The sequence below is a fragment of the Notolabrus celidotus genome, chromosome 10 (assembly GCF_009762535.1).
Source record: "Notolabrus celidotus isolate fNotCel1 chromosome 10, fNotCel1.pri, whole genome shotgun sequence".
In the NCBI taxonomy this organism is placed as follows: domain Eukaryota; kingdom Metazoa; phylum Chordata; class Actinopteri; order Labriformes; family Labridae; genus Notolabrus; species Notolabrus celidotus.
The window spans coordinates 129704-201792 of record NC_048281.1 but is presented as its reverse complement, the minus strand read 5'-3'; the positions used below and the strand labels follow the sequence as shown (position 1 = coordinate 201792).

The 72089-nt window shown below is 41.0% G+C and overlaps 1 protein-coding gene across 1 annotated transcript; it reads left to right on the top strand.

Annotated features, from left to right (window-relative positions):
• The first annotated feature begins 12677 nt into the window (after positions 1 to 12677).
• Positions 12678 to 57729, top strand: LOC117819789 (poly(rC)-binding protein 3-like). Its single transcript, XM_034693253.1, has 13 exons — positions 12678 to 12694; positions 27895 to 28059; positions 31302 to 31325; positions 31422 to 31454; positions 31701 to 31817; positions 32872 to 33003; positions 38089 to 38217; positions 46742 to 46816; positions 48680 to 48721; positions 53142 to 53220; positions 55926 to 55978; positions 56557 to 56726; positions 57675 to 57729. Exons 2-13 carry the CDS (start codon positions 27985 to 27987, stop codon positions 57727 to 57729), a joined length of 984 nt encoding a protein of 327 aa, XP_034549144.1. The 5' UTR covers positions 12678 to 12694; positions 27895 to 27984.
• The last annotated feature ends 14360 nt before the right edge of the window (positions 57730 to 72089 follow it).

The window sequence follows — 72089 nt, the reverse complement described above, 5'->3', positions numbered from 1 at the left end:
GACCACAGAGTCCACCAAGTTTCTATTAGATACATAACTGAAGACAACTTAGCCTGTTTAATTACACAAGCAGTCAGAGTGTAGCTAGATCCCCTTCACTTGTATCCCCTGTCTCTTCAGAGTTTCACTGCGCATGAAACGGCATTATCTAATAGTTTGATACTCCCTATATTTCAATGGCGGGATACCCTTTTTGCCCAAAGAGATGAACTGAATTAAATATTTAAATGCCGGCTTCTTATCAGCTGCCAGGAAAGACTGCATCCAGAGGAAACTTTTATGCTTACCTCCCTCCGCTAGTTCCCTTTCATATGGACATCAGAGACAAGTCAGTATGGCCGACATGATGTGACACACGGCTACGGGTTTTGAAGTTAAACTCCTTCCAATATTTACCTTCTGCTGTCAAATAGCTTCAAAGTAGATATTAAAAGGGCAGAGGCTGTCACTTACATGGTTATTTAAGTATTATCGCTCAAAACACATTTTCTAGTGTATCACAGAAAAAGTAATTAGAGCAGCATCTTCCAAAAGAAAGCATCACTGCTGTATTTCTCCTGCTATTAAACCTGTCCACAGGTATACATGTTTACTCTATCAGGACCAAGGCAATACAAATATACAAACAATAAAGCTTGAAAACTAAGATGTTATAATTCAGCTTGTACTCAGTATCTTTTCTCTACAGTAAGATGGTGTAATGTGTACACTGTGTCTTATATCAAGACTATAGCAACATATTCTAGTGTTCATCCACACTAGGGCTGCAACTAAGGATTATTTTTGGTGTCGACTAATCTATCAATTATTTTTTCAATTAGTTGATTAGTCACGATTATTTGGCTCAAGTATTTGAGGGGTGCGTGAGCCTCTCCTCATCACAAACTCCTCCACACGCCTTTGTTTAGCACAACTTAAATAGAAGGAACAAAACAGAGCATGGTTGTTATTGTATTATTTTAAAAGTTTAAGGCTATATATATATCATGTTTTATAACAGTGCAGTAAGTTAAACAAATTATCACTGATTTCTTACTGCCTAAATATTAGGGGTGTACCAAAATGAAAATCTTGGCAGAAACATATTTAGACATCTACAGGAGCTTTATTTTACTATTGGAGATTTGTGAAGTTACCGCACCTGACAAAATGCTGCTTCCTGTTATGGCCCTTTCAAAATGAAGTTTGTTAAACTACTTAACATAAGGGGACTTTTATTGAGAAGGGTTCTTCAGAAACGTAATATTTATCTTCAAAGTAGCTTAACTCCGATAGCTGCGTCTGTCGGGAGTTAAAATTTACAATTCATTTAGCTTCAAGTCACAGCTACTGACATCGATCCTACACGTTTTGGACTTAAGAAAACAGAGTTTTAATACACGTGGTAACATAGTGTTAACACACTTTGAAGCAGGTAGAGCCGTGGTAACAGAGTTTAACACATTTTGAAGCAGGTAGAGCCGTGGTAACAGAGTGTTAACACACTTTGAAGCAGGTAGAGTCGTGGTAACAGAGTTTAACACACTTTGAAGCAGGTAGAGCTGTGGTAACAGAGTATTAACACTTTGAAGCAGGTAGAGCCGTGGTAACAGAGTGTTAACACACTTTGAAGCAGGTAGAGCCGTGGTAACAGAGTGTTAACACTTTGATGCAGGTAGAGCCGTGGTAACAGTGTTAACACACTTTGAAGCAGGTAGAGCCGTGGTAACAGAGTGTTAACACACTTTGAAGCAGGTAGAGCTGTGGTAACAGACTGTTAACACACTTTGAAGCAGGTAGAGTCGTGGTAACAGAGTGTTAACACTTTGAAGCAGGTAGAGTCCTGGTAACAGAGTGTTAACACTTTGAAGCAGGTAGAGTCGTGGTAACAGTGTTAACACACTTTGAAGCAGGTAGAGCCGTGGTAACAGTGTGTTAACACTTTGAAGCAGGTAGAGCCATGGTAACAGAGTGTTAACACACTTTGAAGCAGGTAGAGCCGTGGTAACAGAGTGTTAACACACTTTGAAGCAGGTAGAGCCATGGTAACAGAGTGTTAACACACTTTGAAGCAGGTAGAGCCGTGGTAACAGAGTGTTAACACACTTTGAAGCAGGTAGAGCCGTGGTAACAGAGTGTTAACACACTTTGAAGCAGGTAGAGCTGTGGTAACAGAGTGTTAACACTTTGAAGCAGGTAGAGCCGTGGTAACAGAGTGTTAACACACTTTGAAGCAGGTAGAGTCGTGGTAACAGTGTTAACACACTTTGAAGCAGGTAGAGCCGTGGTAACAGAGTGTTAACACACTTTGAAGCAGGTAGAGCTGTGGAAACAGAGTGTTAACACACTTTGAAGCAGGTAGAGCCGTGGTAACAGAGTGTTAACACACTTTGAAGCAGGTAGAGCCGTGGAAACAGAGTGTTAACACACTTTGAAGCAGGTAGAGCCGTGGAAACAGAGTGTTAACACACTTTGAAGCAGGTAGAGCCGTGGTAACAGAGTGTTAACACACTTTGAAGCAGGTAGAGCTGTGGTAACAGAGTGTTAACACACTTTGAAGCAGGTAGAGTCGTGGTAACAGAGTGTTAACACACTTTGAAGCAGGTAGAGTCGTGGTAACAGAGTGTTAACACACTTTGAAGCAGGTAGAGCCGTGGTAACAGAGTTTAACACACTTTGAAGCAGGTAGAGCCGTGGTAACAGAGTGTTAACACACTTTGAAGCAGGTAGAGCCGTGGTAACAGAGTGTTAACACTTTGAAGCAGGTAGAGCCGTGGTAACAGAGTTTAACACACTTTGAAGCAGGTAGAGCCGTGGTAACAGAGTGTTAACACTTTGAAGCAGGTAGAGCCGTGGTAACAGAGTGTTAACACTTTGAAGCAGGTAGAGTCGTGGTAACAGAGTGTTAACACTTTGAAGCAGGTAGAGCCGTGGTAACAGAGTGTTAACACACTTTGAAGCAGGTAGAGTCGTGGTAACAGAGTGTTAACACACTTTGAAGCAGGTAGAGTCGTGGTAACAGAGTGTTAACACTTTGAAGCAGGTAGAGCCGTGGTAACAGAGTGTTAACACACTTTGAAGCAGGTAGAGTCGTGGTAACAGAGTGTTAACACACTTTGAAGCAGGTAGAGCTGTGGTAACAGAGTGTTAACGCTTTGAAGCAGGTAGAGCCGTGGTAACAGAGTGTTAACACACTTTGAAGCAGGTAGAGTCGTGGTAACAGAGTGTTAACACACTTTGAAGCAGGTAGAGCCGTGGTAACAGAGTGTTAACACACTTTGAAGCAGGTAGAGCCGTGGTAACAGAGTGTTAACACTTTGAAGCAGGTAGAGCCGTGGTAACAGAGTGTTAACACACTTTGAAGCAGGTAGAGCCGTGGTAACAGAGTTTAACACACTTTGAAGCAGGTAGAGCCGTGGTAACAGAGTGTTAACACACTTTGAAGCAGGTAGAGCCGTGGTAACAGAGTGTTAACACACTTTGAAGCAGGTAGAGCCGTGGTAACAGAGTGTTAACACACTTTGAAGCAGGTAGAGCTGTGGTAACAGAGTGTTAACACTTTGAAGCAGGTAGAGCCGTGGTAACAGAGTTTAACACACTTTGAAGCAGGTAGAGCCGTGGTAACAGAGTGTTAACACTTTGAAGCAGGTAGAGCCGTGGTAACAGAGTGTTAACACACTTTGAAGCAGGTAGAGCCGTGGTAACAGAGTGTTAACACACTTTGAAGCAGGTAGAGCCGTGGTAACAGAGTGTTAACACACTTTGAAGCAGGTAGAGCCGTGGTAACAGAGTGTTAACACACTTTGAAGCAGGTAGAGCTGTGGTAACAGAGTGTTAACACTTTGAAGCAGGTAGAGCCGTGGTAACAGAGTGTTAACACACTTTGAAGCAGGTAGAGCTGTGGTAACAGAGTGTTAACACTTTGAAGCAGGTAGAGCCGTGGTAACAGAGTTTAACACACTTTGAAGCAGGTAGAGCCGTGGTAACAGAGTGTTAACACACTTTGAAGCAGGTAGAGCTGTGGTAACAGAGTGTTAACACTTTGAAGCAGGTAGAGCCGTGGTAACAGAGTTTAACACACTTTGAAGCAGGTAGAGCCGTGGTAACAGAGTTTAACACACTTTGAAGCAGGTAGAGCCATGGTAACAGAGTGTTAACACACTTTGAAGCAGGTAGAGCCGTGGTAACAGAGTTTAACACACTTTGAAGCAGGTAGAGCCGTGTTAACAGAGCTGGATGAATGGCAGCTGTGCATAAGTGTCTCCTCTCTGTGTCACAGAGGGTAACACAGAGAGGAATAGAAGTTGATAGAAGCCACTCCCCTTAAAGTGTCAGCCACAGTTGATGAAAACACAGAGCGGCAACCTCCAGTCTCAAAATATGAAGCCCAAGCCGAAGTGTTTTAAACTGCAGTTCATCAAGCGTCAGCTTGAGACTGGCTGCAGATACACCGGAAACCACATACACACCAATTCAAAGAAGACGATCTATACAGCAGAAATAAACATGTTTACAGCCTGGTTCAAAAAATGGCTTGGGTCTACATATCTAATTTCTAATTTCAGTTTGGGGATACATCGGACACATTTAGCAAGTTTTGATCAACTCATTGGCATCAAAGAGTGTAGTGAGCTGACAGTCTGTTCAGAGTGCAGGTGCATTCAGGGACCGTCGTAAAAGTGAAATGCAGACCTGTATTTTGCGTTCATGGCATTTTTATTTGAATCAAAAGAATCAGATATAGTGGTCACATGAAGAATGCTTTTTTTACTTCTTTGCAGGCTAGGTTATTTAACTTAAGATATTACAAAAGCAAAAGTGTTAAAACAGTGAAATGTTGATAACCTAAACGATATCTGACCGCCCCCCCCCCCCCCGTCTGTGATCTTGTGATTCCTTCACCCGAGTTATTCTTCCTGCAGTAGACTCTAACTGAGACACGACTTGAAAACTCCTCCTGCACTGTGTTCCCACGGCTCCACGTAAACCGTCTAAAGGTGTATTTTAACCGAGTTCTGTGGGTTAGATGGTCACCGTTATAAAGTATTTACCTGTGACAGAGTGAGGTGTAGTAGTGTGCTGCAGTTCAGAGGTTAATGAGGCCGTAGTTTGGAGGAAACTTTCGCTAAACATGGTCCAGTATTTCCTGATATGAACTCAAGGAAACCAGTTGTTTCAGGTGAACACAGACTAACATGTTCCCTGGCTGTGACCTGGATGATGACGTAGTTGATTGATACCTGTCAGAATCACTGAATCAAAGTGAGCTTCGTGGCTCACGAGCTTAGGTAGCGGTCTCTTGACTCATATTTTGCTCTCGTGGGAACGAATCCAACTCTGTTTAAGTTTGAAAATACTTTATTTTTACATATTTAATGACTTTCGTGGGTAGCTGTGATGCACTGCTCACTGATCCGACCATTGTTGCTGCAGTAGATGTGAGATGAGACCCGAGAACTTCTGTTAATATGTTTGTAAATGTGTGGCGAATCTTGTGTCTGAAGCAGAACACAGCGCCTGTCTGTAAGTAAATACAACACAGCTGGATCACGGAAACCAGTTAGCGTAGAAACCAGTAGGTCGATAACAGCGGCAACAACTTGTTGGGGCGGAAGTTGTCACACCGTCTCTCTGAGTGAGACTGACCAATCAGGAGGCTTCTTGCATCCCCCAGGGGAGGTCCCGCCCATGACAGTTATGTAGAAACGCAAATGCAAAAACTGGAAACGCAAACGCAAAAACTGGAAACGCAAACGAATCTGTGGTTCGTGAGAATAATAATTTTGTTTGTAACAAAAAAAGAGTGGATTTATAAAGATACATTTTTAATCACAAATATATTTCCTTTATTCATAGCATTATTTCATATTTTTCAAATCATAATTTTGTTTGCAAAATTGTTTTTTGTTCTCAAATCCATTATTTTTGATTACATATTAAAGACACAATATTCTCTCCATAGATTTTTGGGCTCAGTACCTTCACACTGTTTGTCTTTGTTCTACCTGCTGATACAATCAATTCTGAGTAAACACCGTATCATTTTTGCGATTCATTGTTTGAAGGCAGTCATGGAAATGATGTTTCAAACTGAATTAAATTAGCTTCACTGCCTGAAGGTTATTTGTTACTGACTGAACAATAACTTGCCTTTTGTCCCGCTTAATTGTAAATCTGTATCAGGTTTGATGAAAGCCCCTCAGTACAGATTATATCTGATCCTGCTGCCTCTTCTTTGTCAACTCAGATATGGTGGTGAACACTTCGGTAAACTTATGTTTTTCATTCATGATTGAGCAATGTCGACTAAGCCACAAACCTGAAACTAAACCAGAAGCATCCAGAAGCAGTAGAAAAACCTGCAGCTAAAACCACAAGGACCCCTCTGCCCTTCCTACTTTCACTGCTTCACATGCTTTCACAAAAACACCTTGATAAGATGGATTTGTTGTACTAGAGACCACACTATGGTTATCATCTCACTTAACCTTATTTGAAAAGGTCAAAGTTCAACAGGGTACTGTACTGACCCTGTATAGGAAGTTAATAGCTTGATCATGAGATCATCAGGGTTGAGTGGGTTGAGTAAAAGCAGGAGATGTAGGAACATTTGGCACAGAAACATGAAGGTTCTTTCTTTTTACAGCTGTGATATTTAACATGGAAACATGTACTGTGGAAAGAGATGGACTACACGTCACATGTTAGTCTGATGCTTAGGGAAGATGAAAGGAAGTTAACTTGTTCAAGTGAGCTGTGTAATAAACTGAGGGAATTAGGAACTATCCAGTTTTCAACATTATGGTCTACATAAAAACATGCCTTGTAAGTTCATCCATCACTGACATAATCCTTTTTCAATGCAATCCACAAGTTTGGAATACAGCTATTGATATGTCAAGCTGTTTACAGGACCTGACTGTAGCCTTTTGGGCTATTCAATTAATCATTTAATGTATTGCAGTTCACTCCAACGTAGGGCTGGGCGATAATACGTTAACAATAGTTATCAAGATATAATTTCTCTCAATATAAATATGACAAATGTTTGATGAAAATTCGATAGAAATAAACCTGTAATTACACCCCCCAACCACTTGAAAGGGGGTGCTAATAAGCCTTAAACGCTAGTTGCCACCCAACATTAGACAGAGGAAGAAGACTGCATTGAACAGCCAATCATTTTGCAGGGTGAGAGGTAGGCGGGGCTTAAAGACGTTCAATGCTGAATGTAAACACAGCTGAGACGAGCGACGGCAGCACGAAAGAAAACTCAAAACCTAGCAGCTCAAAACAGAGTCGTTATTCTGACACTGTGTCGTCTCTGTGTTAACTATTAACTTCATACACTTCATTAAATCTACTTTCAGGATGTGGGTAAAGGGAGAGCACAGAGACAACTTCTGCTGTGCATTTCCATAAACTGTATATGTAATGGCCTCCGCCTTTTCCCATTGTACGGTTTTGAAGCCAAAATATCCCATTCCAGAACGCTGAGATCTTGTAAATTTTCTGCCGCCAGAGTCTGCGAAGTAGGGAATTTATGTGTTTCCACAGTGACAAGCTTCACCCTACAGCATAGCCTCCCGAGGTCCTATGGAGTTTCTCTGTACGACAGCTGTCAATCAAAGTAAACGCGGAAGTAAAACCCAGTTTTTTAACCTCTAATAACTAACGAAAAACAAAGTTTTCGGAAAAAAGAGGCCTTGAACACAAAACAGTCAAATAATAATTTCACCACAGCAAACCGATGTGAGAAACATTCGTACCATGTGTATTTATTTTTTAAAGTTTGACTGCAGACCCATTCAAATGAATTGGGGAGACAGGGTTTTTGATCTATACTGCAGCCAGCCACCAGGGGGAGAAGCTTTGATGGCAGCCTCACTTCGAGCCGAGCGAGATGACATCCATTTTATATTTAGTCTATGTGCATTTCTAACACGTTTAATGTCCACCGCGACCGTAGGACAACTGAACACTGAAAAACCGTGATGCATTCACTGCACTGTGGGAAACAACATCGCTCTGCCTGTAACCCTTAGTAATTTTAGAGGGGAGAGCACAACTCAAAACAATACTCTATAAACTGATACACAGAATACAGTTTGATATATCTTTAATGTAAATTTAAATCAAATTATCCAAATAATCTTAATCTGAGAAAAATAAGAATCTACAAACTAAAACTTCACAAAAATCTCATCTTCCATTTAGCACCGTCAGAAATGATGGATTCAAGAAGTTCATCAGAAACTAAATCCAGATACAAACTAACAAACTGTCTGCTTTCTTTAACTTTCACTCAGGAAGCAAAAATCTGACTTAACAATCAAATGAAATAATGATTTGATATTAATAATGATAATTATCGATATCCACTGATATGACATATTTTATTGTGATAACATCTTTTTCAATATCGCCCAGCAGTACTGCAATGGTGCTGGAGAGACAGAGTGAATGTGAATACGAACATAAACATCTGTGAAGATGTGAAACAATACAGGACATTTGATCATGGAGTGTGTTGTTGCTCTGTATATCTATGAAGTTCAGTGCATGAAGTCGTCTGCAGTCTGATAGCAGAGACAAACAGTGACAGCCGTCTGGTATAAAAAAAAAACTATAGATTGAAAGTGCATTCAGGGATCAGCGTATTACTTTTTTAATTTTCAGACACACCTCAAGCCATAGACACATTAACACAATTGCACAAGTGTTGTCAGTCAGTTAAAAAGACATGCTGAAGAATGTCTGAGTCCTGAGGCACTGAAATCTAATCATTCAAATCCAGACCTGTCCACTGAGGGACCTTCCCCTTCACTAAACCTCTGAAACCTCAGAGATAGAAGAGTCACATGTACAGTGTCTGCTTGTTTGTGTATCGCAAGAAAAATTCAGCAATGAAGCAGCTATGCTTGTTTAGGTGCGGTTACTAATAAGATATATCAGTCTGTTGATGCATCCAGCCATAGTAAAGCCTCGGGTCCACAGCTCCTGACTGGGAGCCGTTTTTGTTTTTTTTTGTCTCGTCTTTTTCTGTTAAAGCCTCACGTGATTGGTCAAGACACATGGTGGCGTCTTGACCAATCACGTGTCTACATTGAGCAGAATGGGGAGGGGAGGGGTTACAGACACACACAGCACAGTGAGCAGCAACAGAAGGGAGACGAGTTGGGAGAACATGCGTGACAGACAGAGAACGCACTGGCAAGGTGAGAAAACGAGTGACTGCAGGAAACACAGTAAACTGTGGACACATTAAAACGGCAGAGACTCTTAAAAGGCAGAGTGTAGACTGTGCAAGGTGAACGGTTCATCAATCAGGGTCCACAAATAAACCTGCAAAGACACATTAGAACTGTCTGTGAAGGATCTCAGTCATCCAGGTCATGGACATTAGAACTGTTTATCCATCAGTGCAATAAGTGAAGAATAAAGACAGTGAAGGAAACCTACTGTTAATGAAGGGGTTTAAAAGTTTATAAATAATATACATACATCAGAGATAGGACCTTTTTGTCTAATTGTGATGGGTCTTGTTTTTGTACTTTGATACATTTTTTTACCACACTGCTCCGTGTTGAGTATATAAATAAAGGCTCATAAATAATACACATTTGATATAATTTATGTGTTTTACATTAGTTACTCATTTTACATATCATTTTACATTAATTTTAGGTCATACATTCATTTAAACAAGAAAAAATCTGAGGAGCCACTTGGGAGCCGAAAGAGCTGACTCTTTGTAGTGAGCCGATCCAAAAGAACCGGCTCTCTAAAAAGAGCCGGAATTCCCATCACTACAGCGCAGCCGATACGTTTCCATTCTAGTTAATGCTCTAGGGTCCACAAGGCATGCTGCGGCGCGTCTCAGCTCCGTCTCGGGAGCGTGTCCCCGCACCGCTCCGCCACAGATACGCTTCAAGTCTATTTTCGACTGAGCCCGCGCCCAGCACGCGTCAATATGCACAGAAAAGAACAACCTGGAAATGAAGTCAGGCACGAGGATGGCATGCAACATCCACCAATCTCAAAATAAAACATCATATACGGACTCCTGACCGTTTAAAGGTGACATATCATGCAAAATTGACTTTTTAATGGTTCTTTACCTGAAATATGTTTCCCTGGCATGTCTACAAACCCCCCGAGAATGAAAAGAATCCATTCTGCCCCTGTTCTGATTTCTACACCTTTCTGTAAATGTGTGTGAAACCAGCCGTTTCAGACTTCAGTGTTTTTGTTACGTCACAACAATATCCGGTCTGTCACGGAGTCAGAGCTCGGAGCTTGTTCAGCCCATAGACTGTATAAAATACAACTCAACTTCTCTGTTTTTCATTACCTGCACAAATGTGTGCTAACAAGGAGCTTAGGAGGGAGGCATGCTAGTTGTAGGCTGTCTTAATAAACACAAAGGTCGGTTTTACTCCCCACGTCTGCAGATTTGAAGATATAGTGGATGATTTTTATTTATCATGGATAAGTGCTAGCACTAATTAGCATAGCCACATAGCTATATGTTCATAGCTGTAGCTGTAGCTGTAGCTGTAGCTGTGTACCAAGACACGTCGACATACTGACAAATAAAACAACAAGAAACACTAAATCTGTGACCAATCCTTCATAAAAGGTCCTGCTGCCTTTCTGGCAGAGGTCGGTTTTACTCCCCACGTCTGCAGATTTGAAGATCTAGTGGATGATTTTTATTTATCATGGATAAGTGCTAGTGCTAGTTAGCATAGCCACATAGCTACATGTTCGTAGCTGTGTACCAAGACACACGTCTACATACTGATAAATAAAACAACAAGAAACATTAAATCTGTGACCAATCGTTCAGAAAGGTCCTGCTACAGGCGCCTCTCCGTCAGGATCAGATTCTGGATCAGATTCAGAGGGTTGAAGTAACGCGATCTCTGAGCAGCCGTGTATATTCAGCCAACATGTAAACATTAGATCAACGTGCTGGAGATCCGAGGCGCATCCACTTCCGGAGGGGGCGTGGTCAGAGAGAAAACAGAGTGTTCTGATGAGGACTGAAGAAGAGGACTTTTCAGGCAGACCAAAATCTGATTTCAAAGTGTTTTTTTGAGCATAAACTTTAAAGACATGTTTTGGGGACCTCTTAGACCACTATATATTGATGAAAAAAGCGTGATATGTCCCCTTTAAAGATCGTATAGATCAGAAATACTCATCGATTATGGATGTAAGCTACAAACAGCCACATATCAGTGATCCATGTCGACTACAACAGGACTTTAAGATGATCACTGTGTCAGAAGTAGGGATGACCACAATTTATCAATTATCGATTAATTGATTGTTAAGAAATTACTTGAAACACACATTTCTGTTTTCAATTTTCCATCACGTGGAACAAACATCATGTGGTCTCATATTACACTCATCTATCAGGGAGGTGTTTTAAGTTTAAAGCATGTTTCAATGGGAATCAGCTGTTAAAGGTGTTGCTCACAGTGGAGATGCTCAGCTGGGGGCTGTGGCTGGCGTCGAGTCTCCATGTGTGCGAGGATCAAGAGGATCAATACAAAACTGCTGCCAACAATGACACTGACACGTAGGTTTGCAACTTTAAACAGGACACTTCCACCTTTAGATACAAAGCCAACAGACTATTGGGAATTGCTAATACGCTATGTTTGCGAGAGCAGCAACATCAGAGCCGTCTGAGCTCTTCTGCAGCTGGACTGATAGTGACCCGGTTGCTCTCCTGGCTGACACCTGACCGAATACACATGTTTATTTCTCTCAATAAGAACGAGTAGACAGAAAACTGGACACTGTGAGTCTGAAGTACTTTTCTGTTAGTAGTCTCAGCCTTCACATTATAAGACTATGTCCGCCTAGAATATTTTTATGAGCCTGATTGTTGATATTCTGCGTGTCAAACATGAACCTGTGTTCAATACCGTCAGTTAAATGCATTTTGTTGCTGTAGAAAATACAATTTAGGGGGAAAACAATGCATTTGGCATTGTTTTTGACGAGCTCTGAGCTGGCGCGACACTCCCAACATGCGTCCTGTGGACCAGGGCGCAAGCCCTCAGACAGAGCAAAGCCGTGTTGCAGCCGTAACGCGGCACACACGCATCCTGTGGACTCCCCGGGTAATGTGTGTAATGCTAGGTTTCATGTGTGCAAATGAAGAAAGAGAAGATGACTTGGATTAAAAGCTACATTTTGATCAGGGTTCAAGTTCACCTTCATATCAGCATTGTGAGGCAGATCAGAAGCCTCTGTGGCAGCGAGCCGAGAGTAGCATTGAGCTAGTAGCATGTCTGATAGCTTCACTGACGTGTCACTCAGGATAGCTGGGCACCCATTTCAAATAGTAGTCAGCTCAAACCCCCCCAAAGCCCAAAGGCATTGTAATCTGGGGCACCCATCAAGTCTCCTGCCCATGAAGCGATAAACTACTGCCCATGGATGCAATGGTCAAGGCGTGATGAAACGGCTAGACGGCTTAAGCTCGAGCGTTTCACAAAACTGGGTATTTTCGGGTTAGACGCCAAAGGGCTGTGTCACGAGGTGTGACGCTTAGTCCACATGACTCCATGTCTCGGCCAATGACATGCCAGGATTTCATCTAGTCATAAGGAGATTTTTTATTTCAATATCATCTTATTTTATCTTTAGTTATCAGCTGAAGTGGTGGTCATCTGCCAGGAGCGACATAAAGGTAAATCATTTTTCATAGATACTAATGATGTCACTGATGAGCTTTACATTCATGTGGTCAGATGTTGTCAGCATTCAAGTCTTATTCCAGATATCTTCTGCATGGTAACCAGTCCTTTGTCCATGCAAAGTGAAAGAGCAGGAAGATGATAATCCAAGCAGACAATCACTTTAAACTCTTCCAGTGAATTGCACTGATTGGCTCAGCTGCTATATTGTCCATTTCTAAAACGCCTTACCAGAACTATGAGTTCTTTGGCAGATTCAGAAACAACATTTATTATAATTTCAATTATCTAAGGGTTAAAGCTGAAATAAAAGGGGTGCTACTGCAGAATCTTCTCAGTTAACATTATAATGAATTATTTGCTCAAAATATACAGGCAGCAACGAGTTTTGCAAAATGGGTGTGGGCTGCAAGGAGGCAGACCACTTCAACGACAGCCTAAAAAATGTCTGCAACATGCAACTGTTCATGATTTCTATTTGTATTGAAAGAAGGCAGTTTACTGAGATTCTTCATGTTATGAATCTGGTAGTCTGAGGTTCTTTATCACCCAACAGCACGAGGAACAAAATAAGCACCGTCAAGTGGAAGAAAGAGGGGGGGGGGGGACTGTCACTGAAAACTGGCACCGTTATATTTGTAGACACGCATCAATACACAATTTTTGCCCTCCAAGATAATGCTAGGTGGCAGAAGAACAATGCAAGAGGCCGTCAGCTCCCGACTGTAATTTAGGTTGGGATCTCAACTAGGCCAGCTGATTGGAGATGACAGGTTTAGTGCCTGCTTATGGTGGGAATGGGTCTGGCAGAATGGCTGCATGCAAACTGTAACAAAAGGCTTCCCAGTACGTATTCACACGTTTTTTCAACCTTTCCTTTTTCCTCTTCTATGACTACTTTTTTCCAAATACATCAAGACTAGTTGTGGCTGACAGACCATTCTGAGTTTTACAAATTGCCCAGCTAAAGACGGAGAGCACTAATAAGTCACAGCAGCTGGAAGGTGATGTTTAACCCAAACAAAAGGGCGACATGTATTATTCTAGGTTATCATCCCAAGATGTTCAGATCACAGAAAAGTGCACCTAATTGGTCCTCAGCTATATGTAGAAACACATGCTCGGGTGATTTGAACCACAGAAGGCAGAAGAGCAAAGGCTTGCCGAAATATGCGTCAGTTCAGCGTTCATTTTGCATAAGATCTACAAACCTTTGCAAAGCACAGTATGTTTTATATTTTAGATGAATGATACAGATTTTTGCTCTTAAATCTGTTAAAATCAGTCAATGAAAGAATAACAATACACAAGCCGTATGGTAATCCTGGTGGAAAGAAATAAAAGGATCCAAATTGCATGGAGAGGATGTTCATTGAAATGCCTGGTTTGTGAGATGGTCTCTGTGACAGTGCATCAGTGACTGATGATGGCAGTGTGCAGTCAGGTCCAGCATTTTAACAGACTGCAGAAGGGGGCTCTGACAGCTGGCTTTTCAAAGGCAACAAAATTAAGGACCAGAAATAGCTTGAGCTTTATACAGTGGTTGCGATATATTGTGTTTGTGCTAGTGCATATTTTATGACGCGCTTTTGCAGAGTCAGACATTTCTTACGGATGGATACAGATTTTCCTCCTGAGCACCAAAAAGTGCACAAAGAATAATACAATGACTTCTACATTCTCACAAAGCAGGCATGTCATCACCAGTGATGTGACTTCTCAATCTAAATGCACGACGCTGGCTCAATTGGAAAACACTGCACGATAATAATATTCTTTTTCTCCTACACCTTGCTGATTTCACTGAGTAAGTTCCACCTTACTGCTCTGGGGCCTTCAATGCATGTCAAAGAATAATTGCATCCCTTAAGCACAGCTTGTCCTGAGAAACACATGGACAATGGGAATGTTCAATTTGACAATGCTTATTCTCAACAGAGAGCCCATGCATTCTTAAAAGCTTTACAGAGAGGCACAATCCACAGCTGAAGGTTAAAATAGACATGCCAAGGTAACACACAAATGAAAGGGGCAGAGAAATAATGTGACACACAGATGAAACTAAGTGTGTGACCACATTTTCTTCCAAGTCACTTCCCCCTTCTGGTGGATTGGAAACAATGGTATTAAAGGATTTAGCCCCATTTCTTATGAAGAAAGAATAGATAATTAAAGCCGCAAGCGGCAATGAACGGGCCCTTGCACACCCGCGGCCGCCGCCTACGCGAGCCTCCACATGTAAACCGTCGCCTGATATTTGCCATCAAATGATGGGAAAGCAAGATCTGGGAGTATATACTGCCTCAGGTGGTGCAAATGTTCCAAGTTTTTGGCAGATTATCAAGAAAACCTCAAAACTTGACAGTGTGCCACGCCCACAATTTTAGTCTGAACAGAATTCCTTTAACAATAATTTAATCGTCAATATGTCTGCTATAGAATGTGCCTTGTTTGGACTGAATCAGAGAAAAACTAGGAGGAGCTCTCAACAGTATGCACCCTTATTTGGGCATCATTCTTCACATTCAAAGCTGTATGTGTGTTTGATGCCCCGCATCAACGCCTGCCACGCCCACATTTTTTGTCTGATCAAAATTTGTATTCTGATAATTTTTTTCTTTTTGGCCCCGTTTTTCATGTTCAAAGCTAAGTGGTGCTCTTCCTGTTGAGTTTGGGATATGGGTGCAAGAGGCTTTTTTGTGCGTCCTGATGCCATGAATATGGGTAAAATTTTTCAAACATGTAGCTCAAAATAACCCCTATGGGAGGGGTTTTGAAAACTGTAGGGGGCGCTAGTGAGCACATTTTTTTGACTTTTTTGCGAAACCCATAAAATGTCGCAATTTTCCCCAGGACTGATGAGTGTGTTGGATGAGGTGAGATTACGTGCATTTTAAAGTCACAAAAATCAATTTCCGACATTTTTTTCATATGCCCCGCCCCAAAGTCTGCCACGCCCACATCTTTCGTCTGAACGGAATGCCTTTAATTTGTTTTAATCGTCAATGGGTTTACTATAGAATGTGCCTAGTTTGGACTGAATCGGAGAAAAGCTCTAGGAGAAATTAGCAAAAGTATGCACCCTTGCATGGACCCATTTTGGCCCCATTTTTCATGTTCAAAGCTAGGTGGCGCTCTTCCTGTTGAGTTTGAAATATGGGTGCAAGAGGCTTTTTTGTGCGTCCTGATGCCATGAATATGTGTAGGACTTTTCATGCATGTCGCTCAAAAAAACCTTCGCCACCAGCGGTGCTCGGGCCCTAATTATAGTCAATTACTGTTCATAGAAAGTCATTACCAATTGACATTCATCATATTGTGTTAATCAAACTGTTAAACCATCATTTGTCAAGAAAGAGGAACCTGCTTCACATGACTGATTATTATATTTGACATGAAACTGCTACTTGAAAGTACACTTCCTTTTCTGTCCTAACAGTTTGTTGAGAATAAAGAAATGACAATGTACTGATCCAAAGACCTCACCCTTTGTTTCAGCTGACAAAAAGAAGTTGCATAGCGACACCTGTTTCATTAAGCTGGCTGCAGCAACAAGCTACAAGAAACCAGCAGAAAGATTTCAAGTGACAGGGGACAAGGACTGTGTGCCTTTGTAGGAATGAATACATTTTCACCTCTCAGCATGTGTTTGGCTTAATAATGTTCAGATTATTTGTATAAATCAATAGTTGAAGTTTTGGAAGGGATTACATGTCAGACTATTTCTTGGTTGAATGCAGGGACTTTTTTGTCATTGCCTCATCGTTTCCAGGCAAACAGCAGAAAAATGCTCATGTCATCACTCAGTGCTCTCAAAAAATGTTGAACTATTCCTTAAAGCCTCTGGAGGGGCGTTCTGAGGCTTACAAGCCCAGTAACATTTGAGGGGTACACCCAAGGGCGTACTATTGGCACCCGCCAAGCGTCAATGGCAGGTAAAAAATTAGTTTGGCATTTGAAACAAAAACACACACCCGCCAGTGGCCGATGGAAAATATTGTATTGAATGTGAGGTTTTGTTTTCATACTTTTGCCCATTTCTGCCGACTGTCAGGCTATTTTGACCCTCCCGGTGTACCGTACTTGTGTTGTGATTCGGTACGGTGGGAAGAGCGTTTGGAGGACGATGTGGCGACACATTCCCGGCGTGAAGCCTCTATAAACAAAAAGGATAAACAAAGAGGCAGGAGACGATCAAGAAGAGGAACAGACAGCTAAACGGAGTAATGTCACTATCAACAACGTTTCAAAGAAAACTGGAAAATTGACGAGGCTGGCCGACCTCGTTCCTGGCTGACTTACAACCCGACAAACCACAGCAGGAGCTGCAGCCTTTGCCGCAAACACACAAAGAATAAACAGAAGCAAAACCCATTTGTTGTTGGCACAACAAACATGAAATTGGACAGTATTAGGGACCATGAAAAGTCAAAATGCCACAGTGATAGCTTCAAAACCTTGCATACATGATGATGCAGCAGTCACCTTGAAGTATAACCTAATAAAATAGCAATAATCTAATTTTATCTGTACCTAATGTGTATTCTTTAATGATGCTTAAGTTGGAATTGAATGATAAAAAAGTATGGTAATTATTTTAAATCAAATAAGGCATGACTTTTTATTAGGACGGCGAAAAATATTTTGGCCGGTAAATTTTTGGAGGTCACCAGCCAACGGCAGATGAGGTAAATAGTTAATTATACGCCCTGGGTACACCTGTCTTCATCGTCTCATATTTCCCACTAAGTCTTTGTCCTGCAAAACTAACACTTAGAGTCAAGTTAGACTGTGCTCATAAACAAAATATCTACTAAAACACTGAGACACAATACTGTGGAACACAAAGAGGGCCACAAGAAGAAGATTCAGACATCAATTCAATATAAGAAGAAAATAATTAAAACTGAAAACATGTTTAGCTGAATACTCTTAGTCCTCTTTAGTCTTCAGTTAATCTGTAGTCTTCTAGTCTAAAACATGGCGCCTTTTCACTTCATTAAGGACTCTGCTTTGCATTACTTTATTAAATCAAGTCAGAAATCTGAGGCGGATACTAAATAAATAACCAGCCTAAAGTCTGAAGACACAACTTACTGACCAGTGCCGATTTGTGAAACCATTGCAATTGGAAAGACTCACTGACCAAGTCTTGATGCTCTGTACTCTGTCCCTTGTTCATTGCCTGAGCCAACACAGTGTTTCTAACAGAGGACTAGAGTCAGCAGCAGACACAGCGCAGTTAGAAGTTCAGTGACGGGAGCAGGGACTCATAGTGGACAGAGTCTGGTTGGTTACCTGTATGAGAGCTTGTTAGCACCCTCAGGTGCTACACACTGCAGTCTGCCATCTCTCCACAAACCCACTGTGGTCGTTAGACTCAGTTCAAAAAGGAGGCTTATACAAAGGGTGTTTGCCACTTTTGATATACATCTTTTTCACAGCTCTGCAGGTGCTTCTAAAAGGTGCAAAAAGCACTTAGCCAACTGCAGGCACCAAACTCACACATATGTGCTTATGAGCAATTTGTTGTGACACCACATCTTCAACTTCCAGGAAATAAAAAAGCTACTCAAATCCTTCAAGCACACACCGGGATTGAAGGAGATCATAATACCTTGTTTCAGTACAGGTGAGATAAACAGTATCCATGTAGAGGCCATTAATCTACTCAACTAAATCACAACAAAAACAAAGAACAGTGGTAAAGCTGTAGCTCATAGCACAATAAGCACAAAGCTTTCTTTACAAATACTGTATATTGGGACTGTAGCAATGGTAATAAGTCAGTGTAATTACTAAGCAGGGAAATGTGCATTAACATCACAGAGACAGAACTAGGATGCTCCATGAAAGGGGCAGACTAACCCTCTGACTTAAATTGAACTAAGGCCTTGGGGCACTACTTGTTACCCTGACCCCGAACCCACCCCACAATCCATGTCTAAGGTTAAGAACATGATATATGCAAAAAAAATCATAATATTAAAATAAATGAAAAAATAAAAAAAGAGTTGCTGAACGAAGTGAGGAAACACTTTGTTTTAATAAGTAAACACTGGAGGAAAATGCGATGTAAAAGCTGAAGATGGGAAATTAATCTCAACTTAAAGCTGCTGTGAGGAACTTTTAGCTTGTATCGATTCTGCCCCCCCCCCCTTGTGGTGAAAGTGATACCTCTTATCTCTTGTCCTGTACATGCAAAATAAGTGTCTTCAGACAATAGCCTCATCCTGTTGTCTTTTAACATTTAGATGTATCGCACAATGTGATTATTTGCACTGAAAACTGCCAAAAAAGGGTGTTTCTAAAGCGAGATGTCAATCATCTGTTCTGACACCTACCCCCCTCAGATCAGTGTCAGGCATTAAAAATGACAACAGAGAAGGTATCAGTGTTGTTGTAGGTGGTCTTGTTTGCTTTTGATTGTCATAAAGAGGCATCAGTATCAGGTTCAGTCTGTTTCTCAGCCAGTTAAAAACTCCTCATAGTGCCTTTAATAAAATAAAATAATAAAATAATAAAAAAAAAAACTAAAGAAACTAAGATGCTATACTAAAAGTAAAACAGAAAAAAATGTTAAATTGCTGAAAGGTCATCTGTAAAAATCTTACAATGATAAGATCTAATTAATAACTAAATAATAAATGAAATAATCTACAATAAATTAAATTCAGAGAATAAATATTCAAAACAAGACAGTATATACTTAAAAATCGATTAAAATTTGAACTAGATAAATTAAATTAAATAAATAAAGTAAGCAAGATGGAATATGACTATTTTAAGAATAATACTCAGTTGAAAGCGAGACTTATAAAAGCAATTTACAGCCCTGCTACAACCACACCCTTCATACATTTGAAACAATCTTAATAACATGGAAACAGAGCTCCATCACTACTCAGCGTTTTAACATTTCAAAAAAAACCCGTGTCAGAAGGTGCAGGAAGTCTCAGCACGCAGCGCCATTAAACCATACAGATACTACTGAAGGATTTCTTGACCTACTCTATCAGCATGATAGGTCAGTTTATTTGCACATCGTTCATATCTGCAACAGTTGCCATCGCTGCTGAAGAGTTGCTGCGCAGTCGTTGTGAACTCTCCATGTCGGCTGGCTGCTAGCACTGAAACAAAAGTTCACTTTGTAGTTTCCTGTCAGGTCTGTTTCGGTGAAAACTTGGTGTGCCTTATGCCAGACTCTGTTTAACATTTGAAGCTCTGATGTTTGTGGAGCGTTAACGGTTTAAAGTGAAGAACATAGTGCTTCATCATCCTCTTCTTCATTAAGGAGGCTAAGGCGCTCCAGTGACAGGGTGACATCATGCATACATACATTTGATTTACTTAGTTTTCCAGAAAATGTGCGCTTGTGTCCTTGCAATTATTTTCCCAGATTGCGAAGCTGGTTTCTACGACGGCGTATTAGGGCCACTTAAAGCTCCTGTGAGGAGTTTTTGAGTGGTCATGAAATGGACTGAAATAAACAGTGATGCCTCTTTATGACCTAGAAAAGCAAACAAGATTGTTAGAAAAGATTTTGATCATTTCTGTTTTGTTATTTTAAAGCCTGAAATCGCTGTGAGAGGGTAGGTGTCAGATGAGGTGATGGACAGCACGTCATGAAAAACCCTTTTTCTGCAAGAAATATTCTTAATGAGTGAAATAGTTGACTGTTAGTTGAAAGCAGAAGGAGATAACATAGTTTACACATGTACAGGACAAAATAAGCAAAATCACTTAGTGCACAGGGGGGCACCAAAGTCAACACAAACAGAAAGTTCCTCACAGAAGCTTTAACATGAAATGAACAGAAACAGGATTATATAGGTGATTAGATGTATTAGCTGACATGTGCTTGTGGCGTCTAATTGCTCTTTTGGGAGTTTATCAATGAACACACGTGAATGCCTGCGGACGGGAAAAAGTCAGTTCTCCGTCTCTTTATAATAACAGGACACACAACTTACTTGTTGGGCCTTCACACACACACAGGAACAGTTATAAACAGGGCAGGTAGTCGGAGCGAGAGGGTCTGTCTCAACTTAATCCTCCTGCAGCTCTGCCTCGCGGTGAGTGCGTGCGCCCGTCAGCTGCAGGCTCCGTTTGGCGCACTCCTGCACAGATGCAGAGAGCAGAGACGTCCTACTGATCAGTCTCTGACATTTTATTACAGGGTGAAAGTATGGAAAATCGCCTTCTCTTCCTCTCCCTCACAGACACAAGGATGCGTTCAGGTACCGTAACATGGTACCGTTTAATTGTACATGAACTACTCAGTAGTACCGACGGAATTTGGTCGGTACCTATAAAAGTACCGAATTCGGTACCCATCCCTATCCATGGTGCAGTGAAATGGGCAAAGGGTAACTTGAGTTGGATTTCTCACAGATTTAATCTTTAAAAATTTGACATTTTTAAGTATTTTCTAGAAAAACCAAGACTTTCTAATCTCAGACATTTTGAGTTTTTTCTCGAAAATGTACGACTTTAAAAACTCGAAAACTTCGAGTTTGATTTCTCATACATTTGCGACTTTATGAACTCGATATTTTTAAGTTTTTTTCTCTCGAAAATTTACTAATTCAAATTTTTTTTCTTTCATAGTGGCCCTAATATGCTGTCGTAGGTTTCCCCTCATGAGCTTAATTTACCTCATTATCTTAAAGGTGACATATCATGCAAAATGGACTTTTTAATGGTTCTCTACCTGAAATATGTTTCCCTGGCATGTCTACAAACCCCCCGAGAATGAAAAAAATCCATTCTGCCCCTGTTCTGATTTCTCCACCTTTCTGTAAATGTGTGTGAAACCAGCCGTTTCAGACTTCCGTGTTTTTGTTACGTAACAACAATATCCGGTCTGTCACGGAGTCAGAGCTCGGAGCTTGTTCAGCCCATAGACTGTATAAAATAATACTGAATCCCTCCTCCGTTTTTCATTACCTGCACACACGTGTGCTAACAAGGAGCTTAGGAGGGAGGCATGCTAGTTGTAGGCTGTCTTAATAAACACAAAGGTCGGTTTTACTCCCCACGTCTGCAGATTTGAAGATATAGTGGATGATTTTTATTTGTCATGGATAAGTGCTAGCGCTAATTAGCATAGCCACATAGCTATATGTTCATAGCTGTAGCTGTAGCTGTAGCTGTAGCTGTAGCTGTAGCTGTGTACCAAGACACACGTCGACATACTGACAAATAAAACAACAAGAAACACTAAATCTGTGACCAATCCTTCAGAAAAGGTCCTGCTGCCTTTCTGGTAGAGGTCGGTTTTACTCCCCACGTCTGCAGATTTGAAGATCTAGTGGATGATTTTTATTTATCATGGATAAGTGCTAGCGCTAGTTAGCATAGCCACATAGCTACATGTTCGTAGCTGTGTACCAAGACACACGTCGACATACTGACAAATAAAACAACAAGAAACACTAAATCTATGACCAATCGTTCAGAAAGGTCCTGCTACAGGCGCCTCTCCGTCAGGATCAGACTCAGAGGGTTAAAGTAACAGCAGCCGTGTATATTCAGCCAACATGTAAACATTAGATCAACGTGCTGGAGAGCCGAGGCACATCCACTTCCGGAGGGGGCGTGGTCAGAGAGAAAACAGAGTGTTCTGATGAGGAATGAAGAAGAGGACTTTTCAGGCAGACCAAAATCTGATTTCAAAGTGTTTTTTGAGCATAAACTTTAAAGACATGTTTTGGGGACCTCTTAGACCAATATATATTGATGAAAAAAGCGTGATATGTCCCCTTTAAAAAAACATGAGTTTTTCTGTAACAGGTTGATTTCAGTTTTTTTTAAGAACTTGATTTATTTTATTCTTATATTACAATAAATAAAAGCAGTGAGCATGTTTCTATTAACATGCCTTTAGGAAATGCCATCAGAATAATACATTATTTCCTACTGTCAATATTAAAATATACAAGTAATTGAAATTTGAAGACAAAATTACATCATGAGAGACATTGATGTTTTCCTTGGTTGAAAATAGTTGAAATTAGGCCCAAAACATCCAGACCTGATTTCATCCTGTTCTAACCAAATTTAAATTTAGCAATCCAGTCAGTGCGTGGATTCCATTATATGGTGCATTATTTGAGCTCATCATATCCAGAGGAGAGAGCCAGTCCTCCGTAATAACAACTTCAATTTATTTGTTTTCCTGACTTATTTTTCTCATTATTTGGGGATTGAAAGAAGTAGTTTTTCTCCTTAATAACAGGTTTATTTATCATGTTATTTCAAGATAACTAAACTGAGCTACACCATGACATTTCATGCTGACATTGCTCACATTAATCCAGCTAGTTTAGTCTATTTGAACGTTAGTTTGACTTTTTTGCAACTCTGGGACGAAAAACTATGATCAAACTATGTTACGCGGGTGACAGCATTTTTACCTCTAGAGATCATGAGATATCTTAGACAACCAGAAAGTTCTTGTTATGACAGGAACATTGAGTGGATAAAATGTTTGTATGCCTTCTAAGGGCTTTCTTACAGTGGAACAGACGTTAACTCTACCCTGTAGGAGAACATATATGGGTCTGTTATACCAAAATGTGTTTCTGTCCTTTGTCGTTGTTTGCTTTGTGTTGTAGCATAGAATTATTCATAAGTGCAAACATTGCCTGAAGTGTGGACTATATTTTGAGATACAAAGGGGGTGTGTTTTGTTGGGCCAGCCCAAAACAACAATAGCCTAAGGTTGTGTCTGGCAGAAAATTAGCATTTGCTTGTGGACGTGAGTATGTAGCCAAACAAGCCACTGAAAATATCCAACCAGCTGCTGCAAACATTAGCTGACAGGGGAGGAGATTGGTGAGAAAAGCCTGTGGCCATTTAATGTCTTTAGAATATGAAATGGATGGGGACAGACACAGATCTATGGCTTCAAATGATACTTTGGTGATGCAGTCTGAGTGAAATCACAATAGACAAGTGGTAAGGGAGTAACCTTGTGACTGAAGTGAAAGCAAATCAAGCCAGTAGGGAGTTAAAAGACTGAATTCAGCATAGAACTTGTTTTTTATTAATTGTACATAAATGATGTACATCTTGGGTCAAATTTTGTATTTGAGTTTGAAAAACTTGATGTATCAGGTATAGATAGTCTGTCTTTCTGTGTCACAACTCTTAATTTGTGTTATTAGTAATATAATTTAAACATATTGAGTCTTACAAAGAAGATTACAGAAGATTGTTTTGTTTTTTTATGAAGCTGTCACTGCATGCTGTCTGTCCGTTCTCTTTGCCTTTGTAGCAAAGTCATGAGGGAAGCAAATTTATCTGACTCACTGTCATGAGGGCGCAGCGGGGAAAGTCCAATGTCTGACTCAGAATAAAGAGGCGTTCTTGAAGGTTCTACAATGAATTCTGCAAGTCATTGTTGAGTCAATATCACATCCCAATATTATTTTTCAGAAGCAATGTTCATCCATTCAGCTTCACCATTTAAACATACACCTAGTGCAGTCTGCTGTGACCAATAAATGGAATACTTACATAAGATAAGATAAGATATTACTTTATTGATCCCCTGGGGGGGGGGGAATCAGCAACCCAGACATAAGTACAATCAAGAAGAAGTTTCAATAAGTACAAAATAAGTAAGAATAAAATAAAATAAAATAAAATAAAAACAAGTAAAATAAAATAAAAACAAGTAAAATAAAATAGATAAATAAAGCTAGAATACAATTTAGATATATACAATGTTACAAATGGAATTTAAATGAAATAGAAGTAATTCAGTCCCTCCAGGATTTCGCAGGATTTTTTTGTGATTGTTGCGGCCCAAAAAGCCTGAATTTGCTCAGCTTTTTGAAAAAATTGCGGTGAAAGTTGCGATTTTTATTTTTTGCTTTTTTCCCCCCAATAACATCTCAGGGGCAAGTAAATATGCTAAATTACAGTTGCTTTTAGAAAACATTCTTGATGTGGCCACTGTGACTGTGTTTTGATTCTCTTGATTCACAGAAAAATGCCATGAAAGGTCTGTATTGCACATTTACGACGGTCCCTGAATGCACCTCGCAGTGACAGAGGCACATGACAGGCAGTTCACGCACTCTGAAGTGAATCTTCATCTTTGATGACTAGGAGTTGATCAAAACTTACTAAATGTGTCTGATGTTTCACCAAACTGGATTAAATCAAGCAGTAGACGCGGAGCTTTTTACGGTAACCACGGCAACAACGTCAAACCTCAAATATTAAACAGACGTCCCCCGGTTGTGTCTCTGTCACTAACGCACACCGGGGGTAAAAATCATCAATGAAGTTGAGACAGATGCATGGAGGTGAGGAGAGCTGGTTCATAAAGCACACCTGCTGCAGGTAGAGACCAAGCGAACACTGAGCCCCTCAATCTATAAATAACAACGTTGTCATGGTCACTTGTCCTGCCTGCTGTCCCCTCTTTTCACCCGTTCTCTGTGTGTGTTTCGTTGTTGAAAAGTGCCGATCAAGTGAGGACTTACGTTTATGTTCCTAGGAAGTGAAATTGATGACAAAACCGATGACGTACAGGGGCTGAGATTAATGTAATTGGTCAAAGTTGCGGGAAAGTTGCGGTGATTGTATAAAATTGCAAGGCCGCGAAAAAATCGCGCTGATTGGTTGAATTTGCGTTGATAGTTGCGATCGCGAAATCGCAACTTCCTGGAGGGACTGGTAATTACAGGCAGTATTAAAAATGATTCAGTAGTGACAGGTTGACATGGTGTGATTATGGTTGGTAATGACAAATTAAGCAATAAATAGAAATAATATTTGTATGTAATATGACCATGGGTTGTAGTTAGAATAGTAATGTAATATAACAAAATATAATATAGCAAGATAATTATATAATATAGTATATTATGCATTATAATGCCAGCAGCAGTCAAGAGAGAGTTCGGGATGGGATGATGGAGTGTGACAGACAGCAGGGATGGTATGGCTCTGTTCATGGGGGGGGGTCAGTGGTCAGCATGGTGCAGTCTGTGGCCTCCGTTACTGTTTAACACCCTGATGGCGGTTGGCACAAAGGAACGCCTGAAGCGTTCAGTCTTGCACCATGGTGGAATGATGCGTTGACTTAAGGAGCTCCCCATCAGCCACAGCTCATCGTGGAGAGGATGATAGGGGTTATCAAGGATGGCTCGCAGTTTGTCCATCAACCTCCTCTCAGCCACTGACTCCAGACTGTCCAGTTCTAGGCCAACCACAGAGCGGGCCTTCTTTACCAGCTTGTTGAGCTTGCTGGCCTCACCCGTCTCGATACCTCCACCCCAGCACGCCACAGCAAAGAAGAGAGCACTAGCCACCACAGACTGGTAGAAGGTCTTCAGAAGCCTGCTGCAGACACTGAAGGACCTGAGTCTCCTCAGGAAGAACAGTCTGCTCTGTCCCTTCCTGTAGATGGCATCAGTGTTGGTGGACCAGTCTAGTTTATTGGACCAGGTAAAGGTTACCTGTCTTCTTGTGATGCATACAGCGATGTCTGAGTAAAACCAAAACAAGCTGCTCACTAGCTTTTCATAAATAGATTACAGACAGCAAGAAGACGAGCATTCTTATCACAGAATATCCACGACTGCTCTGCATGGTTATGTTTTATTCATATGCAAATACTGCGCCGAGACCAAGCGACAACCTCCGGCTGCAGGAATAGAAGCCAATGCGGAAGTGTTAAAAACTGCATTTCCTCGAGGATCTGCTTGAGGATGGCTCCAGAAGTACCAGAAATCACATATTCACAGTTACAATTCAAAGAAGCTGATCTTTACAGCAGAAATAAACATGTTTACAGTCTGGTACAAAAAACAAGTGTAGCCTGGATAGCTCATTTCTCAATCAGCACACACTGTACGGGGGGTGAATTTTTTTATAACGCGGCAGTTTCGAAGATATTTAGATTAGGAGTCTTCCAATGAGAGGCACAGCTGACTTGATTGACAGGTGGGAACACTGTAGCTGTTGGCGAGGAGGCTCAATGCCCGCCTCTTTAACCTCTCTACTCGACAGCAGTTAGGATGACTTCAGCATTACCAATATGGCTGCCGATGACGATTGGCTTCAAAACACAGTTCAGAAAGAGATGAGTGACGTCACGGATACTACGTCCATTATTTACACAGTCTATGGTTGAGACCTCATAGAAGTTATGCCAGCTGTGCTTTATTTCTATTCTCTTCTTTAGTGTGGAATTTGTATCCACCAACTTTGTCTCAATTATCAGGTAGAGAGAGAGGGCCATACAATCTGGGTGACTGCAACTTTTTATGGAGACGAAGAACTTGTGGCTAATGCATTTATATGAACACGTACACTACCAATCAAAAGTTTGGAAACACCTTCTCATTCAAGGGTTTGTATTTATTGTAATTATTGTAAACACTGTAGATTAATACTGAAGACATCAAAACTATGAAAGAACATATATGGAATTATTGAATGAACAAAAAGTGTTAAACAAAGCAGAATATGTTTTACTTTTTGTCATACTGGTTAAAATGATCTTTATGTCCTGATGGTAATCAATACATAATGTGTTTTTAAAAAAGAGGTAAAAAAAGCTGCTATCTAAAGCCGGAGTAAACCTGGGAAAACACCAACCAATCCCTGCCATCAGGAGCCAAATGATGAAACCAATCAAATCCCATCCTGCGCTTCTGCCCGCCTCCTGCAGAGCGTACATTTCATGTTTGTTTGTGTTTTTAACTTTCACTATGAGAATGTTTTGGTGTATTCTTACCGCTGACTGAGACATGAGTTGACGTAGTGCAAAACACAAACCATGTGCTGAGGACCGGTTTTGAATCAGTCACCATCATATGGTCGCGAATCAGCGCTTGTGCATGTGAGCGGGGGCGTCTTTTTGGAGGAGCTCCAAAGGAAATGGGGGGGAGGGGTTAGACGGAGTCCTGAGGAAATGCTACATTCAAATTCATGCCAGTTTTCTGTGACTACCAACCCTAGCTTAAAGACCTGTATTTCTATTAATGCATAAAGTATGCACACTGATGTTGTTTGTGTTAGTGTAACATACACTCTTAAAACACAAAAGGAACCTGAAGTTCAGTCTAGCATTGCTGTGATGTTCTGCCTGATACCATGTGTGAATATGTTGTTATTGATTGTATACTCTCTAACAGATGTGATTTTTTGTGTTTTTTGTCTTCGGTAGGTGCCTGGCTGGCTGCAATACCACCCCACTCCTTCTCCTTCTGAGGACATCCTATTCCAGGACAGTGCTTTGCTGTCACTTCACCCCAGCATGGAGCCAACCAAAGTCCAATCAGAGGGTGGTCTCAATGTCACCCTTACCATCCGCCTCCTAATGCATGGGAAAGTGAGCACATCTCTGGCTTGTAATCTCTAAAGTTGCAGTACTTTGCTTTATCAAGTTGGTGTAGAATTATCTCAGCTGCACTCTTAATTAACTTCCAATGATTATACACTGCGTCTCTGCAATAACAGTCTGCTAAATCTGGTTTGCTGACAGATCCATATTCACCTAAGAGATTTTCAGACACTCCACCAGCTGTTTGCCTGTTGCAGCTCACCCCACGGCCACTATCATTCTGAGAGAGCAACATGAAAAATGAGACTTAGATGGCCTTATGTTATCTCCTCTGTGTGATGCTGCCCCAGTCTCACCGTGACCAAAGGGTCTGTGGAACATGTGACACCTACCTGGGAATGAAAGATGATCCTGTCTTTCAAGAGTGAGAGGACTGAGCTTTCACTTTTAGCTCTGCTGGGTCTACTGAAGCTTGCAGTATTAAGTCCAGTATGACAGTATGTCAGAATGTATATGGAGGTTGAATTTGTGTTGCTCTTTGCTTATATGGGTATGAACATCATGGCAGCTGGCTAGCAGCTGTTTTGTTTGTTTTCCAAACAGCTCTCCTGCTCTCAGCATCTGCGAATCTGGATGGTTATTGGATTTTTGCAATTTGCAATAAAGCCACTTCTAGACTTGGAGGGTGATTTGCTTCTGCTAACTCCATTCAGTGTGATCCTTTTGGCCCTTTTTCGGTTTCTTTGTTTGTCTGTTTGATGGTTTGGAGGTTTTAAGGTTTACAGGAATATTGCCTTCAGTGTGGACTAAAGGCTGATTTATACTTCAAATTTCATTTATGTGTCAAATCGACAGCGTAGCCTACGCCGGAGGTCCACGTAGCTCCCATACCTACGCAGAGGCCTACGCACGTAACTGATGTGCACCTCCTCCAAAATGTAACTACGTAGAATCAACGCTGACTGCAAGCCCTGTGATTGGTCCGATTGGGTTGTATTTCCTGCTTTTACAGCACTTCCGGGATTCCGTCTCATCGCCCCTACATCGGCCGTGTATTTCTTCTCCTCCTCTCTATTCTTCATGTAATCATGTCTGTTTCAGCTGTAGATTAACATAACACGGTCTGAATCTCTGTGGGAAAGTAAACAGAGATCGTAGCGGGGCCAGAAGCAGGCGACCGGCTATCAGAGAGACCACACTGCCCTCTAGCGTTTCGGCGGAGAATTGCTGCGTGACACGGACACATCGACGCACAAGTATGTGGTGCTCATGTCCGCATCCATCAGCCCCTGCTGCGTAGGGACGACACAGAAGTATAAATCAGGCTTAAGTCGTCTGCATGAAAGAGGCGGATTACAAGCAACAAAGGAGGGTCAGATCAGCTTCTAGTTTTTGAAAGTGTTAGAGAGTTTGATGAAGTAACAAGAGGGGGAAAGAAAGGGGAGGAGAGATGAGTTTGAGGACTGTGTCATGAAAACTGAGACAAGAGGAGAGAGAAAGTGATGCAGGCTTCTTTAGGTATGCACAGGTGATAGAATTAGGGAAGCACAGCACATTTGTTATAATAACTTCATTTATGTGCAGCTTCCCCTCCTCCTCCTCCTCCGCTATTTTAGGAAAGGGTCAGAGAAAATGAGTCCCGCTGAAGCTGTGGCTCAGATTTGTGATAAATCAAAGTTGGTGTCACTGTTTTATTCTTCTGTTGTTTGTTAAAGGGCATTAACACAATTAGGGTTTTGTAAAAGTAGCTGTATCAGTAGGATGTGCTCAGACTGGGGCCAAATCTGCCTCTTGGTTTATGTGCCAGGTAAAGCATGGCCCCAATACCCAAGTACTGCCTGGCTGCTTATGCAGACACTCTTACAGAACGACCCTGCAGCAACACAGGTTCATTCTGGCTAGCTACCAATGGGGAGCTTAGTAACAGCATCACCCAGGTCTGTGTTAGTTTCCCACAGCAGCATAAAAGTCTTAACACGTTACATTTATGTTCTGTTGTAGAGTGTAGCTGTGATGCTTCCACTCCTCAACAAGTTTGATGTTGTCTGGGACTCCAGAAAGACTTTGTTATGGGCACATTTGGGTCCGTAGGGGTCTGAGTGACCCATTCCAGGAAACTGTTTGTGCAGAATTGGCAGCGTGTTGCCATGATGAAGCCAGAATATTTACACTTCTTTACTCCTAACTTTGATTGTCAATGTCTAAAGCTTTACTAAAGCACGTCCCTTCAGGTGATGGAGGTTTATCTTATCTTTGTTGTCATGTCCTATTTAAAAGTAAACTGATAAAAGACAACAACAAAGTGTCCCTAGTATAAAGTGTTTGATTGATTTGCTATGAATACTAAGGGGAGAGATGGCACTGCGCAGGAAGTGGCCCACAGCATTAATGTCACAATGGATGTAACCCCCTCAGTCACTGCGAGAGGAGAGTTGACACTCTCAGCCGGCTCTGCCCTTCTGCCTTTTCCCCACAGTGTCACTACAAGCTCATGAAGAGTGATTACATGCATATGGAGAGTGCGGCCCTCAACACCAACACACAGCTGTGGAACCTCTGCATGCCCCTTTAGTGTCTGCTCCATGTCCGAGAAGCCGTTGTAGCCTTTTTATTTAATTCAGTACCAGCAACAATTACCCACAACAGTGTTAAGCCTGGTTTATACTTCTGTGTCGTCCCTACGCTGCAGGGGCTGACGCGGACATGAGCCCCACATACTTGTGCGGCGATGTGTCCGTGTCGCGCAGCAATTCTCAGCCGAAACGCTAGAGGGCAGTGTGGTCTCTCTGATAGCCGGTCGCCTGCTTCCGGCCCCGCTACGATCTCTGTTTACGTTTCCACAGAGATTCAGAGCGTGTTCTGTTAATCTACAGCTGATACATGTTGCTGTTTATCATACAGACATGATTACATGAAGAATAGAGAGGAGGAGATCAAATACACGGACGATGTGCGGCTGATGAGCGGGGATCCCTGAAGGGCTTTAAATGCGGGAAATACAAGCCGCCGAGCGGACCAATCACAGAGCTTGCGGTCTGTGTCGATTCTACGTAGTTACATTTTGGAGGAGGTGTACGTCAGCTACGTGCGTAGGCCTCTGCATAGGCACGGGAGCTACGTGGACCTACGGCGTAGGCTAAGCGGTCTATTCAATGCAGAAGTATAAATCAGCCTCTAGCAGGAAGATGACGTTACAGTGAGTAACCACAGTAGACTGTGTGTGCTTTAGAAAGGGAAAAGAACATACTGTAGACAAGGCTTAATTCACTCCCATTCTGTTTTGTTTGCAGGAAGTTGGAAGTATAATCGGAAAGGTATGTTAATCTGCATGCTTATATTCATGCAGAATTATGCACTGAGCCATATTTTAATTTTCTATTCTATTTATTTAAATTGTTTTTCTCTTGCAGAAAGGGGAAACAGTGAAAAAGATGCGAGAAGAGGTGGGTTTAAGACTCAAAAAGCACATATCCCACCATGCACTAATACAAATCTGTGATTCACTTAGACATAATTAAACTGTATATTTAGCTTGAAATGAATCACAGACTCATGTAATTCAGCATGTTTTCCAGTGCTTCCTGATTATAAGCCGTGAATAGAAAATAAATTAAAGACATCTATTCCTGGAGTAAGGTCTCAGAGCTGTATTGACTCCATTGACAGCATGTATGTGTTGTTTTTTACAGAGTGGAGCACGAATCAATATTTCCGAGGGCAACTGTCCTGAGAGGATTGTCACCATTACTGGACCAACGGACACCATCTTCAAGGCGTTTGCCATGATTGCCTACAAATTTGAGGAGGTATGATAAAAAGAAGTTGGTTGAATGAAACCAGAAAAGAAAAAGATCCTACTTCTCAGTTGATATATTACCTGATTTGAAGTATTGCGTAACATATTGATTAGATTGGCACCATAGACTGTATAAAATATGGATGTAGTATCCGTGACGTCACCCATCTGTCTCTGAAGAGCTGTTAGAGGCAAATCGGCGGCAGCAGCCATATTGCTTCTGTCGAGCCAGTGTGACGTAAAGAGGCAGAGTTTGAGCCTCCTAGCCAACAGCTGCAGTGTTCCCACAGGCAGCTATGCCTCTCATTGGAAGACTAGTAATCTCAATATCTTTGAAATTGCAGCGTTAGAAAAAAATTCACCCCCCTCACAGTGAGAGGACATCAAGAAATGAGCTATCCAGACTACACTCACCTTTTGAACCAGGCTGTGAACATGTTTATTTCTGCTGTAAAGACCAGCCTTTTCCCATTCTTGTGTATGTGACTTCTGGTACTTCCGGAGCCAGCCTCAAGTAGATCCTCGATGAACTGCAGTTTTTAACACTTCCGCATTGGACTCGTATTTTTAGACCGGAGGTTGCCGCTTGACTGGCACACAAATCTGCATTCATTTTAAGGATCACAGCTCTGTGTTTATAATGCGTTATTGGCACATCTGCACAATGACTGCCTACAGAGAACTGTCCTTCATTGCCTTATATAGGTTAATTAAAATTGTGTCCTTTCAGCTATCTCTTCTTTTGATCCTGTCTTTGATATGATTAATGTAAATGGATGGACTAAAGCACTGTGACTGGAACCAAAGAGGAGACCCACTGCTGTGTCCTCAGTGACCGGTGTCAAATCTGATCTCTTAAATCCCGTCCTTTGTTTCTCACCGAGCAGAAAAGACACAAACGTAGGGCTGGAAGCTGTGATTTTGAGTCTCAATGGACTGACCTTTTTACTGAGCTGAACTGATGAATAAGGATGGTCATCAACAAAAAAAGGCCGTGTTTTCTTTTGGGTCACACTGAATAAATATTAACTCTGCAAGAAGTAACATACGCTCTGCTTTTACAGGACATAATCAATTCCATGAGCAACAGCCAAGCAACCAGCAAGCCCCCAGTCACCTTGAGGCTTGTAGTTCCTGCCAGCCAGTGTGGCTCCCTCATCGGTAAAGGAGGCTCCAAAATAAAAGAGATGAGAGAGGTATGATTCAAAGGTTTTATAGATGAACTTCAATTTGTTACAAACATAGACTCAAAAATCCAGCCTTGTTCTTATTTCTTGTTACAAAACCAATAAAAGATAAACTAAAAAAAATGGAAACTTAAAGTTTAATTTATTATTTTTACGAGCAAACTTATTAAAGACTACTTAATGAACAAGACACACACATGAAAATCGTTTTTTTCATTCATTAGTTAAATCTTCATAAATGTCTGCGTTGGATTTGATTTGTGGAGCTCGTTGTACACTGTACGGCGGCACAGTTAAACTTTCAGATGCTTCCTCACCCAATCAGAACAACACATGTATTTCCAACCCTGCAAAGCAGCAATAACCTCTTACAACAGCTGAAAGAGAGAAGGTAAAGGAAAGGGATGTAAGGATACACTCAACCCACGATTCGATTCGAATCCCGATTGTTAGATCACGATACGATTCACTCACGATTCTGTAACCATTAATATATATTTTCTCTTAAATTTCTTCGTAAACAAAGTAATCCTTTTTTCTTTTAGAGGTGTGTTGTAACTCAAATGAAGCTTTGTTACCGCAACTTGCAAAAAAACTAAAATCACCGTACAAAAATACCTTGTTGGAAAATTTCAGAACAATTATAGAGAAATGGAAAGTGAACTATTCCCAAATGAAAGTATTAAATATTAAAACAAATAAGGTTAATCTCTTTGAATTAGGGATGTAAATTTCAAGTATTTTCCCTGATCGATCTTTGGAAATGTTAACGATCAATTATCATTTAATCATTAAAATAACATGAATGTTTTCCATGTCAAAAATAATGACAAATGTGTTTTTTTCCCCTAAATCAAATGTTCCTTCACGACACAGTGTATATTACTGACTGTATTAAACAGCTACAGATCATATTGAGGTGTTCAACATGTTAACATGCTGAATATCAACGTGAGGAGCAGCTTATAAATAATCTCTGTGGATGCATGGTCATAGAGTGAAGACTCAGACTACAACATGTGGATTTACTGCAACAGGACAACTGAACAGGATCAGATTTCAGACTCACAGTATCCAGTTTTCTGTCTACTCGTTCTTACTGAGAAAAATAAGCATTTAAACGCGGTCATGTGTCAGCCGGGGGTGCTACCAGGTCAGAATCAGTCCGGTGGTGGAGAAAGAAAGCGCTCATGGAGACCTGTCACTCAGCTGCAGCCCCCAGCTGAGCGTCTCTGCTGTGAGCAATACCTTCAGTCAGCTGATTCTGAAACATGCTTTAAAGTTAAAACACCTCCACTCAGAGAGTGACGAGAGAGCAGCGCAAGAGACTTACTGATTTTGAACAAGCGGAGTATAATGCAGATAGCACCTTCTACTGTTTAAAAATAATATCCAGATACAATGTTTATATTTATATTGATTTTTAACTGTCTTGCGATATATCCTTACATCCCTAGAAAGGAAAGGGATTAAGAGTCATGAATATTCATTACAAACACTAATGGGCAGATGATAACAGCTACAATACTAAAAACAGTAATAATTATAACTTCTGGGGTGATAAAAAGAAGACATAGAGAAGTGCTTAAAACAATGATAATAAAATATGAGCGGGCCCTCGCACAAGCACCGCCTGATGTGCGCCACACCCTGATGTGTGCCATGGCCTGATGTGCAGCAGGTGTTGCTGTACTACACTTTATGAGGCTTAGCCTGAAACTATGAGCAGACTCGTGCAGTTATCGGCATAGTGTACATTGCAGTACTGCCTGTCACCAGTAGGTGCTGTTGTGACTTTAATTACGTTCTGAAGGATTGTTCATCACAGATCATTATTGAAAGAGTTGTGATCACAAGCATGTTAAAAACATGTTCTGAGAGTAAAGACTCATTGTGTCCATTAGGTGGCGCTATTCCTATGACCAACATGTGTATATCAGTCCCTCCAGGAAGTTGCGATTTCGCGATCGCAACTATCAAAGCAAATTCAACCAATCAGCGTGATTTTTTCGCGGCCCTGCAATTTTATACAATCATAGCAACTTTCCCGCAAATTTGACCAATTACCTTAACCTCAGCTCCTGTACGTCATCGGTTTTGTCATCAATTTGACTTCCTTAAACGTAAGTCCTCACTTGATCGGCACTTTTGAACAGCAAAACATGCACAGAGAACGGGTGAAGAGAGAGGACAGCAGGTGGGACAAGTGACCATGACAACGTTATTATTTATAGATTGAGGGGCTCAGTGTTCGCTTGGTCACCTACCTGCAGCAGGTGTGCTTTATGAACCAGCTCTCATCACCTCCATGCATCTGTCTCATCTTCATTGATGATTTTACCCCCGGTGTGTGTTAGTGACACAAACACATCCACGGGGCGTCTGTTTACTATTTAAGGTACTAATATTTGAGGTTTGACATTGTTGCCGCCATTACCGTAAAAAGCTCTGCGTCTACAGCTTGATTTATTCTAGTTTGGTGAAACATCAGACACATTTAGTAAGTTTTGATCAACTCCTTGTAGTCAAAGATGCAGATTAATTTCAGAGTGCCGTGAACTGCCCGTTACTACGAGGTGCATTCAGGGACCGTTGTAAATGTGAAATACAGCCCTTTCATGGCATTTTTCTGTGAATCAAGAGAATCAAAATACAGTCACAGTGGTCACATCAAGAATGTTTTCTAAAAACAACTGTGATTTAGTGTATTTACTTGCCCCTGAGATGTTATTGGGGGAAAAAAGCAAAAAAAAAATCGCAACTTTCACCGCAATTTTTTCAAAAAGCCGCCGCAAAATCAGGCTTTTTGGGCCGCAAAAATCACAAAAAAAATCCTGCGAAATCCTGGAGGGACTGGTATATAGTTGAGTTCAGGCTGGGTCCATGATGAAACATGTCAAATTTGCAAGAGATCGCATGTTGTATGTAAAGGTCAGTACCATGTATTTCCTGTGGCTGGCGCTATGGCTGTTGGAGAGAAATGAACCCGTAGGTGTGTTGAGGGATGGACCCTGATCATGTGTATGCAATTTGAAACAGATTGATAACTGTATGAAGGAGCTATAAGTATTTCCTGTTTCATGGCGAGACATCAAAGTTTGAGGCGTCGCCAGACACACCCTTGATGCGTGATGCTTCATGAAGATGTGAAGTCCGTTTCTGAGCACATTTGAAATAAATACACTCAAAAGAGGAGGAGCTTTACACCACAAAGTAAGATGTGACTTCCTGTGGCCAGTAGGGGGCGCTATAACATACAGGTGAATATTTGCATATAGAGACATTCAGGCTGGGGCACTTGTCATGCATGAGCGCCCTGGTCCTGATCCAACATTGCATAAGAGTGTTATAAAAGTTTTAAGTTTTTGTCAAAACCTCCAACTCTGACCCTCTGCCAAAAAATCCATTTCCTGCTTATGGCGAGACATGAGAGTTTGATGTACCTGCCACGCCCCCATCTTCTTATATCTCGCAAACGTTTTCGGACAACTTTTACTCGTAAAAAATATCTACTTTGGATTGTGCCTTTTTTGGATTACATTTGAAAAAAAACCCTAGGGCTAGATCTCTTTAGTACGTACCCTGCGAATCGCCAAAATCAGACATTCAACTCAGATTTCTGCGCTTCCTGTTGGGATTTCACAATGACTCTCATGGACTTTTTTGTAGGTCTTGGGATGGTAGGTATGCAAAAAAAAATCAGGCATGTAAGTGAAAGAAGTTTTGTGGGCTGGACTTTAGGGGGCGCTATTGAGCAAAATTGGCACAAAAGAGATGTATTACTAAATTTTACACCATGACTGACTTTGGGAGAAATTTTGGTGAGTTCTGGGCCACGTTGAGGCATGCAAATTGGTCTTTGAAGCGGCGGAAGAATCCTAGCGATCCTTCGGGATACAATAGGGCCTCGCCGCCACTGCGTGTCAGTGCTCGGGCCCTAAATACATGTCAAATATTCACTTTTCTGACTTTCATATGAAGAAATGTTGACATGTTTTTGAATTTTGCACATAATATTACACTTTTTTTTAATGTGCTTATTTTACTGTAATAGCTAGATAATATAGCATTTTGCTATTTTTAAATGTAATGTGTTTCAACAGCCCAATGTTTACAGATAGATCAGAGAGGTCAAAAGTACTACAGACAACATACTGCATACACAGCTGTGATAGCTTACTGTTGATCTCAAACATTGACCGTCAGAACAACGGGAAATGTGTGTGACGGTTGACATTTAGAGAGAAACTGTTCTGACATTTGATGTAAATATCATGTCCATCAACAGCAATCTATTTTCAGAGTTTGTAGATTATCCCAACATTGATCTAGCAAGCCTTCAAATCAAACTATGATCTTCCTAACTGAACCGAGTACTGCTGGTGTCTAAACATAATGGCTGTCGAGCAAAAGGCAAAGGAGAAGGCGGACCTTACCTGTAGCGACCTCTCTTTCCAGGCCACCATGTACGGTTCCGGGACCAGCTCATGCTGCTTCCTTCCTATGACCCCTCAGGGTTTCAGATGACAGTTAATTTGTGATAACATATATAACACACAACAAATAACTCAACACAATGGGAAAAGGGGGAGAACCTCTCAACATTTCCTCTATGGCTTCTCGCCTCCTGCCCAGGTGTCTGCCCGAGCTAATCAAGACTACTGCGTTCCTGTCTTATTGGCCAACTGGTCACGTGACCAGGAAGGCCCTCCAACCTGGAGCTCGACAGCAATAACACCCATGCTCAGGACAGTGTTGCCGTAACATGAATATACAACCATTTTGGGCCTCAGTAATAATCAACTACATGTCAAAACTGAGGGCAAGAATTACTTCAAAGAATTGGCCGATTTAAACATCTGACGTGTCGTGATATTTTTTCAGGTGGTTACAAGAGTACAAAAACATGTTAAGCTTGAGCCTGTAACAGGTGTCATTGGTTGAGCAAGGATGATGTATAAAACAAGTGCATTTACATTTTAGCATGGCGCTCTACAGAACTGTGTGCATGTCAGACCCGTAGAGTGCTGTATTTCTTCAAACTTTATCTTGTCAATACTGCCCAGCTCCTCAAAGTCTCTCACTCTCCTCCAGTCCACAGGGGCCCAGGTCCAGGTGGCAGGAGACATGCTGCCCAACTCCACAGAGCGTGCAGTGACAATCTCTGGGACCCCAGAAGCCATCATTCAGTGTGTCAAACAAATCTGTGTGGTCATGCTGGAGGTAGAGTATGTTGTGATTTAAGTGTCTGTTTTCATTTTTTTACAGAGCTTTTAAAATCAGCTCTGCAGGGTGGTAAGAAAAGTCCAAATTAACTTGGTTTTGACTGACCTCATGCACTCTTAATTTGTATACAATTAAACTTTTATTTTCAAAGCAGGAAATAGGAAATGTGAAATCAAAAGAGTGTTGTGTCTGGACAGGTGTTAGTGTTTTAGAACTAGCTGTGAGCACCAGGCTGGGATCAAAAGTTAGCTCTGACATTTTCTTTGTTTTAATTTGTTTTTATTTGGAAAGGGTAACATCACAAAATGTACAATACTTAGATATTTGTATTTATCCTTTTCCAGTCTTTTATATGCGTATGCATAGAAAGAAGTAGTATGTCCAGATAACCACTCAGTCCTGAGAAATGTTTCTGACCTCCATCATCTTTCCAGGTGAACGCATCCATTTAAACTCTTGACATTTAAACACAAACTGCACATATACATTAATCTTCACCTCTTCAGTCAGTAATCAACACTCATGTACCTGCATACATCCATTACACAAACCATCAGATATATAACTATTTACATAATAACTAGGGGAGCTTACATTTAGGTTTTATTCTCTAAAGAGGGGAAAGGGTTAATACCTTGTTGGTGGAGTCATACAAAATCTGCTTGCACTGGGGTTATAAATTGAATCCACTTATTCCAAATTTGATAAAATGTGTCCTTTTGGATCCTCAGAGAGTAAGTCAACCTCTCCATTTTTAATATTTCCAAACCAGTCATCCACTGTGGGTGCTGCTGGTTTAAGCCACCTTCTCGTGATTGAATTCTTAATTGCTTCTAAAAATCCTTGCACCAGCTTTGTATCACTCCTCTTTTTCAGACAGAACATAACCCAAGTACAGAGCCTTAAAGGGCATAAGTACTTGAGTCTCAAACACCTTGCCTAGTGTTTTGTGGATGTCATTCCAATATAAACTCAGTTTCGGACAGTCCCAGAATAAATGAAAATGATTTGCCTCCGTTGAGCCACATTGTCTCCAACACATCTGTCTTGTGTCCCTATATTGTTCTTGGTATGGAGTCTTAAAGTACCTGATAATATTTTTCCAGAAATGTTCTCTCCAGTCTCTGGCCTGGCATTTTTCATCAATAGCTGAACTCAATCTCTGGCTGAATTTTGCATGTTTCTGACATCATCCACAGTAACAGTGATCATTTTAAATAGTAAACATATTATTGTATGATTGTTGGCCTTGAAATTCTTCCCTTCTTCCTCTCTGACCTTTCATTCTGCTTTCCACCTCTCCTCACCTTTATTGTCTATTTAATTTGCATATTCATTCACCTTTGCTCTTTGTGTCTTGATTTCTGGCGTTACATTGACAGATTGATTCAGAGGGTCAGAGGAAAGTAATAACAGTCTGCACCACTGCACCAGTCTAACAACCTGAAAGTCTATTGATGATTCCTGGATTGTGTAACCTCTAATCAGATAGACTGTTCCAGCATCAAGTGGGCAGCAGCCAGAAGGCTTTTTCTTCACTACTTGTATCCCCCACATAGCCTGTGGTGCCCCTGCAGCCAACTAGGTGGGCTAGCCCATCTGGCATTTGCCTGAATTGTGCCAGTCTAAGCTTGGCTATACTTCTGTTGAAGATCATATTTGTAAAAGGCAGCTTGTTATGGCATGTTCACTTTGCTGTAGTCAGGTGTAAGAAAAAGACGAGATAAAGCATGAAGGTCTGTCAAGAAAGATAAAGAAGGTTTTTTATTCTTCAGGAATCCCCTCAGACCTCCCTGGAGGGTTCGGTCGCTGAGGGAGTTCACTAAAAATGCTCATACCCAGTTTTGAATAGTGCTGTGTTGAAGTTCTGTCTAGACACTCTTGCACCTTGTCTCCTTGAATTATTATATTCGCTGACTGTGTTGGGGAAAACATTTTCTCAGAAACAGATTTTTGAATAGTTCTTATTTTTCAGGAAATGTCACAAGGAGAGATACAAGAAACACTTTCCACCTGATTATTGTTGTCTGTAAATGTCATCTTGACAAGCAATCTGCCTGCTAATGGAAAGAGATTTGTGTCTTGCTGTGGACGTTCTATTTTAATACAGACTTGGACTCAGGGATTATTGATATACTTAAACAATAATAAATAGAGTTATCTCATTGCTGTTCAGAGCTAGCATTTTATAAATATCCCTGGGAAACCCTGTGCTGCTTCTTCACATTGTGTTAAAGCTAGAGATGTAAGGATACACTCAACCCACGATTCGTTTTGACTCCCAATTTTTGGTTCGCGATACGATTCAATCACGATTCCCTAACGATTTTCAAGATTGAACTCAAAATTTAAATAACTATTATTTTATTTCAATTCTCAGATATGGACAGTTGCAATATATGTTATGTTCTCTTATATTTATTTGTAAACAAAGTAATCCTTTTTCATTTTTAAGGTGTGTTGTAACTCAAATAAAACCTACCGGCATCCCCCCTCCCACCTGCAATGCCTAGACCTGGCAGTATCAGACCACCATGCGATCCTCTTCACTGTCCCCATCCCCCTGCCCGGGCAGCACCCTAGGCGCACCATCACCTTCAGCTCACCTAAATGCTCCCACTCAGTCAGATCATTCGGCAATTCGGTCTCAATTTCCACTGTTAGGCTGATGATACTCAGCTGTGTCTCAGAACCTCACCATCCACCCACCTTCCCCCTCAGTCTCTGGTCAACTGCCTCCATGCCATAAAAACCTGGACGACAACTAACCTTTAAAAATTAACAGCAAAAAGACGGAGCTCATGGTTGTGGCCTCCAAGCCACTGCTCTGGAAGGTTGGAGATCTCCTCCTCCATGTGGATGGTTGTTCCATCTCCCCATCCCCTCAAGTCCGCAACCTGGGTGTCATTCTTAACTCCACCCTCTCCTTTCGGTCTCACATCAAAGCTGTCACCAAGTCTGCTTTCTACCACCTGAAGAACATCTCCCGCCTGCGTCTATGTCTCTCAGATTCAGTTGCCCAGACCCTCATCCATGCTTTCATTACCTCCCGACTGGATTACTGCAATGTAGTCCTGTTCGGGGTACCCAGCAATGCCCTGGACAGGCTCCAATATGTGCAGAATTCATCTGGCATGGTTCTCATGCATACTAAGCCCTGGCAGCACATAACCCTCACTATCATTCACCTCCACTGGCTCCCTGTAAAGTACTGCATCACCTATAAACTCCTCCTCCTCACCTACAAATCCCTGCATGCCCTCGCCCCCCAATACCTGGCTGCGGACTTTGGTGACAGAGCATTCAGTGTGGCAGCCCCTACTCTGTGGAACTCTCTCCCTCCCGACATCCACAGCGCCCCAACCCTGGATACTTTTAAGAAAGCAGTCAAAACGGACCTTTTCCACAAGGCCTTTCCCTGTTTGATAGTGTTATCCCCACCTACCTCCCAGACCCCGTACCTGACCCTGTGAAGCGACTTTGGGTTTCTTGAGAGGCACTTTATAAATACCCCTTATTATTATTATTATTATTATTATTATTATTATTATTATTATTATTATTAAATGGAAAGTGAACGATTCCCAAATGAAAGTATTAAACATTAAAACAAATAAGGTACATCTCTTTAAATTAGGGATGTAAATTTCAAGTATTTTCTGTGATCGATCTTTGGAAATGTTAACGATCAATTATCATTTAATCATTAAAAAAAACATGAACGGTTTTCATGTCAGAAATAATGCCAAATGTGTTTTTTTCCCCTAAATCAAATGTTCCTTCATGACACAGTGTATATTACTGACTGTATTAAACAGCTAAGGATCATATTGAGGTGTTCAACATGTTAACATGCTGAATATCAACGTGAGGAGCAGGCTTATAAATAATCTCTGTGGACGCATGGTCATAGAGTGAAGACTCAGACTACAACATGTGGATTTACTGCAGCAGGACAACTGAACAGAATCAGATTTCAGACTCTCAGTGTCCAGTTTTCTCCTTCTTATTGAGAAAAATAAGCATGTGAACGTGGTCAGGTGTCAGCCGGGAGTGGAACCAGGTCAGAATCAGTCCGACGGTGGAGAAAATAAGCGCTCGTGGAGCAGTGGTGGAGCCACACAGTTTTGACTTGGGTGGCCAAACTGGGGCACTGACTGTTGAAGGGGCCTACCCCAAACCTAGGAGGGCTACTTCCAATAATCACATCTACTTGAACTTCTTTAACAAATGTTACATTTTTGTAAATTTCTGACACTACTATTAAAAATGTAACTCGACAGTGTCAATATTTCAATCTGCTGAACTGAACTCTTTGAGGACTCAAAATGAAGATGATTGTACAAAGTCAAAGCATCAACAAAAACAATATTCAAATCCACAGAAACTACTGTCTCTGCGGCTTGCTGAAACGCAATAGCTGATTTGAATAGAAGTAATGCCTCTGACATGGCAAATAGCAAATCATGTTTAAGTATTCCAGGGTGGCCAATCAGTTTTCCGAGGTGGCCAGGGCCACCCCTGGCCACCCCCTGGCTCCGCCACTGCCATGGAGACCTGTCACTCAGCCGCAGCCTCCAGCTGAGCGTCTCCGCTGTGAGCATAGACTTTAAATAAAAATGGACAGCGCCTCTTCCCGTTGTACGGTTCTGAAGCCAAAAAAAAAGGCTCCAGGGCACAGCCATTGTGCAGCCAGAGCCTGCGAAGCCACAGAATTTCTGTGGTTGCCACGGTAATTTCTGTGTCGGCATGGTAACAAGCTCCGCCCTACAGCGTAGCGTCACAAGACGCTGTGTGTCCTTTGAAGTTTCGTTCTACGGCGGCTGTGAATCAAAGGAAACCCGGAAGTAAAAACCCGTTTTTTAACCTCTAATAACTAACGAAAAAGAAACTTTTCAGAAAAAAGAGGCCTTGAACACAAAACAGTCACATACTAACTACATATCACCACAGCATACGGATGTGAGAAACATTCGTACAACGTGTATTTATTTTTTACAGTGTGACTGCAGCCCCATTAAAATGAATGGGGGAGACAGAGTTTTTGACCTATATTGCAGCCAGCCACCAGGGGCAGACGCTTTGCTGGAAGCTTCACTTCTAGCAGAGCGAGATGCACCCCTGGCTGAGAGCAACACCTTCAGTCAGCTGATTCTGAAACATGCTTTGAACTTAAAACACCTCCACTCAGCGAGTGACGAGAGAGCAGCGCAAGAGACTTCATGATGTTGAAGAAGCGAAGTATAATGCAGATAGCACCTTCTACTGTTTAAAAATAATATCAGATACAAATTTTGTTGAATCGATTTTAATCCACCCTTATTTGTATGGATTTTTTACCGTCTTGTGATATATCCTTACATCCCTAGTTAAAGCAAAAACCTGAGTGCATACTCCTCCATTTTCAGTGCAACAGCTACAGAGGAAATCTAAATAAGCCCTCTCAACAGCCCTTTTGCTGTGCCGCAGCATGAATCAATAATTCTATGTCGTTATAGTAGGTTTGCAAACTGTAACTCCCCTGCCTTCTCATTGAACAACCTTCCGCTGTCTGAGGAATTTGCATGGAAAACTAGAGACATGGTGGTGAATTTAATCTGTGATCCTCAGCGTTAACAAGTGCCATGGGTCTTTGGGTTTTTGTTATCTCTATGAATAGAGACAACTAATACCTCTGAGCTTCAGGGCTCCTTCCTGTTTTCATGAACATGTCCAGTTTTGCTCTAAAGATGCCAGCAATTAAAAACATCTATCAGAGTGAAAACACCAAGATACAATGGCTACGTTTACATGAGACTTTTAATTCCTCTTTCATTCAGAATTAGAATTAAATCCTCTTTAAAAAGATGAAAAATAACCGTGTAAACACCTAATTCCGAATGAAAATGATCATTCCGACTTAAACTTAAATCCGAAGTAAGTGGCTGGTTTGTTCTGATTTTAAATTCGAATTGAATAATACCTCTATCATGTATACGTTCATTCCGCTTTAAATTAATTCCGGTCGTTCTGGGCATGCTCATTCCCTTGTCCTGTCACGATGACGCACATATTCCGTGCTGGCGGGCACATATTTCAGGCTGAGGTAGAGCAGCCGTTGCACTAACCAGCTTTGATTCACCAAAGTACGGTCACGAAAGTGAAGCAGTATGTTTGTGTCCAGCTGCTTATTCAAAACTAAAATCAAAATCAAAGCGAAAATTGCACTTATGGTGTGGTCTTCCATGTTGTAACCGAAAATGAAAGAAGCAGGAACTGGAGTCTGTTTTCTTCTGGTAAATGTAAATACGTCACGCCCGCCCCTGTCCAATCAGAACCCTTCTCAACCCCCAGACCTTAAGCGGAATTGAATAAAGACGATTAAACGTGTTTTCCATGTAAACCTCAATTCGGAATTACTATTTCCATGTAAACACGAAGGAGAATACTTTAATTCAGAATTATTTAATTCTGAATAATTAATTCCAAATTAAAAAACATCATGTAACCGTGGCCAATATTACCTCAGAGGGATTCTCCTACTGTTACTCTGCTGTGGTCTGATGTAAGCATCTTAAGAAATTCAATCATGAAAACATGTGGAATGCTTTTCCTACTCTAGATCAGAAGACACAAGTTTACCTCAGTATATACAGTTGTCCAAAGGTTGGGAAAGACTGTGTATCTGCTTTATTTTTAGGAGTGAGATGAAAAGATCAACCCCATTCTCCTCTCTGCTCCTCATATGTGAAAATTAAACACGCAGCAGGTTAGCTTAGCTTTGCATAAACACTGAATTGAGAAAAACTGCAAGTCCAGCTCCATCCATTGTCACAAAATCTCTCTACTAGCACCTCAAAGCTCACTGATACACATTAAAGGCGTTTTTCAACTGCAGTTACTTTACTCCTGAGCTACGTGCCTTATGACCGGTGGACCCAGGGTCTAAATTTAGTTCAGCGGTAGATAATCTCCCCCCTAAAAAGCCCCTGCAAGGGGGGTAGTACTTTTCAAAGGTCCCAGGACTTTCAGGGGGCAGGGCCTGTAATGCTGAACGCGTTGCATTGGTAGATTAACTCAATCAATCAATCAATCAATCAATCAATCTTTATTTGTATAGCGCCAAATCACAACAAACGTTATCTCAAGACGCTTTTACAAACATAGGAGGTCTAGACCACACTATGCAGTGCTTTTATTCCGCCTGCCGTCCACAATAACATCACACACTTATTAACATTTATTAAGATTTCAAAATATCCTCATCAGATATTTAATGATCGTCTAATGATCAAAAACCTGCTGGTCCGTCTTCTGCACTATACTACCAGACCAGTAGAGGGCAGTAAAACAAAGAAGAATGCCATTCATCATAGATGACACCACGGAAGAAGACGGACTGGCAGGTATCACAACAGTTAGCCTGTTAGCATGAAGAGACTCAGCTGGTGCTGTTTTAGATGGTGCTATATTTCATCACAGATGGATTCACTGAATCAACACGTGAGAGGAGATAAGCGCAAGTAGCAAAGACGTTTCAACACGGCTTTAAAATCCTTTTGAACTCAAAAAGCTGTGGCAGATATCGCCGGTGTTTTGGTTTAAACCGCAACCCTGTTAACTGGAGACTTTCAGCCGGATGCATCCCTCATAAACGTCTTTAGACCATCATTAAATATCTGATGAGGATATTGAATCTTAAAACTCCCTCTGTGTTTTAACAGCTGTGTAAACTCCACAAACACTGACACGTTCAGCCGAAGGTCTCCAGTTTACAGGGTCACTTTTAAGACCGTAACACCGGGTGAGACACATTCTCGGTGGGCTGAGAGAAGACTACTGTTACAAGCTGCTAAATCAAGAGAATCACAGCTTCTTCTTTTGAAAAGTACACACACATACAAAAAAGATAGAACAAATAAAAACTAATGAAAGAAAGAGAAATCAAGTGAATCACAGATGTGTGTGATGTTATTGTGGACGGGGGGATGGAATAAAAACACTGAGGTTAATCTACCAATATGACACGTTCAGCATTGCAGGCCCTGCCCCCCAAAAGCCCAGGGACCTTTGAAAAGTACTACCCCCCTAGCAGGAGTTTTTTAGGGGGTAGATTATCTACCCCTGAACTATATTTAGACCCATGGGTCCACCAGTCGAAACGCACGTAGTTCAGAGGTAAAGTTCCTCTGGTCAAAATGCCCCTCAGGTTGAAATACACCTTTTATTACTAAAAAGTATTCCACCACAGAACCCTTGTTTAAGAAACCTCAACCTGATCCTTTCTTATATTTCTTTTCTTGTATGGTTTAAAGAAACTAGATATGACACATTTTCTTGACAGCTACATTTGGTGTAATTCGGTGCTAAGCTAACATATTTGTACAGATGTGAGCATAAAACTGATTGTCTTATCTAACCCTTAACAAGAAGAAAGGCCAACACATTGAACAACTTCTGTAACATTTTTCCTTTTTGAAATATAGTAAAGTAAGAACATGCTGACTGCCTCTTCTCTTTCCTCTCTTTCCCTTTTACTTAGTCTCCACCAAAAGGTGCCACCATCCCGTATCGCCCAAAGCCCGCCTCCACCCCTGTCATTTTTTCCGGTGGCCAGGTAAGAGCTGAGCTAGTTCCTTCATCCTTGTTCATGCCTGTAGCCAAAATGAGGCTTTTTAATGCAGTATCAGCTACTGACTGTTACTTTCTGAGGGGGGTTTCATTTTCATTTGCTGTCCTCATTAGAAAAATGAAGCTTTTTGTTTTGATTTTTACAACTGAGGAGAACTTTTTGGGGTTATTTGTGGCATAATCAGGGTCTGTGTACATTTACAGCTTTTTTTGGGCACTGGCAACACCTACCATCTAAATTTTCTGAGGGCTTCTCATCAGCATTGTAAAGTTACATTTATAAGTGTGGCGGTGTTCCAAAAGTTAAACCATTTTTAACCAAGCGTCAACCTCCGGCCGCGAGAATAGAAGGCAAAGCGAAAGTGTTAAAAACTGCAGTTCTTCAAGGATCCGCTTGAGGCTGGCACCGGAAGTACCGGAAACCACATACACACCAATTCAAAAACAAACAGTCTTTACAGCAGCAATCAACATGTTTACAGCCTGGTACAAAAAACGGCTTGGGTCTACGTAGCTAATTTCTCTATCGACACACACTGTAATGAACTGAATTTTACTTAACGCAGCAGTTTCAAAGGTATTAAGATTACAAGTTTTCCATTATGAGAGGCACAGCTGACTTGATTGACAGGCGGGAACACTGTAGCTGTTGGCGAGGAGGCTCAAAGCCCGCCTTTTTACCTCACACTAGCTTGACTTTAAAACGGTGCTTCAGAAACAGATGGGTCATGGATACTACGTCTATTATTTATACAGTCTATGTTCTTAACTGAGAGCGCTGAGCAATGCAGTATAGATTAGCTGATGTTGAGGCGTTTTGTTGCTTAGGGATGCTAAAAACAACCAACTGCATTGGTTAGTAGAGAAAAAAAGCTATTTTCAGTGTCAAAGACACAGTTAGTGGATATAGGCCCTTATACTGCCACAGAAAGTCTTTGGGAGGTTGGGCTTATAGTGATACAGTCATGTCAAAATAATTCATTTTTATTTTTCTAGGGGACAATCAAAACCACATGACCAGACCAAAGTGCTTTACAGACAAAGACAAGGGAAAACATGGTTAAAAGAAAGCAAACAGCATAGTTCATTATTAAAGCACTGGGTGATCTAAAAACAATAAACACAATCATTATGCAAATCCAAATTGCATCTTATTATTTGTTTTGACCATAGTAACATTAGTGTATGCAATGAAGGCAAAGTAGTGTAACAAATACTATCATGTTGCAGATCTGGCCTGGAAGCTGTTAAAAGCATTTAAACATTCAGATAATGAGACAGATATATTATAGCACAGCTGACTGTCACTTACAATGAATCCAATTAAGAGGATTTGCTTCTGTCTGGAGATTTGAACCAGTGGACATTTAATTCAATGTAAGACTCAATCAAAGTCTTCAGGGAAAAAAAGTGTGTGCATCATTTTGGAGACTGAGCAAACGTACACATGGGTACATAGAACTGCACAAACACCTGAGGATTACTGTGGCTTCATCCTGCATTAAAAACACCATTGAGATTAAAATGTGCAGAAGAAGACTGAGAAGGGTTCCAATATGTTAGTACTACTTCATTGTAACTTTTAGATCTGTAGTTTCTGAACGTTTCCTCAGAAACCATTACATTGTACAAATATTCTGGCTATTATTTGTTTGTACCATGAAGTATAACTGAAACAGTTGAAGCAAAGCTGAGAAAGCACTCATTTAGTTTTGCATTTGACAGCTGATGGTGAGGCAACTTAATGTTCAAAATGCTCAGAACTTTTGCATCAGCACTTGATTTTTCTCTCTTTTGATTGTAATGATGTGCTATAATATCATCTCTCCTGTGCTTTGTTTCTCCCCAGGCGTACACAATTCAGGGACAATATGCCATACCCCATCCAGATGTGAGTTCTGACTCTGTTTCTTCATTTAGTGAAGACCTGCATCATAATTATATCTAATTTAAAACAGTAGCACACCTTTGATTACATGGACATGCTAGCTCTCTGAACTTATTTAGAGGCGAGTCATCAATCAAAACGTACAAAGTCTCTGTCCTTGTGGGATAAAGGTGAAGGAGAGCCTCAAAACTGGTACTGGATCTGTCTGATCAGAAAACACTGCTGGTGATAATGATAAAGGAAAAGACAGTAATGTCAGTTTTTGTTGTAGACACCTCTTTAATTTCAATGGACCATATAGTCTCCATTAATAATCTTCCTTCATCTGTCCTTGTCGTGTGAGCTACCTCGCGGGATCCACTAATTCAAAGTTAGGCCGTGATTGATGCCACTGGAGGTGCTGGTTGACGGTACAATCACTCAAGTACAGGCTTGACACTTTCTTCCACCCTCATTAAAACTCCTCTTAAAAAGGGAAGAAGGCTTGTGAGCGTCCGTCTTTCTCCGTTCCTGATGGAAATGATACACAGCAGGGGACGGACATAATGTGACCATGTCAGGTGGAGAACGAGTCCTCTGACAGGCATGTAAACTAAAGGTTCTTCTCTTCTGAGTCATAGGTGATAACTAGGGGACATATGATAATTGATGGGGCAAAGTAGATTTGCATCTGGTAAATGTGGAGTTATTTGTCTCTCAGGTTTGTAAAGTCAAATTTGGAGAATATTAGGATTACAAGGACATGGGGTACATCCCAAGGCTCTTACATTTTTTCCATGTTTCCACTGTTCCTCACTTGCATCTTTTTCTTCAGTCATCGTCCCTTTCGAGGGGTGATTCATACATTTTTTTATTTTAAATTTATTTAACCTTTATTTAACCAGGTAAAACCCATTGAGATCAGGATCTCTTTCACGAGGGTGACCTGGCCAAGAGGTCAGCAGCACATGTCACAAAAACAGTCACACGAAAATGAGCACAAATTAAAACATACAGTTTATAAATACATAGCGTTTTTTACAATATGAATAAGAGGTATAAAGAGAGGTATCAAGAATATACTGTATGTTTGAAAGGACAGGCTTTCAGTCAGATGGTTTTACTTAACAAATTAACCCTCCTGTTATGTTGCGGGTCAAACTGACCCCTTTTAAAGTCTATTTTAGGCAATATATGCCTTCCAAACCAGCTAAATGCAGCATAAAAATCTGGGCAGCATGTGACAGAAGAGGAGTCATGTTAATTTTAATCAACATCAATTCATAAAAAATAAAAAATTTAAAAGAAAATAAAGAAAATCTTTGTCATGTAAAACTATTGTTTATATATTTAGGGCTTTCCAAAGTACAATAAAAAAAGTTTTAACATTGATTTAAATGAAAAGGAGTGAGTTATCCTCATTGAACCATGATCTGTGAGAGTTATAGAACACCAATGGACCAAATCTTGATTTAAATGGTTAGTAATGGAGTTAAAAATTAAATTGGAAAAATATGTATTGGGATTTTTTTGGGGTCCTGACACTGTTGGATAATTGAATATGCCCCGGGTCAAAGTGACCCATGAACATTATTGCTGTTCCAGATAAATGAACATAACAGGAGGGTTAAATAGAAAGAATCTGAATTGAAACCCTCTTTTAGTTCATTTCATACCTAATATCATGAATATCCAGCTTGTTTTTATTACAAGTAGATAAACAGCAACATTTTGGTAACCATTGGCCCTTATACATTCAGAGATCGCCTCAACAAAGATTTCACTTAACCTTGTGTTTTTACAGTCAACTCCACAATGGTGAGAAATTTGTGTCCCAATGTGTGATTTTTTTTTATACCATTAATTATGCTGCAGAATCATGAGAGTCACAGTGTGTGAACAGACAGTGTGAGCCTCTCATACAAACACACACACACACACACACACAAACAGATACACACACACACACACACACACACACACACACAGAGGCTGTTTACATTTGTCATTTTAATACCTGTCTTGGATGATTGGATCACAAGTGGACAGCTCAGAGATGTTAACACTTCATAATGCAACCTAAGGACAGACTGACTGAGATGTCATCACTCAGGTCACATATGGAGGCGGTTTGAGATGCAGCTCTCCTCACTGGTCGGAGAGTGTGCACACTACTGTGTCCTGGTTCATAATTAGACCACTTAATCTAACTTTAAATGAACTTCTCACGTCATTTTAAACACAAGAAGGAAGATGTAGTTGATGTATCCTGTCCTGACAAAGAGGGGGATGAGACAGCGGGAGTCAGTGATGTCAGGGCTAGGTAATCAGTGTTTATAATAAAATATTGAGTATCAGATTATTTAAAGAGGAGGCAAGTCACAACTGTCCAGTATTTCTGTATCCAGCCTGGTTTAATACACAATCTAAGCTTCCACGTACATTAAGATAAGAGATAAGATATACTTTTATTGATCCCCAATATGAGAAAATTCCTGTTTTTACAGCAGATTTGATTGACACAATAAAAAAACACCTTGGCCAAGTGAACATTGTAATAATTAATCGCAGCGTGGATACAGACAGTGTTTGATGTGGAACTGTGTTAATCACTTCATGCGTACGTCATTTTTGTCTTTTTGTACTACAAACACAAACTCCAGTCTATCCAGTCAACAGAGCTACAGAGGAACATCGGCCTCATATGATACAACAAAGTTTTATATCATGTCATCACTCCGTTATGATCTTCTGTCCCTCCTGCTCCACATACACGTACCGCTCTCTCTGCATCACAATTTTGTTTCTAATTTGAGATTTTCTGATGAAGGTGAATGGGCTCTGTTTTTATTTGCATACAGAGTAGGGATGGGCAATTATTTTCGAATATTTGAATATCTGAATATTTGTTCACTTTGTAAAAATCAAAGAGTTACTTTGAATATTTTCTCTATTTAAAAGTACAAGTTTTCATGTTTCTACCGGTGCCTGGTTGTAACCATAGACTGTATGTATAATGGTCAGTGTTGCTCAGCCTTTTCCCATTGTACGGTTTTGAAGCCAAAATATCCCGTTCCAGAATGTTGCAATCTTGTAAATTTTTGTGCAGCCAGAGTCTGTGCAGTAGGGAATTTGTGTGTTTCCATGGTAACAAGCTCCGCCCTACAGCGTACTGTCCCGAGGTCCTACAGAGTTTCTCTCTACAGCAGCTGTCAATCAAAGTAAACCTGGATTTAAAACCCAGTTTTTTAACCTCTAATAACTAATGAAGAAGAAACTTTTCAGAAAAAAGAGTCCCTGAACACAAAACAGTCAAATAATAACTACATATCACCACAGCATACGGATGTAAGAAACATTCGTACAACGTGTATTTATTTTTAAAGTTTGACTGTAGCCCCATTAAAATGAATGGGGGAGACAGAGTTTTTGACCTATACTGCAGCCAGCCACCAGGGGGAGCAGTTTTTGTGGCAGCCTCACTTCAAGCCGAGCGAGATGACGTCCATTTTATATTCAGTCTATGGATGTAATACAGTATTCCCACCAGACGGTGGCTATAGAGCGTCTTAAAGCTGTTTGCTAAACGCATTAGCAAACAGAAGAAGAAGAATCCTAACTGCATTGAATAGCAAAAGAAGAAGAAAACATTAGAGAGTCGTGGCGATGCCCATCCCTTATACAGAGTGGGAAGGTGAGTTCTGATCAAGTGATCACTGGAGACACATTTGGAGACACATGATTATGCAAAGTGTGGACACTTGTGCTCACAGCTGTCCGCCTGTGATCCAATCTCTCAGGATGCATGTTAACACCAGGTCTGAATGACCACACAGACACACAAACAGCTCCGTTGTTGGATGCTGTTTCATCTGTTACTTCCTCTAATATCAGTTCAGCGGTAGAACGACTAACAGAGGCGTTAACAGAGGAGTAACAGCCCTGAACAGGTGATGTAAAGGGGTCTACTTTCTGTTTATAGTTCCTTTCAAGGTCCCTATTTAGTGTTTGTTGCTCTGACCAATATGACACTTGGATGAGCTACAGCATCCAATCAATAAGAGGCCAGTAAAAGACTTCCTTCAGACCTTCTCTCGTGTATCCTCACTCCTCAGGGCAGAGATAGGAGTGATGGGTTGGCCTGAAGGAGGGCAGGACTGCAACTACAACTGTTTCATGCAAGGAGCAAGAAGCAAGGAAATCTTGGGAGACTTGGGATGTACCTATATGTTAGACAATAATCAAACTACCTATCCATTCGCAACTTCATGACAGGCAGTCGCCCTCTCTCTGTATCTCTTTCTTACTTTTCGTCCTCCACCTCCCTGTGTCATGACCTTCCTCTCCTCACTGTCTCTTCACTCTAGTTTTGTTTGGCTTCATTTCTCGGTGTGTCCTGTGTAACAGTAACCTCTTAGTTCTACTTTCCCTCCTAACCCTTCAGCAGTTGACCAAGCTCCACCAGTTGGCTATGCAGCAAACCCCTTTTACCCCTCTCGGACAGACCACCCCTGCTTTCCCTGGTACGTACCCACGAGTCCCTTTAGATAAACTCCTTCTTACTGCACCCAGAGAAACTTTCTTTCTCTATCCCTACCTTCCACCTTATCTCTCTTTGGCACAGCATGACTCGGTCCCTGTGGTTTCTCTCCTTTTGATTTCTCATGTATCTTTTTTCCTCTTGGCTCCGTCTGACTTTATACCAGTGAAAGGCAACAGAAAGTGACACCGGGCTTCACGTTGAAATTATAAATTCAAAATTGCATTATCACTTGGCAGCAGGATACATCCTCCCTCTTACATATTTCCAGGTTGTTAAGCCTTCCATTAAGATAAAAGCTGCCAGTGAAATAGACTGGCCACATCGTAGTATTACGACCAACTAAATGCCCACACATCAGAACTGAGCTGATTCAAATGGCCCCTGCGATATCCGTGTGTCATACCCCAGACAAATTGCAAAGCATCAGCTGGAGATCTAATGAGAAAAGCAGTGTTTGAATGTTTTCTTTCACCAGTTTAATGTGAAGCAATATGGCTTTATCCATTATACATGTAAGGTTTTCAAACTAGGGTAGGTGACTTTGGAGAAACCAGTGATAGTAAGCTAGATTGTGAAGGTTTCCAAGCTCTTCTTTTCAGGCAGCCCCCCAAAGTGACTCTTATCAAAACACAGGAATGTGAACACTGGGACTGTGGCTGGAAGATGAGTCCAAGAAGCATTACTTGAAATGATAAAGGAGTGCATTGATGTGCTTAGTTGTTGCTTACTCTATCCAGCTTCCTCACTTTGCCATCCCTAGGGAGGTAGATTGGCAGGTGGTCATTCAATCATTTCATTCAGACTGAATGAAACATTTGGATACGCTTAAGGCTGATTTATACTTCTGCGTTGAATCAACGGCGTACCCTACGCCGGGGGTCCGCATAGCTCCCGTACCTACGCCGAGGCCTACGCACGTAGCTGACGTGCACCTCCCCGTAGAGCCGACGCGGACCGCAAGCCCTGTGATTGGTCCGCTCGGCGGCTTTGTCTTTCCCACATTTACAACACTTCCGGGATCCCGGACATCAGCCGCACATCGGCCGTGTATTTCATCTCCTCTTCTCTATTCTTCATGTAATCATGTCTGTATGATAAACAGCAACATGTATCAGCTGTAGATTAACAGAACACGCTCTGAATCTCTGTGGAAAAGTAAACAGAGATCGTAGCGGGGCAGGAAGCAGTCGACCGGCTATCAGAGAGACCGCACTGCCCTCTAGTGTTTCGGCGGAGAATTGCTGCGCAACACAGACACACCGACGCACAAGTATGTAGGGCTCATGTCCGCGTCAGCCCCTGCTGCGTAGGGGAGACGCAGAAGTATAAATCAGCCTTTAGAGAGTCAGGGCACAATGTGTCATACTCTGAAAACCATCACCACCTAAGGGAGAAAAAATATGAGGGAGTAAGCTGAAACATTAAAAGAAATACCTACGACAAGCTAAAGCATTGGATATCAAGGTGAGGCAAACAATATGGGATCCTAATGGTCAAACTCAAAGACTCAGATTGACAAACTTTGATTTACAAAACAATCTAAGTCACCAGGTAAGATTATCTTTGAACAAATCAAAGATCAGGATCGGGCCTTGCTCAGCTGAGACTCAACCTTTGGACCATGGTTTGAAATGAATAGGTGTCTGGATCCAGCAGTTTAATCATTACCCTGCTGAAGCCTCACATCTTAGTACCCGTTTCCGCTTTCCACTCTCAATGGCTCAGATTTTTGTGTTGAAATGGTAATATATGCCACCATATGGCAGCTTTTCGGCTTTTCTAATCTGTTGTCAGTAATAGAAAATGATGAAGAGACACCTTCACACCGTATCAATTTAATGGAGAGCCATGATTTGTTTTCCTTCTGTGGTTGATGGGATTTAATTGTCTTAATCTGTTCCTATTACAGGCTGTCAGCAGCCAGAGACACATTTTTTGGGGTCTTTTGTTAGGTCTGTTGATTTTTTGGATGTAAAAGCAGTCTGAAATAGCACAAAGTGATAACCTTCTAAACTAGTCACCTGAGCTTAACATATCAACTATGCTGCTTCAATAACCTGGCCTCATTCTCTCATCTAATTGTTTTCAGTCATCTCTGCTCACATTCAATGAAAATCATGATCATGTGATTTGATAATGAGAGACGGTGACTACAGACAACAGGGAAAGTGAGCTAATAAGCATATACATAAGTTTGAGTAATAAAAGGAAGAGTATGAATATAGATGAATAATACCCCCACCCTCAAGACGACAGTTAGCTTAGCCTGCAGAATCAGAAGACTATGAACAGTGGGAACACCACTCGCCATGCTAGCCTAGTCTTAATCTTTGAAACAAACTCATATGTTTTAAGGTGTTGGTAGTTAAAGTTTACAACAAGGCGTCAAATGTTTATTGCCTTCATCTCTCAGTTTAGAAATTCATGACAAAAATATTTATGGTTGAAATTTTAAACAGCATCTTTGGCTAACCAGGCTAGCTGTTTCCCGCTGCAACCAGTCTAAATGTATAGCTAAGCCAAATCCTTGCTGGCTAAAGCTCTATATTTAAAGTAGCTCTTAAATATTAGAGCAGCATTAAGCCTGAGTCTCTCCCTAAATATGCTCTGTAAAGGTTTCAACTCTGACATAGTAACCTCTTAAAGTCAAATCTGTCTTTTTTTCATTGCTGAATCCTAATTCAGGTTTGGATGCCAGTCCACCAGCCAGCACCCATGAGCTCACCATTCCTAATGATGTAAGTAAAGCCTTCTTAAGGCAGCTGACTGAGGGATGTACAGCATGTTTTCATGATGTGTCTTTATATTGTATCATGTACATTTTTACTCATTTTGAGAGGATTTCAAGCGTCCTGAAAGATTGTAATTTCCATCATGGTGTAATATTTTGATTTTCCACACTTAAGTCAAAGAGAACAGCGATCCAATTATTGAAGTTTTGTGCATGGATGTTGTTTAATTAACTGATAACAGAAACGTTTGCAAAAAGGAGCCTACACTGAAATAATCCTGTTCCTTTAAACATATTTAATGCTCTGAGAACAGATGATTGACACCATTAACGCAAATGATCCTGCAAATTTCATTTCTTACTCTTTGCACAGCAGAAAACCCACATCTCAGCTGATCTATTGACCAAGGCTATCATCAATCAAACTTAATTTCCTGCAGGATGGGATTTAAATTAAAACAAGGCCATTTCATAAGCCATTAAACTGCCTTTGTATCATCAAATGTCTTATTGTAGGTATTAGATATATTAAGTCTACACAGAAAGTACCTGCCTTCAGGTTCAAAGACTTCTCTTTTTTTGCAGCTAATAGGCTGCATTATTGGACGCCAGGGAACCAAAATAAATGAGATTCGACAGATGTCTGGGGCGCAGATCAAAATTGCGAACGCTATGGAGGGCTCATCAGAGCGCCAGATCACCATCACGGGGACCCCTGCTAACATCAGCTTGGCACAATATCTCATCAATGCCAGGTAACCTTTTAACTCTTACAGCAGGGATCTTGCACAATCTGAAGAATAAAAGCAGACTCTTGAACGACCATACATAGTGAAGATCGAAGACAACTTCAACAGCGATTGTTCTGTTTGAAATGAATAAAAATATCTCTCTACTTTGGTTTTGACAGTCCTGACACTAATACTTTGATGAGTTGCCAAAAATTTCACAATGTCTGTCAGGCTTTGACAAGAGGCAGATCTGTCCATGAATAATGTGGCAATTCATGTTATTCTTGTTCCTTTCTACTTTTGCTACTTATTTCCATCCAAGTGTAGACATTAAAATGCATTATGTTTGAGCCAGTGCACTCTTTGCAAGTAAGTGCCTCATGGGAGCAATGCCAACTCCTGAGCCATGCTGTGGCTTTGTGAGTAGAACCTGCAGATAAGTTAATTAAATTATCCATTTAAAACTTTTTTAATGACAAGACCTGATTCAGTTTGGAAAGTTCATGGCCAATTTATTCATGATAATTGTATACAACTGCACAAAGGTCATGTCTAGTATTGCAGGAGATCTGAGGTATTAATGTTATTAATTAAGTGGCAATAATTGCAGAAGTAACTGAGTTCAGGACTAAATAATGAAGGGCTGGATAGTAAAATACCATACATAACATGAATCTACTGAGGGATATGTTTTCCATATGTATTATTTTTAATATTCACTGTCTGTCTCCCCCATACCTTCTGGATTTGTTTTACTCAGAGAGAATAACTATCATCTAAAACTGTGAGGAAACTGGACCTCACTGATGTCCACGTATACCTTAACCTCAAAGTTAAATGTTATCTGTGTGGAGCAGCAGAACCAAAATGCTCCACAAACAGGACCTTATATCTATGACACCTTTAGAACATTTCAGGCAGCAATCCTCTGAGAAACTAATGGCTATTGCTTTCCCACAATTCCAATGGCAGGTTCAGGGACGTGGCTGCCATGTGGAATGACCCCTCATCCATGACTACATCCTGAAGTCACCCCAAATCTGGTTCTATTTGCTGAAAGCTAACATCCAAACCAATACTTCAGAAATTACCCTCTATATGTTATCCAATGAAACTTTCCCCATGCTCCTTTTGTTTTGTAAAAACCCCCTCAGCGTTAGCCTGTCGGACACCTTCAGTAAAAGTCAGATTAACAACACTGGGGTTTAATTTGATATGCGTGTAGCCAGTGTATCCTTAAAGGAACAGTTTGACATTATTTGTGGTGTGCTTTGAGTGAGATATGGAGATCAGTACAGCAGTCTTTGCCAGTTCAATATGAAGCTTAGCTTTGTAGTAGCTTACCTTGGTTGGTCTTGTGTTAAAAATCAGCATACCAGCAGCTCTGAGTCTTAAATGTTAAAGGTGACATATCATGCAAAATTGACTTTTTAATGGTTCTCTACCTGAAATATGTTTCCCTGGCATGTCTACAAACCCCCCCGAGAATGAAAAAACTCCATTCTGCCCCTGTTTTGATTTCTACACCTTTCTGTAAATGTGTGCTGAAACCAGCCGTTTCAGACTTCAGTGTTTTTGTTACGTAACAACAATATCCGGTACTGTCAAGGAGTCAGAGCTCGGAGCTTGTTCAAACCATAGACTGTATAAAATAATACTGAATCCCTCCTCCGTTTTTCATTACCTGCACACATGTGTGCTAACAAGGAGCTTAGGAGGGAGGCATGCTAGTTGTAGGCTGTCTTAATAAACACAAAGGTCGGTTTTACTCCCCACGTCTGCAGATTTGAAGATCTAGTGGATGATTTTTATTTATTATGGATAAGTGCTAGCGCTAGTTAGCATAGCTACATAGCTACATGTCGTAGCTGTGTACCAAGACACACGTCTACATACTGAAAAATAAAACAAGAAACACAGAATCTGTGACCAATCCTTCAGGAAAGGTCCTGCTGCCTTTCTGGCAGAGGTCGGTTTTACTCCCCACGTCTGCAGATTTGAAGATCTAGTGGATGATTTTTATTTGTCATGGATAAGTGCTAGCGCTAATTAGCATAGCCACATAGCTACATGTTCGTAGCTGTAGCTGTAGCTGTGTACAAAGACACATGTCGACATACTGACAAATAAAACAACAAGTAACACTAAATCTGTGACCAATCCTTCAGGAAGGTCCTGCTGCCTTTCTGGTAGAGGTCGGTTTTACTCCCCAGGCCTGCAGATTTGAAGATCTAGTGGATGATTTTTACTTATCATGGATAAGTGCTAGTGCTAGTTAGCATAGCCACATAGCTACATGTTCGTAGCTGTGTAACAAGACACACGTCGACATACTGATAAATAAAACAACAAGAAACACTAAATCTGTGACCAATCCTTCAGAAAGGTCCTGCTGCAGGCGCCTCTCCTTCAGGATCAGATTCTGGATCAGATTCAGAGGGTTGAAGTAACGCAGGTCTGTGAGCAGCCGTGTATATTCAGCCAACATGTAAACATTAGATCAACATGCTGGACAGCCAAGGCACATCCACTTCCTGAGGGGGCGTGGTCAGAGAGAAAACAGAGTGTTCTGAGGAGGACTGAAGAAGAGGGTTTTTCAGGCAGACCAAAATCTGATTTCAAGTGTTTTTTTTAGCATAAACTTTAAAGACATGTTTTGGGGACCTCTTAGACCAATATATATTGATGAAAAAAGCGTGATATGTCACCTTTAATATAGTGGCATTTTTTACACTCAAGTTGATGGTTTTCACCCAGAACGGTTTGTTAGCTGAACTTGCATGATGATATCTGTTGATCAAAATGAATAAACTGTTGTCAGATTACTGCCGATGGGAGGACAGATGTCATTACAACAGGGTGCATTCTGCCTGCTTTTGCTCTCCACACAAACTGTTTTTCAGATATCAAAGCCAGCTGAAACATGATTGGTCAATTTTACTTGCACTAAAAATGTATTACAAACCAAAATTAGAACACTTCCCATGCTGAAAATCCAGACCCCAGGGTACAGATTTTACGTTTTATGTAGAATCTGTCATATTTAAATACACATTTACTTCCCACATCAATGATGCATCAAACACAAACTGTAAACTGCATTTCTGACAGAAATTCGCCTTGTTTAGTCTAAGTATGTTAGGCTAAGCCAAGGGAAAAAGTATTTGAGAAGTGCAGGTAGGCAGAGGAAGCTTCATTCATTCAGAAGAAAGACTTTGTATCAGCTTGCTTCCAGTTTGATGCTAAGCTAAGCTAAGCTAAGTCTGAGGTATTTATCTTGTCTTACTTTCTGCAGCAAATCAAAGCACATTTTCATTAATGTCAAACTATTCTGTTGAGTATTTAATTAGCATGCCTCGTTCTGAGAATACTTATGTTATTGTTATGACTATATTAGACATTTGCCAACAAGTCCTATTGTTTCGTTGTCTGGAAAGAATAAAACTCTTAAAAAATGTAAAATGACTTAAAAAGAAAAGAAAAATGAACACATGCTGCCACTCAAGCAATGCTTTTTGAATGAAGAGTCATGTGATGACTCTGACTCTATAGGGACATGCTTCAGTTTTACATTGAATCACCATTCTTTTCTGACCACTGCATGGCTTTATAAGGAGATTAGAGGTGCATGGCTATGTTACCATATGTTTAGATGTATGGTGTACAGTCTGAAGGAAACTTTCAAATATGGAGTTTAAAAAAGACGGTAATGGAGCACAAAGCCAACCATTGCAGCATAACTTTCACTTCAATGGGAAAGTTCTTCTTTCACAGCTGTTTTATTTTCTCTGTCTACCCCTCCCTCCCCCGCTCCTCCTCCTCCTCCTCCTCCTCCCCCACCTTGTTTTAGGCTGACGTCTGAAGTCACTGGAATGGGCACTCTCTAGTGTCCACCCATCTTCCCTCAGTGCATCACATGACCCTTGAGCAAATGGCATTGCACCTAGTTGATTCTTTTCTCTGTGTTTGAGTGTCCTGATATTTGAGTGATTTTAACTTGTATAATTTATAGAGTTTACTGTAAACATGTGTATCTTCACAGTCAATAGGATTCCTCACATTTATCCAGAACTTTGTTGGTTCTGTTTCTGAAAGGTCGCTTTACTTTTTTGACACTTTCACCTTTCATGGCATCCCACACACCGCAACGCTTTGTTTTACCTCGTGTTTTGTCACTTTCCTTTTTGCACTGCAGGCACCTGAAAGTAAAGGCAAAGTGGGCTGTGAGGCTATTAATATAATTGACACATTTAGTATTGCATATTAGGACTACTGCAAAATCTGTGTCAATGCATAGCTGCACAAAAGTTCAGATATCATCTCTAAAGAGATGTTCTACTTTATTTTGCTTTAATGCCATACTTGAATCAGTGCTGTACTGTGTGCCTGTGTGTCTTTTTGTTTGATGGTCACGACAGATTTGTCTGCATGACACACAAAACTGTCGGAATTTGAATTTACTTCCATATCAAACAGGTAGAGACAAAATCTGAGCTGTGAATGAAAATGTAACACACTGTAAACAGTCAGTTTGTGAGTGTCCCTCTGTCTTCAATTTGAAAACGACCTCATATGTGCAAGTCAATAAACGTCCACTGCTACGCACACATATCAGTCTTTCAAGGGTTTTATACGAGATGTGACAGAAAGATGAAAAAGAGAAAAGTAAACGACTGCAGCAACGAGTGAATACCAAGATGCATGCTATAAATAAACTCCACTTTATTTACCTAGACTCCACCAAGATGTAATCATGTTATTCATGCTGCCACCTCATAGCAAATAGGCCTGAGAGACACGGCTGAGAATTGACTCACTTATATTTCCAGTCACACGCAGCTTATTTAATTTTTCCATATACGTCATGTGGGGGTAAAGGCTCCAGGGAGTCAACGTTTCTGTCAGTCAATAATGTATGATTTTCCACACCTTCCCCACGGATGTCAAACACACAGTTCCGTAGCAACAAGCCTTTTGGAAAATGTGCCGTGTTTCATGTTAGCATGTATGACACACTGGAAACGTTTGTATTAATGTATGTATCTACACCCTGAACCAGTTTTGCAGGATATATCAGCCAATCAAGCTACATGAAAGCCTTACACATACATGTAATGACCCTCTCTGCAGTTGCCATGTAATACAGTGTCTCCTTGGTTACATCAGGTATTTGTTAAAAGCGGTTGATCTGTCTTACTAACACACGCACGGACACCCAAGCTAATTAAAGCTGAATGTATTAATATGCTTCAAATCCAAATATATATCCATCATACTCAATTAAAACACCTTTCAGGTGTCTATTTCTAAAATGAGGTCAGAAGATTAGGGGGCAGAATGATGATTTGGGAGTAAAATGTTCATTTGTAAAAGGGTTTTGAATTTTTTAACATTAAGAAGGTAACTTTTGGTCTGTCAATGATGACCTGATTTCCTACACTAATCCACAGTTTGTTATACCTGATAAGAGAAAAGGATCAGTATTAACATTTCACATTCAAACATGACACTCGAACATATGTTAATAATATATAAAGGCTTAATCTCATTGATGGCGCTTCTATTTTATATCCACCTTACTGAATGCAGTTTTACTTCCAAAGCCTTGATATGCATAACTTTGAGTGAAAATCATGGAAACGATTTTTGGGGGGTAAAAAGTGCAACACTGCAGTCTAAGCTCAGTGACTGTGCTCATTGTTGGCACTGATTCCACATAGGTTATGATTCAGTTCTACATTATCCTTGAAACATGGCTGCTTCACACTTCGAACATTTACACAGTGTGACACATTTACATTATGAGTGTAAATCTGCTCGTTGGAGCTAGTCTGCATCCGGACGTGTTTCAGATGATCAAGTTGAGGAAAAGCTGACAGAGGGCTGATTTAAAATGTCCATCATTTACAGAATCTTGTCATCACAGTCCATCTCCTGTAAAGTGCGCATAAACAGTTGTTTAAATGTGTCTGATGGTTCTGTCTAGGCAGGCTAACTTTAATGCTACTTTACACTACAAACACTTTGTAAACATCTCCATTGCCGTTTGATTGTCGTTATTCTGGTTTACATTTTCATGACATCGCTCATGTGCTCATCTCTCACCGTTCTGTTTTAAACACCCCTCAGTATGTTATGTTCTCATGTTACTCATACATCAACACTTTTCGTTACTGTGCTAGAGCAGCAAAAGAATAAAGAGAAGCACTATTTAATGCTGTTTGAGAACACTTGTCTGATTCTGTTTGAGTTTTCTTGTTTACCTTTTGGAGGTCTGTGTTTAGGTTTGTTATTTATTGAGGTTGATTCTGAGATGTTTTGTAAAAAGAAGAGAATAAAGTTTGTGTTTCTCCCTTGGCCGTGTCTTTGAATTGTTCTTTATGAAAACACGTATTGAATATGACAGGAGCTATATAAGATCTTGTTGTATAACTGTAGGTTAATGAAGGTGTCAACACCACCTGTCGGAGGTGTTAAGTCTACAGTGTTTAAGATATCAATGCTGAATGTCAGCTTCAGTGCACTGTTTAAATAAAATGACTCATTTACTAAGGCATGTATATTGATATATAAGAAACAATCTGCTTGAACAAAGCACAGGAGTAGCAGTACGCTGATGTCATAGGACTGTGATTTGTTGCTTGCAATGTTCAAGATCTCAATGTGGGGGTGTTGAAGAAATAACTTTTCCCACGTAGTGAAATCATGTCCTATACACTCGCATGAAGGCACAAAGACAAGACACAGTCACAAAGGAACAGAACTCGGACTAGTTAAAGTTTACAAAGACAGATGATTATTTATTCAGCTCCTAAAATAGAGCCATAGTGCAGATAATTATTATTTAATTTAAGGCTATGTATTGAATGATCTTAAAAAATCTAATTTTCTTTAGAGCTTATAAAGTCCCCAACATTAAACTTGTGTTTTGCTTATTATTAAGCTCTCCAAGTAACAATGTGTGAGCAGAAACATTAACTACAAGGCTGTTTTCACATCAAACTGCTATGAGGTAGAAAAATCCTCTGTATCTACATTCACTCTCACTTAAACCAGGGTACACTACCTTTCAAAAGACAAGCTTGGACCAATCTGCAACTAACACAAACCTCTGCTGGAGCTTTGATTTGGACCAAAGGATTGTTGCTGTCATGGATCTGTAAGTGAAAAGTAACTTTCAATATTCAGTTTATGAAAGCGTGCACAAGGACTTTGATGTCTTTTGTAGATAAAATGGGAGGAAAATGAAAAAAGGGAGCTTTGATAGCATTCACAGCAGACGGATAAATAAAGAAGGAGAGGGATCAAACTTTGACTGAGTAACATTTGAATCTAAACTAAGTGAATTCACTCATCTGTGATTCATTGTGATTCTCAGAGCTTCCTTTTAGCCCTGCACACTCCTCCAAAGAACAGCAGGGTGGCATTACATTCACAGTATCTTATGTCTGTTTAAATGGAGGCTGCTGTTGTAATGAATCCTGCCCCTGATAGAGAGATCTGGTATACAGTGTGATTCATTTCAAGTGAGAGCAAGCTCACACTGCAGGAGGTCAGTAAGTTATTACTAACACACTACTTAATGAGCATAAAGGGGAGAAAATAGCAACACTACGCCTTTGGAATTCCATTTACAGGCAAGCTTTATGGCAATTAGGAAGATAACAGATTTTTGGCTTCATTTCCCCAAAATTATCTGTGATGGACTCATGCTCACGCAGGCAGGGGTTTTTACACAGAGCTAAATGTTCAGACGCTCGTACAGAGACGGTTAGATACAGCTGCGGGAAACTATTTACGTCTATTTTTATAAGGCATTTCAAACTTTTACTGTCAGATTTATATCAGAGTTTTGTTTTTTAGCCACTGTTAGGACCAAAAAACTCCTCTTAGTCTGAGGACAATCACTACCAAGTCTTTGTAGTAATAACAGAAAGAGCTCTTTTGTGTGCACTGAGCTTATTATTATTATTCCACTTATTCAATCTTCAAAAGGGCTCATTGTATCAGTAACGTGGTGTAACTGAAAAAACAACAACCCTAGTGAGATCACATTTTTCCCCTCCATTGAGCCTTTCAAGATAAAGAGTAAGCTCGTCTCTATCAGCCTGTGATTCAGAATGGAACGATCTACATGCAGGGACATAGACACAGAAGCAGGAACAATGCAGCCTGATGAAATCATTTGTTACATTGCTGCAAAGATACTATATGTTCAGTGAATAATGTTTGGTTTTGGTTTCAGGTTCCAACTTTAAAAACAATAAAAAGAATATACTGATTCAAATGAGCAATAACTTTATGTTCTCACTAATATGATAAGAAATGTCTTCACTGTTCTGATTCTGCTCCAATATTTTGACGGCAATGACTGTTTCATTTCCATCCACGACTCATCACTTCCCACCAGACTGTATAAATAATGGACGTAGTATCCGTGACGTCACCCATCTGTTCCTGAGCGCCGTAATGGAAATGCTGAACTCAACCAAACTAGTGTGATGTAAAGAGGCAGGGTTTGAGCCTCCTAGCCAACAGCTATGTGTTCCAGTCAAGTCAGTCAAGTCAGTCATGTCCTTATTTGGGCAAAACTCATAATCTTAATATCTTCTGAACTGGTGCGTTAGAAAAAAATTCACCCCCGTACAGTGTGTGCTGATAGAGAAATTAACTACGTAGAGCCAAGCCGTTTTTTAAACCAGGCTGTAAACATGTTTATTTCTCCTGTAAAGATTGTCTTCTTTGAATGGGTGTGTATGTGGTTTCCGGTGTTTCTGCAGCCAGCCTCAAGAGGATGATCGCTGAATTGCAGTTTATAAAACTTCCGCATGGGCTTCATGTTTTGAGACCGGAGGTTGCCGCTTGCTTCCAACACTATGACTATGCTTTTCCTCCACAGTTGAGTGTCCCTCTCTAACCTGTCTCGTCTTGGTTTGTCATCTAGAATTCACATATCACTAAATATTCCCATTTCTACCACAGACTGTTTACGCCGTACCTTTAAACACCAACACACTGCTATTCCGAGGATGCAAAAATTAACACCAGACCAGCAAAAGCGTGTGTTAAGTCCATGAAAAGAATATATATATGGCCCAGGTCGTTCAGAGGGGGCAACAGTGAGATAGTAAGATGGATATAATCAATCTTTATTGTTCAATCAATCTTTATTTGTCTAGCGCCAAATCACAACAAACGTTATCTCAAGACACTTTTACAAACAGAGCAGGTCTAGACCACTCTATGTCAAATTATGAACAGAGACCCAACACCAAGACAGGGTAAGACTCAGTCTGACCCCACCTTAATCCACCATGAGCATTGCACCTCGCAGTATTTAGCTAGTTACAGTGGCGAGGACAAACTTCCTTTAACAGGCAGAAACCTCGAACAGAACCAGACTCATGTCAGACAGACATCTGCCTCGACCGCATTGGGTCTGGAAAGAGGGATAGAGGAGAATAAGAGAGAGAGGGAGAGGTGATAGTGATGAGACGAGTAGTAGAAGCTGTTGCCGCTTGAGTCCAGCACGTCCGTATCAGCTGAAGTCTGGAAAGTCCACAGCAGGAGGACGTCTACGGCAGCTCAGAGGAACCTACGAGACAAGGGAGCTCAGGGACTCCAGAAAGGTCTATGGTTAGTAACTTTAATGGGACAGGGAGAGTTAAAGTAAGTGATGAGGGGGAGGGGGGAGAAGGGGTGAGATAGGATCCCAGGGTGTCAGTGCGCCATTTCCCTCGGCAGTTTAAAGGCTGATTTATACTTCTGCGTTGAATCAACGGCGTAACCTACACCGGGGGTCCGCGTAGCTCCCGTACCTACGCCGAGGCCTACACACGTAGCACCTCCTCCAAAATGTAACTCCCCGTAGAGCCGACGCGGACCTCAAGCCCTGTGATTGGTCCGCTCGGCGGCTTTGTATTTCCCGCATTTACAGCACTTCCGGGATCCCGGACATCGGCCGCACATCGGCCGTGTATTTCATCTCCTCCTCTCTATTCTTCATGTAATCATGTCTGTATGATAAACAGAAAAGTGGAAAAGTAAACAGAGATCGTAGCGGGGCAGGAAGCAGTCGACTGGCTATCAGAGAGACCACACTGCCCTCTAGTGTTTCGGCGGAGAATTGCTGCGCGACACAGACACACCGACGCATAAGTATGTGGGGCTCAAGTCCGCGTCAGCCCCTGCTGCGTAGGGGAGAAGTATAAATCAGCCTTAAGTCTACAGCAGCATAACTAAGAGCTGGTCCAAGCCTGATCCAGCTCTCACTATAAGCTTTATCAAAAAGGAAAGTTTGAATCCTGCTCTTAAAAGTAGAGAGGGTGTCTGCCTCCCAGACCCTGACTGGTAGATGATTCCAAAGAAGAGGGGCCTGATAACTGAAGGTTCTACCTCCCATACTACTTTTAGAGACTTTAGGTACGACCAGCTGGCCTGCATGTTGGGAGCGTAGTGTTCTAGAGGGGTAATATAATATCAGGGTTCACTACACCTGTTCCTCATACAAAGTTCCTCATTAGCACTCCAGCTCATAAGGAAATATGTGTGAGCTGACAGTGAAATTGAGTTGTTTTTTTTAAGCACACAAAACAAGCAGGCTGTCGGCTGATTACAGCTGGTGTCCATGACCTCTGTGTCCTGCATGAAATAACACAACCATATTTACACTTAGTCACTCCCTCCTCTGGTGACAGGCAGTGCGAATAATAGTGTTAAAACGCGAGGAGCGGGGGAGCAAACGCTGTTGTTTGGTACCACTACCTTCCTCCTCCCCCTGGCTTCATCATGACTGTGCAGTCTTTAGGTTAGTTCTTATTCTATTCACATGGTAATAATGCCTGCCTTTCTATCCAGAGTCTGACAGACTATGAAGGCGTTATCTGTCCTAATCATCCTAATGGGGGTAATAGCTTTGAATTAAAACATACTGCATGAGTTCTGCTATTCTCTGCTCTTTCTAATTAGCTCCATACACCTTCATTTATAATTGAATAAACAGAGCTCAAAATCTACAAAATATGTAAAATAGAGGTGCTAGGCCCCATGTTCACTGCGAGCTGAGGAGAAGGAGGCAAGGACGACGTGCTGGTGCATGCTAAAAAAGACGACATGGACCTGTCCTTCCACCCACCGTCATGGGGAATGTAATATCTATCTATGATAAGGTGGACAAGCTAACCCAGCACCAGAGGGAATACTGGCAGAGTAGCATCATGCTAACAGAGCTAACACCGGGCACAAACACCACATTGGAAGGATTTCACCTGCTGTGGGCGGACAGGATACAGGAGAGCAGGACTGAACTAACTGGTGAAGAAGGCCAGCTCAGTCCTGGACCCTGTGGAGGTGGTGGCTGACAGGAGAATTATGGCCAAGCTGTCGTCTTTGATGGACTTTTCTTTTTCTATACATATTCTTGTTGAAATTCTTGTACTGTACACCTTCTTGTTTGCTGCTGTAACTCCATGAATTTCCCCGTTGTGGGACAAATAAAGGAGGATCTTATCTTATCTTACCTTATGAAAAGGGTCAATGCTGTCTCTCACTGTTTGCAACAGTTTGCTCTCAGAGTCACTGCTGTAGGTTGGATGAAGCCATGTTACTTCTGACATTCAGGCAGAGTGTGTGCACAAGAGAGTGAGCCACAGGAGACCTTTTGTCCACAGGCATGTTGCAAATTATCATCGACGCTCCTGAGGGGTGACAAGAGGTCACCTTGTTCACAGCTCAGCCCACATTGCGTCTTTCACGGCTGAAAGACATGTCGGCTTTAAACAGCTGTTGATTACACTCCCAAAGTCCCTGATTGCATTTAGCAGCACATTCATAAGTCTAACGAAGGAGAGTTAATCCCTGGGCCGAACAATTGACAATCTTTACTAGCAAAAGAGGGCGCTCCAAATTATATGTAGGAGCTAATTGTGGTTTCACAACATTCAATAACTTCATCAAGATTCTTGTCTTTTCTTTGTTTTCAGGGGTGTAAGATGTCAGTCAAGCATACATAAAACATGACAGGGTAATTTACAAAGACAATGACCTCAACAAAATTAATTTTCCTCCATTTCTCCATTGGAGCCTAAATCCCATCGCCGATCATAGATGTTGTTGTTTTCTTGCTGGGAGCTAACTAACACCACATGTCTAGCCATCTTCAGAATCTGAGTCAGGCCCCTCTCCTTTGGAATCATCTACCAGTCAGGGTCCGGGAGGCAGACAGCCTCTCCACTTTTAAAAGTAGACTTAAAACTTTCCTTTTTGATAAAACTTATAGTTACAGCTGGATCAGGCTTGGACCAGCTTTTGTCATGCTGCTATAGGCCTAGACTGCCGGGGGAACTGGCACACTGACACACTGGGATCCTAGCTCACCCTCTTCCCCCCAACCCCCTCATCACTTACTTTAACTCTGCCTGTCCCATTAGACCTTTCTGGAGTCCCTGAGCTCCATTGTCTCGTAGGTTCCTCTGAGCTGCCGTAGACGTCCTCCTGCTGTGGACGGTCTGGACTCCGGCTGATGCGGACGTGCCGCACTCCAGCGGCAACAGCTTCTACGACTCGTCTCATCACTATCACTTCTCTCTCTTACTCCCCTCTATCTGTCTTTCCAGACCCAACTCAGTCGAGGCAGATGGCTGTCTAACATGAGTCTGGTTCTGCTCGAGGTTTCTGCCTGTTAAAAGGAAGTTTTTCCTCTCCGCTGTAACTAGCTAAATACTGCGATGTGCAATGCTCATGATGGATTAAGGTGGGGTCAGACTGAGTCTTACCCTGTCTTGAAGTTGGGTCTCTGTTCATAATTTGACATAGTGTGGTCTAGACCTCCTATGTTTGTAAAAGCGTCTTGAGATAACGTTTGTTGTGATTTGGCGCTATACAAATAAAGATTGATTGATTGATTGATTGAAATGATTTATTTATCCCGGGGGGAAATTACAGTCATTACACCAATAGACCCTGCTGACTGGCCTTCTGTTTTAACTGATACGACAAGAACAGAGCTTGTTCAAAGAGGGCCATATCAAATCAAAGATGGTTTCATATTTCCAAAACAAAAAGGTGAGAGAAGGCGTCAACAGGATTATTTTAGAAGAGTTTTGATCAACGGAGAAAAAATCAAAAGAAGCTGGCTGATGTATTCCAAAAAGAATGATGCCGATCTGTTCTGTGAAGTAGAACAATCGGAGAGATGTTTCTGTCTTTTTATTTTTTGTGTGCGATTCTCTCATTTAAATCTTTATTTCTACACTTTTCCATTGAAGTAGTCTTTTTTTGTATTAAAAAAAAAAAGTGTGATGACATTTCTTAACACAGACAGGGTCCATTGATATAGATTGTGTGCAATCTTTAAATTTATTGTATTTAAAGATCTTTGTTTTTCTATACCAAGTTGTTTATTTATTGTATTTTTATTTATTACAGGATAGATATTGTTGTTATTGTTATTATTGAATATAATATTGTATTATTGTTGGTTTAGAGTTCTTTTTCACGTTAAAATAAAGAAACTGTTTAAAATATAAAGCTCTATACCACTTTTCTTGAAGTTTATCAATATTGTGATTAGCGGCTGAGCTGACTGCAATACAAAGGGCACCAGCTGAAATCTTGCCTAGGGCACCAAAATGGTTAGGGCCGGCTCTGAATACAATGAAAATAATGATAATGAAAGTATATACAGAGGAAAAAATAAGCTATGTAGAAAATAAATACATGGTTGAAGTCCCTGGAGATCAGGAAGAGGGCATTCTGGTGGTCTGTCTGGAGATCAGGAAGAGGGAACTCTGGTGGTCTGTCTGGAGCATAGACTGTAAAAAATATGGACGTAGTATCCATGACGTCACCCATCTGTTTCTAAACGCTGTTTTGAAGCCAATCGGCTGCGGCAGCCATATTGCTTCTGTCGAGCCAGTGTGACGTAAAGAGGCGGGCTTTGAGCCTCCTAGCCAACAGCTGCAGTGTTCCTGCAGTCAGCTATGCCTCTCATTGGAAGACAAGTAATCTCAATATCTTTGAAATTGCCGAATTAGAAAAAAATTCACCCCCCTCACAGTGAGAGGACATCGAGAAATTAGCTATTCAGACTACACTCATATTTTGTACCAGGCTGTAAACATGTTTATTAATGCTGCAAAGATCGTCTCTTTCCCATTCATGTGTATGTGACTTCCGGTACTTCCGGAGCCAGCCTCAAGCGGATCCTGGATGAACTGCAGCTTTTAACACTTCCGCATTGACTCATATTTTTAGACCGGAGGTTGCCGCTTGGTCTGGAGTCTGGCCATGGCAGTGTTGAGAACGTTGGACGCCGTAGTCGGGTTGGCAGAGGGGGGATGTAAACAGCTACCAGTATTACATGTGAGATCTCCCTGTGCAGATAATATGGTCGGAGGCCCACAGCGCTCTTGGTAATAACAATAATAATAATAATAATAATAATAATAATAATAATAATAATAATACATTTTATTTATAACACATTTCATTTCAAGAAGTCTCAAAGTGCTACAGGTACACAGTAAACTTGGAAAATGTAAAAAAGAGTACTTAAATAAGTTAAAAGCCTCTTTAAAGAGGAAGGTCTTTAAGTGTTTCTTAAAAGCATCCACAGTCTGTGGGGTCCTGAGGTAGCTGGGCAGGGAGTTCCACAGACATAGTGCAGCAGCACAGAGGGCCCGGTCTCCCATGGTCCGGAGCTTGGTTCTGGGAGGATGTAGGAGGTTTTGATGGGCAGAGCCTGAATTCTGGGTTGAGGTTTGCTGAGTGAGGAGTTCTTTGAGGTATGGTGGGGCATTTCCATAGATCAGGGGTGTCAAACTCAAATACACCGAGGGCCAAAATAAAAAATTCGGAGCAAGTCAAGGGCCGGACTGGTTTAATGTTTATTGCAAAACTTATTGAAATTAACTTATTGCACTTATTGAACATTGAACTAGCAAAGCTTAAGTTTTTGCCTATAAACATTTTAAAAATGAAAAATATGTTGCATTCATTTCTTATTGCTCAAAAATACCCTGTGGTAGTGAGAAAAAGTGCAAAAAGGAAACATATTTTAGCTCAGTCTGCTGCTCAGTGATGCACACTAGTCTAAGCCAGATACTCAGCATCTCATCTTGGATGCAAGTTTTGTTTAACTTCATCAAAGAGAACAGTTGTTCACATAGGTAGTCTGGCAGCACGGAAAATGGCTCAAGTTTTCTTGCAGCATCTGCGTCTCCCACAGGCGCTGCTTGGTTTTAAAAGCCCTCACTGCAGCGTCTGTGATCCCACGGCCCCGCCCCTGAAGCTGCAGGTTGAGCGCATTGAGATCAATCAATCAATCAATCAATCAATCTTTATTTGTATAGCGCCAAATCACAACAAACGTTATCTCAAGACACTTTT

Coding starts and splice junctions, on each gene's coding strand:
- LOC117819789 (XM_034693253.1), top strand. CDS start 27,985: ATGGAGCCAACCAAAGTCCAATCAGAGGGTGGTCTCAATGTCACCCTT. Junction 31,326..31,421: donor TTGGAAGTATAATCGGAAAG/GTATGTTAATCT, acceptor TTTCTCTTGCAG/AAAGGGGAAACAGTGAAAAA. Junction 46,817..48,679: donor TCATTTTTTCCGGTGGCCAG/GTAAGAGCTGAG, acceptor GTTTCTCCCCAG/GCGTACACAATTCAGGGACA.